The sequence below is a fragment of the Cheilinus undulatus genome, linkage group 16 (assembly GCF_018320785.1).
Source record: "Cheilinus undulatus linkage group 16, ASM1832078v1, whole genome shotgun sequence".
Classification (NCBI taxonomy): domain Eukaryota; kingdom Metazoa; phylum Chordata; class Actinopteri; order Labriformes; family Labridae; genus Cheilinus; species Cheilinus undulatus.
In genome coordinates this window covers 1-72,089 of record NC_054880.1, presented here as the reverse complement: position 1 = coordinate 72,089, position 72,089 = coordinate 1, and the positions used below count along the sequence as shown (strand labels likewise).

The following is a 72,089-nucleotide window of genomic DNA, read 5'->3' as shown; positions in this document are numbered from 1 at the left end:
ATCAGAATGTAATCACTTCCTTTGTCTGACACTTTAACAGCAGTACTGCTACAGTTTTTTATATATGTCAAAAATTATGATGTCGGAAAAATGATCAGTCTTGTTGCTTATGATCGGGTTGGTTTTTATTTTCAGGTTGCACAGCTGCAGTCAAATCAATTTCAGTTTCAAACCCATAGAAACTCACAGGAGCTTTAAGATCATTCTAAATTTCCAACAGAAGATGATGCTGAGAAATCACCTTTTCCAAATTATTACCATTACTGTCCAAATGTGTGGGATGAGTTGGACAATGTACTGTATTTTCCTTTTAATGTAAATGCATCTTGTATTTTTCAAGTTTTTAATTAAATGTGATTTTCCCATTTTCTGGTATAAGACACAAATACAAAAAGTCAACACATACAAATGAGGAACATGGAACTTTATTAGTGAGAGGCTCCTACCACTCAAACAGAATCTATAAAGCAATGTGGTTAGGCAGCCATCCTCTGCAACCTGTTTATTATGACTCACAGCTGTGTCATCAATACTTTTTGTCAAATCTCACAGTTTTAGTGGTAGACTGGAGTAATCCAGACGATGCAGTTACAGGAACTTTTGTTGGGAAAGCTTTTGACATCTAACAGCAGAACAATTGTTCCTGTGCCATTTGAAAAATAACATAAACAAGGTTAGTTTAACCAAACATGTTAGTTACTGAAATACAACAACGGATCCTCATGTCACATTTTTGACAGTTGTAACTAAATTGTTTTTGTGCACAACCAAAAAGTTTTCACCACTTTTCACAACATGCATATTAATAAGTTCTAAAAAGCTAAAAACCCTCAAATGTAACAAACAAAAGGGTGTAATGTGTGTTTCTGGAGACTGAACATAAGAGACAGATGAAGCTGCCAGGTCTAAAAAGTGAAGCCTGTTGTGACGACCCCTCCCATTTAGTTTCTACCCTGCCTGATTTCCTCCATGCCTTGCTCTCAGCGGTGTCTCCCCTCTTTCAGGTGTTTGGAGTTGGCATTAGGGTGGGGCTGTGAGGAGCCGTCAGCTGATTGCTGCTCACCTGAGCAGAGCCTTCAGACAGGCAGATAAGCCAGCCTGTTAGAGACTCTCTCTCTCTCAGCTGGGCCTGCTGCCGACATCTCACCCTTTTGTTCGGTTTGATGCACCTTTCACCACAATCTAACAACACATTCACTCATCCATACATTCCAGACATGACTGATAACTCAGATTTACTTAGCACATTAGTTTGATCATTTGTTACAAATAAACATAATTTTGTTATTCCTCTAAACTACGTGTGGACTCCCTCTTTTGTTACTTCCCTGAGCCAGGTCGTAACACTGTGCATAACCAAATTCTGCAAGCAGAGTCATATTGACCAGTACTCTGAGTAACACTTTCCTTGTGGCTATATGATCTCAGCATTTGTATCAGAGAACTTCAGAGTGAACGGGGCTGAATATAGCATAGCCTTATCTTTGTTTAAGCTCAACAGTCATTTACAGCGTCTTTCATGCTCTTCCAAATCCTGGTGCATTGCGTATGGCAAAATCCATGTCATGTTTGAAAGCAGAGTATGATGCACGTACTGGTATGCGAAGAATGATGTCGCATGTATCGGCCACTGGAAATCGGGAGTAGTCAATGAAATGAAGGCATGGCTTTGGAGAGAAACCCAGAGCAGGAATGCTGTCACATCCGGTGAAGGAAACGAGGATGTCCTGCAGAGAAACACCCTTTTCAACTGTAAAAGATAGAAGAGACAGAGTATAACTATCTATTTTATTTTAAAATGTTAAAAAAGGTGATGATGGAAAGATAAGCATTTCCCTAAACTAGACTGACATACTTCAGTTCTTTAAGCCTTCAATATTTTTTCAACTTCATTGAAATGACAAATTTGTTTTTGTAATGTTGACAGTGTCGTAAACATGGGTAAGCATAAGCATTGTTATACCAAGGGTTAGGGTGAACCTGCATGTTGGAGCTGTGAGTCAGTCTCAGCTTCTAAGATCTAAGAATGAGAACATAAGGACATCATCCATCTGTCACACTTCACTTTTCTCGAGTCAGCGTTAACCACACACAAAGGAGGAACTTTTAAGGAAAATAGAAAACCTTTTTAGCTAAAGAGTATTTCACTATTAAATTGTTGTGTGAATTGTGGAGTTGAACCCAGGATGCGGAGGCGGAGAAGCAGTTTTAACAGTTTTATTAGCACAGGTCAATAATCAGGGAATGTGAGTCCAAGAGTCCGGGGGGAGAGAGCGCCGGAGCTGGCTGCAGTGAGCGGGGAGTGAGGCGCTGGAAAAGAAAGGAGGAGGCACGTTAGAAAAAGTCCACAAAAACACAAGCACTGGAAAGTACTCAAAGGTCTGACAATAAACTCTGAAGACTTCTCTGAGGGTCTCTCGAGAGAGAGCGTGTGAGCCTGGAGCAAAGGTTACCGCGAGGGAAGGTAGTCAAAACTCAGGCGCTCAGCCGATCTTAAGTAGTCCCTCTGATGAGAACTCGCTGCAGGTGTGATCTCTCCACAGCACCCGGGGGGGGGATTGCCTCAGGGAACACAAAGAAAAGTTAGCGGCCAGCAGGAGTGACTCCGGAAACCGGAAGTTACCAAAATAAATCAAAATGTACAAAGTAAAACACCACATTAAATAAACAACGGCTCTGAACCAATAAAGCTCTCAAGCCAGCGTCAGAAATTCAAAAGATTTCACATTTAATAAATCACAACCAGAACAATGTGCACACCGCACGTAAAGTTAAATCAAAACTGGGTCACAACCAAAAGAATAAGAACACAGTCTTCACGATTTCTAAATAAAACACAAGTCCCAAACTAACGAAAAACGCAAACTTGTCCTTCTCCAAGCACTTTAAGTGTCTTTTAAGAGTTTTAAAAGTCCGTGACGCACGCAAACGTAATAGTCCTTAATCCATCAGGAAACGAAGGAAAAAACGCAATAAATCCACAGATAGAAAAAACCCCAAAACAAAAATATGTGATCCATCGCTGCTAAAATGTGCAGAAAGAGCCGGTCTCACCCAGACCCAGGACCGTATCCCACGGGAAAGCTGTCTTTGTCCGGCTCCCGGCGCATGCTCCAGCGTCCGCACAGAGAGGCCCAGCAGGAAGGGTGCAGTGTTGTTGTTGGTAAGCTGCTATCCGGTTTATTATTTTGAACTTAATGCTTATTTTCCAGACAGCTAGTTACTTTTTTATCTTACTGTCAGGCTCTTATTCTTCAGATATGTCGGCTTCTTTGTCTCTTTTCCCGGTCCTCTGCTTCTCCGCCTCTTCCTCCACGACACATCCTCCTTTTATTATCTCGTCTTTTTTTCTCATTATTTTGATCACATATTAACACAGATAAATGACAGCAGGTACCCACATGCCATACCATTACATATACAGGGAATAATTCGTTTTTAACTTCAGAGAGAAAACTCATTCATTCTTCTGTGTTCACATACACTCCCATTAAACTATGTGGTGACACCGTCACACGTTCAGTCATCCATTAAACTCTTATCAAGGTCAGGGTAACAGGAGTGTGCTGGAAACTTATCTCCAGTAAATTTGGGCTTAAGCCAGACAGTCACTATCCCACCAAGACCTACCACTGGTTACAATCAACAGCTGATGTAAAATACATGGAGCATATTAGCACAGGGCATGTTCCTGAGACATGTGATGAGAACCCAAGCTTTAAATATATAATATATATCACATACTGTGATATTCAGATTGTTTCTAGTATATCTGTCAAAATTATGATCACTGTTTTTTCTTTCTGATTGAAAAGAGACTAAAAAAGAAAAAAAAAGGAAAATCCAGGAAGAGATCGGACCACACTGCATTTAAAAAAAAAAAACTTGTTTTACTACAAACTGGGTTGCATCAGCTCACAATAACATTAACATTCACATTCCCACATGTCCTAAATGTTTTTGTTAGTCAGTATGGGGCCCAATAGCAGCGACTGCATTAATATAAGATTTTGAACTCACTGGATATATTTAAACAATATCATAACTCTAGAAGTATCAGTCAGAGTCCCCAGAGTACGTTTATATGACAGATGACTGGAAATACTTCAGAATGACATGAAAAATATTAGATATTTCCACCCAAAGCAAACTTGACATGAGCATGGCTACTGTGAGAATGTGGTCCATGAGAGAGGAAACCCCGCCCTGACCCAGAATTAAACCAAGGACCGTCATACTGGGAGGTGACACTGATCAACTCTGCATAGGCCGCCACCCATCCTGATACCATGATGGTAGATATTTGACTCATAGAGCGAGGATCTTATTGAGGCTATTCACAGTAAACCCCAGCTTCTAAACAGGATAAAACAGAATGAAAATACACTCACCCTCTGCACCTGCTACCGTTTGAAGACACTCATAGAGGACTTCAGACAGGAAACATGGACTCTGTCCTCCATGGGCGATTGCCATGATCTGTCCAGCATAGAAGTATCCGTCGTCTTTCACTGCTATCATCAAATGAAAAAAAAAACACACATTACATGTGGAACAATTCAAAAACAAAGAAGCAACAGATACAGCAAGACAATTCACTTCTACCATGAGTACCTTTGGAGTTGCATGTCAGACCTTTGGCATTGGATGGACCCTCAAAGATGCCAATTTTGTCCTTTATCTCATGTAGACAAAGTCTGAAAACCCCGTGTTGGTCCTCCGTTGTCCACAGCACCCTCAGATGTTCCACAGTCATCCGTAAACTTAACATCTACTTTCTTCTCTGGTGAAAAATTGGATCTGCCCATGGCTCTGGATGCTCCATCCCACACATTTCTCCTTATAATACTGAAGCGTACAGCGCTGTCATCATTTACTCCAGAAGCTATCTGTTCCACTACTCTCTCTAAAGTCATCTTTAACTCACTAAAAAGAGGAGAAACCAGAACAGACAGACAGCTCATGTTCATGCAGTAGCAACCTACAGCCTACCAACAGCGTACTCTACTTTGACTCTATCCTGGACCAGCAGAGGAAACCTAAAGTAACTGAGGTCAAACCTGTAGGGTGTGCTGGATGAGCTGTTACTGGATGCACTGGGATAGGTGGGACCATGGCACTGAATTGTGGTGTTACTGGCAGAGGAATCTTGAGTGTCACCACAAACACTGACAGAGGGACCAGTCAGCGAGGCACTGGTGTCACTGGAAACAGCTGCTGTTCCACTGGACAACATCGCACTCTCATCAATAGTGGTAACAGTGGCACTGGGGGACAAGGTAAGATTGTCAGAAGAGATGGAAGGTGCAACACACCAGATGACCTCTTCACCAGCAGAACAGGAAGAGGTGATATTGGAGAGGGGCGGGGCCTCTGCAGTAGAAATGGTCGGGACAATCCCATGGGAAATGTCAGATGTGCTTCCAATCGCTGTAAAAACACAAAAGATTCTGAATAAAACACAAGATGCTTAGTCCCACGACGCCTCCAGAGGGCTGAACAGTGATCCCCCCCAGCGTCCCAGAGCCCCCCCCTCCATGCCGGCTCTCACCGCCCACCATGTCTACACGCAGACATCATCTTAGCTATCTAACCACATGGCCCACACAGCCTCAACAGCACGCCACCTTCAGCGGACCCAGGCTCCGTACGTGCAAGCTCCAGGTAGTGACGATGCAATACTACCTTCCTTAACACCACTCATGATTACAGTGCAACAATTATGAACAAACTTCACACATAACTAAGAGTAGAAACGGGGGGGGGGGGGATAAGAGGGAAAGAGAGAGAGCAAGCTTAGCAATAGGGTGGGGGGGGCAGAGCTATGCCTGGGCAAACACACACCCCAGCCTGGCCTGGCGTTGTGCTCTAATTCCCCCTCCCCCGTTTTCATGAAGGAAGAGAAGAAGAAAGAGGATTCACTGAAACTAACAGAGAAGTTAAGGGGTTTCTACAGCCTTTTTTTTATGATATCTAACGCTGAAAGCAGGCTAAGGCAGGCTTTATGAATTTAACTAGAGTTTCTTAGTCAGTAAAAATATTTACCACATTTGTCAGTATCTGCAACATCACAGCTGTTTGCCAGGCTGCTCTCGCTGTCAGAGGATATCTGTCAGTTGAAGCAGAAAATACAGTTTACAATATTGGACAGTGTTAAAGATGTCTCATTAAAATTACAGCATTACCATAGTCATTTGTTTGAATGCTCCATACCTACGTATTCTTTGTCCTGTCTCAAAATGACCTTGTCAGGTCTGACATAAACGGACTTCTGATGGAGCAGTTTGTTCGCCAGGCCTCCGCTCAAACTTTGTGTGGGACCAAGAGATGGCTCAACCAATTTAGAGCGCCAGCAAGATCTGTAGCCTGAAGAAAAGAAGAGTTCACTTTAGATGAAGCCTCTGTGAAAACTATAAAACAACACTCACTGCATGGACATATTATGGATTCATATATTTCATATGCAAGGATAGAAAAAGGATATCTACTACCAGAAAATTACAATAATGTATTCTGTATAGGCACCTGTCTCTGCTGAAAACAAAGGTTAAAGCTGGTGTTAGACACACATTTCAGGTCAAAGAAATACTGCAGGCCATATAGTGATTGAGTCTAATTTCTAATAATTGCCCGGCCCTAGTTTATAACCACTGTGATCAAACAGATCTAAAGCTCGCCTGCATCTTTCCACAACTGGCTGAAAGGCTGCTCTGATGGCTTCTATGACTTTGCTGGAGTCCCAGTCCCAGTCAAATTCTACTGCAGGTTTCACATGCCCGTTTTCAAAAAGCCAAGCTTTCTTTGCACGCCTTGGCACATCTGTAGTTCTGGGTTAGGGTCTGTAGTTCTGGGTTAGGGTCCGGCAGGAGAGTAACCTCTTTAGTGAAATGCTGACAGGACGTGTTCTTCTTAGCTGTGGCTGAAACCTGGGAAATAACAAAGGACATTCAAAAATACTGGACTAAAGCACGTACGGCCTACATTTACTTCTCTTTCCAGAAACAGGAATCTTTATGAAAACGCAGTCTCAGCGGAAAAGTGGACAATACAAATTTACAGTGTAAAAGTTGGTTTACATAAAGCCTAAAGAAGTACACAGTGAGAACAGAGTAATAATCAAAGAATATTAACATATACTCAGAACTGGTGTATTTTTCTTCAAAGAAATATTAGCAAGATTAAACATGATACCTGGATGTTTGACCCTGTTACCACTTTAAAGAAAAACGTCCTCATCACTCCTCATATCCAGTAAATGATCGAATGACTATCTGCATCAAATTTGAAATGTTTTGCTTGTCTTACTTACAGTCTGAATATAGGTTATATTGGCATTTACATGTCAGTAATGTGTCTTGTGCATCCATTCCATTTGTGTAAAAAACTCAAACATTTTTAAAACTCTGATAGTGAGATTATCACTCCTGTCTGGCATGGGTCAGTAAAACACAACTGCAGACTTCAGAGAGTTTTTAGTGCATCCTTTGATCAGAATAGTCATGCTGTCTCCCCTTTGTTAAAATTATACATGTTGGATTTTTTAAGGATTTTTCATATTTAAGTCGCATATTTTTAAATGAAATGTGTTTAACAGTTTTTTACTTTTATTGAGGTAAACGTTCCTCTCTCAGTGACTGTCCTACTAAAACGTACAGACATTTGCCACAGTACAGATCTTTACATCCAAACACAGCTGATGAACATATACTATAATTACATCTGCTGACAGCTGTGGCTGTCTGCTGCAAACGGGCGGGAAAAATGGCTACATAATGTCAACCATGAAATGTCTCTGACTCAGCCTTCTTCCTGCCATCGTGGAACAATCAAAAGACAAGCGGCTGTTATTCTACTAACTTCATCTCCTCTGTTCTGAGAAGGGAAGAAGCTGAAAATAATGTTGTGTTCAGGGCTCATCGGTGCAGACTAGAGCTGATGTGCCTGTATCCGCCATAAAAGCCAACCCTCTGTAATAATTTTATTGAGGCTGGAGCAACAAGTTAAACACAAACGACTGATACATCTTCAGACAGATAAGGGCTGTGCTCGTCTACGACATGTTTCTGGGATACAAGATGATTACAATGTATTTATCTGCACACCTGACTGTCAGTCTGACAGCTAAGCTTCACTCTGAGGATGAGCACACCTCTCACCTGGGTTCTTCAAATCCGTTCAGCCTCATTCTTACCTTTCATGTCTTGGTTGGTTTCGTGTGACCGGGCGGAGACTGTAGATGGGACCTGTTCGTGGAGTCTCCAGTGATGTGACAGGTCCATTAGCTTGACTTGCTGCGACTACCTGTCCTGTAGGGTTCACAGCATAAGGCCCGTGAAAGAGTGAATGTCTTCCTCCGTAGAGCGCTGTTGAACACGGTTGGTTGCATTATTTTGGCGAGTGCTTGCATTAATTTGGCCAGCAGGTGCACTTGCCAGGGTATTGAGGACCTCTTCATCACTTAAAAGGGCAGCTACAGGTTGTCGCGCTGCTTCACTCATTGTGGCTCTCACTGCTCACATCCGTGATGAATTTACACCGTATGACAGAAGATGGCGCCAGTGAGCCTATGACGTCATGTTCCATTCAATATACTCACAGTTTCATGGTATATTCTCCAACATCATTTTATATATATATGTATGTATATATTCTCCAACATCATTTTATATATATGTATGTATATATTCTCCAACATCATTTTATATATATATGTATGTATATATTCTCCAACATCATTTTATATATATATATGTATATATTCTCCAACATCATTTTATATATATATGTATGTATATATTCTCCAACATCATTTTATATATATGTATGTATATATTCTCCAACATCATTTTATATATATATGTATGTATATATTCTCCAACATCATTTTATATATATATGTATGTATATATTCTCCAACATCATTTTATATATATATGTATGTATATATTCTCCAACATCATTTTATATATATGTATGTATATATTCTCCAACATCATTTTATATATATATGTATGTATATATTCTCCAACATCATTTTATATATATATATGTATATATTCTCCAACATCATTTTATATATATATGTATGTATATATTCTCCAACATCATTTTATATATATATGTATGTATATATTCTCCAACATCATTTTATAAATATATATATGTATGTATATATTCTCCAACATCATTTTATATATATATGTATGTATATATTCTCCAACATCATTTTATATATATATGTATGTATATATTCTCCAACATCATTTTATATATATATGTATGTATATATTCTCCAACATCATTTTATATATATGTATGTATATATTCTCCAACATCATTTTATAAATATATATATGTATGTATATATTCTCCAACATCATTTTATATATATATGTATGTATATATTCTCCAACATCATTTTATATATATATGTATGTATATATTCTCCAACATCATTTTATATATGTATATAAAAATTCTCCAACATCATTTTATATATATATATGTACGTATATATATGTGTTCTCAACATCATTTTATATATATATGTATGTATATATTCTCCAACATCATTTTATATATATGTACGTATATATATATGTTCTCCAACATCATTTTATATATATGTATGTATATATTCTTCAACATCATTTTATATATATGTATGTTTATATTCTTCAACATCATTTTATATATATATATATGTATATATTCTCCAACATCATTTTATAAATATATATATATATGTATGTATATATTCTCCAACATCATTTTATATATACATGTATGTATATATTCTCCAACATCATTTTATATATATGTATGTATATATGTATATATATATTCTCCAACATCATTTTATATATATATATATATATACATGTATATATTCTCCAACATCATTTTATATATATATGTACGTATATATATATTCTCCAACATCATTTTATATATATATGTATGTATATATTCTTCAACATCATTTTATATATATATGTACGTATATATATATATATATATGTTCTCCAACATCATTTTATATACATATATACATGTATATATTCTCCAACATCATGTTATATATATATGTACGTATATATATATGTTCTCCAACATCATTTTATATATATATGTATGTATATATTCTTCTACATCATTTTATATATATAAATGTATGTATATATTCTTTAACATCAATTTATATATACATGTATGTATATATTCTCCAACATCATTTTATATATATATGTACGTATATATATATATATATATGTTCTCCAACATCATTTTATATATATATATGTATGTATATATTCTTCGACATCATTTTATATATATATATGTATATATTCTTCAACATCATTTTATATATATATATGTATGTATATATTCTCCAACATCATTTTATATATATGTACGTATATATATATATGTTCTCCAACATCATTTTATATATATATGTATGTATATATTCTTCAACATCATTTTATATATATGTATGTATATATTCTTCAACATCATTTTATATATATATGTATGTATATATTCTCCAACAACATTTTATATATATATGTATGTATATATTCTTCAACATCATTTTATATATGTATATAAATACTCTCCAACATCATTTTATATATATATGTATGTATATATTCTCCAACATCATTTTATATATATGTATGTATATATTCTCCAACATCATTTTATATATATATGTATGTATATATTCTCCTACATCATTTTATATATATGTATGTATATATGTATATATATATTCTCCAACATCATTTTATATATATATACATGTATATATTCTCCAACATCATTTTATATATATGTACGTATATATATATGTTCTCCAACATCATTATATATATATATGTATATATATATTCTCCAACATCATTTTATATATATGTATGTATATATTCTCCAACATCATTTTATATATATATGTACGTATATATATATATATGTTCTCCAACATCATTTTATATATAAATATAGATATAGATATAAATATAGCTATAGATATAGATTTAAATATAGATATAAATATAGCTATAGATATAAATGTAGATATAGATATAGATTTAAATATAGATACAGATATAAATATAGCTATAGATATAAATGTAGATATAGATATAAATATAAATGTAGATATAGATATATATAGATATATAGATATAGATATATATAGATATAGATATATATATATATATATAATAGATATAGATATATAGATATAGATGTATATAGATATATAGATATATAGATATAGATATATATAGATATATAGATATAGATATATATATATATGATAGATATAGATATATATAGATATATAGATATATATATATATATATATATATATATATAGATATAGATATCTCTAGATATATAGATAGAGATATATAGATATATATATATATATATATATATATATAGATCATTATATATTCTGTAGATATAGATATATCTTTAAATATAGATATAGATATATATATTTGATATAAATGTAGATATAGATATATTTAAATATAGATATAGATATACATATAAATATAGATATAGATGTAAATATAGATATAAATATAAATATAGATATAAATATAGCTATAGATATAAATGTAGATATAGATATAGATTTAAATATAGATACAGATATAAATATAGCTATAGATATAAATGTAGATATAGATATAAATATAAATGTAGATATAGATATAAATATAGATATAGATATAAATATAGCTATAGATATAGATTTAAATATAGATATAAATATAGCTATAGATATAAATGTAGATATAGATATAGATTTAAATATAGATACAGATATAAATATAGCTATAGATATAAATGTAGATATAGATATAGATTTAAATATAGATATAGATATAAATATAGATATAGATATAAATAAAGATATAGATATAAATGTAGATATAGATATAGATTTAAATTTAGATATAGACATAAATATAGATATAGATATAAATGTAGATATAGATATAGATTTAAATATAGATATAGATATAAATATAGATATAGATATAAATGTAGATATAGATATAGATTTAAATATAGATATAGATATAAATATAGATATAGATATAAATGTAGATATAGATATAGATTTAAATATAGATATAGATATAAATATAGATATAGATGTAAATATAAATATAGATATAGATATATAGATATAGATGTAGATATAAATATAGATATAGATATAAATATAGATATAGATATAGATTTAAATATAGATATAGATATAAATATAGATATAGATATAAATGTAGATATAGATATATAGATTTAAATATAGATATAGATATAAATATAGATATAGATATAAATGTAGATATAGATATAGATTTAAATATAGATATAGATATAAATATAGATATAGATGTAAATATAAATATAGATATAGATATATAGATATAGATGTAGATATAGACATTGATAGATACATTTATATATATTTATAAGTATTCTAAGAAGTTGAAATGCTACAAATAAACATGACGTCATAGTTTTTGTTGTTTTTTTATAGTTTTGTATGTTTGTAATGTTCTAATATTTTATTAAAGAGCACAGGGCAGTGTGATGACGTCATCTCTGACTCATCCTCCACGTCACAGGTTCCAATACAGCAAGCGAGGAGACCGAGAGAAACCGGAAGTCATGTATCTCGCCTTCAAATTAAAGGCTGTGCTGATGTAATGTAACTGACTCACCAAACATATTTCTGAACATTTTTACTCACTACATCAAAAATACAGCTGAATGGATCTTGGATGGAACGAAACGTAGCTCTGGTTAATGAACAGGACAGGAGGAAGCAGACCTGGATCTACAGGTGAACCTGGAGAACAGGCATCAGATCTGACTGACCCAGCAGCTCTTCTAAAGGATGAAATATGATGAATAACAGACCCAGACCGGAGTCTGAGCCTACTGTAATTTATGTTCAATTCTTTACTTCACAACACTGTAGACAACTGACCTTTCGGGGTCAGATCTTATTTCAACATGAACACAAAAATATGTTTTCAGAAACAGAGGATGAATAAAATACAAGGAATTTCATTAACAGACTGATGAAAAGTAAAACTGTTTATTAACTCGGTGTTGAATTTTTGATAACAACAACAAAATCAGTAATAATAATAATAATAATAATACAAATTTGCGTTGATGGTGATTTTATTTTGAAAATCTCTACCGGAAGTGTGTCCCGTGTTGGTTATTCTTGTCGTTGCTGGGCTATCGGTTAGCAGTCAGACTGATCGGTAAGAAATCCCGGTGATCTGATCAGATCCGTTAATAATCGATATCCGGTCACCGTGTCTTCTCTTTGTTCTTTTCCCGCGCTCAGTCAAAGATGGCGGCCGTCTAACGGTGAGTTTTGACTCAGAGAGAAGCTAGCGTTAGCATGTAGCCTTTGTGAGCTCACTAGCCATGAGCTAACCGTTCTATTGTGTGGTTCTCTTTATTCTTCATTTTTAACTCCATGTTTACCTGTAATGACGTCATGTCCAGGTCGTTCAGTCAGCCGTTATAACACAGGTGAAGGTGTAGAGAAGAAAAGATGGTTTCATGATGAGCTGTGGTAGCTTCATGGCTAGCATGCTAACGCCTGAGACCATTGTTATTGATCAGTAGAGAGGGTTATTGATTATTGATCAGGATCTATCAGCTGTAGCCGCCGGTCTCTACCTGAAGAGTCTACTTTTAATAAATCATTTAATCATCTAATCTTCTGGAAATTTCAGATGTCCACGGGTCTGATGTTGGTAGTTCAATGTGTTTGGGAGATTTAAAGATATTTTAAGCTCCCTTTTCACTAGATTTCTTGTGGATTTGTTGGGCCGGTGGTCCTTTTAGATCTGCAGGGATGTCTGGAAATCTCAGGGACTAGTCTGAATGTTGTGGAGGATTTGTGGATATTTGGTGATTGTATTCAGAAACTTTTGGGGGTTGATCAAACAAAGAGGAGAATTTGATTTTGGGAACGTATTTGAAAATGTTTATGAATCTTTCTGGGAATGTTGGGCTTAATTAGCAGTCTGAGGACAGCTGAGGGGTTAGACGGTTCCTGAGACTAAGACGATAAAGCCGGAGTGTAGGACTGTAGGACTGCTGGACTGTAGGACTGCTGGACTGTAGGACTGCTGGACTGTAGGACTGTAGGACTGCTGGACTGCTGGACTGCTGGACTGTAGAACTGTAGGACTGCTGGACTGTAGGACTGTAGGACTGCTGGACTGCTGGACTGTAGGACTGCTGGACTGTAGGACTGCTGGACTGTAGGACTGCTGGACTGCTGGACTGTAGGACTGCTGGACTGTAGGACTGTAGGACTGCTGGACTGTAGGACTGTAGGACTGCTGGACTGTAGGACTGCTGGACTGTAGGACTGCTGGACTGTAGGACTGTAGGACTGCTGGACTGCTGGACTGTAGGACTGTAGGACTGTTGGACTGCTGGACTGCAGGACTACAGGAATGTAGGACTGCTGGACTGCTGTAATGTAGAATTGTTGGACTGCTGGACTGTTGGACTGTAGGACTGTTGGACTGTTGGACTGTAGGACTGCTGGACTGCTGGACTGTTGGACTGTAGGACTGTTGGACTGTTGGACTGCTGGACTGTAGGACTGCTGGACTGCTGGACTGTAGGACTGCTGGACTGTAGGACTGCAGGACTGTAGGACTGCTGGACTGTAGGACTGCTGGACTGTAGGACTGCTGGACTGCTAGACTGTAGGACTGCTAGACTGTAGGACTGTAGGACTGCTGGACTACAGGACTGCTGGACTGTAGGACTGCTGGACTGTAGGACTGTAGGACTGCTGGACTATAGGACTGCTGGACTGTAGGACTGTAGGACTATAGGACTGCTGGACTGCTAGACTGTAGGACTGTAGGACTGTTGGACTGCTGGACTGCAGGACTACAGGACTGTAGGACTGTTGGACTGCTGGACTGTAGGACTGCTGGACTGTAGGACTGCTGGACTGTAGGACTGCTGGACTGTAGGACTGTTGGACTGCTGGACTGTAGGACTGCTGGACTGTAGGACTGCTGGACTGTAGGACTGTAGGACTGCTGGACTGTAGGACTGCTGGACTGCTAGACTGTAGGACTGTAGGACTGCTGGACTGCGGACTGTAGGACTGCTGGACTGCAGGACTGCAGGACTGTAGGACTGTTGGACTGCTGGACTGTAGGACTGTAGGACTGCTGGACTGTAGGACTGCTGGACTGCTGGACTGTTGGACTGCTGGACTGTAGGACTGTAGGATTGTAGGACTGTAGGACTGCTGGACTGTAGGACTGCAGGACTGTAGGACTGTTGGACTGCTGGACTGTAGGACTGCTGGACTGCTGGATTGTAGGACTGCTGGACTGTGGACTGTAGGACTGCTGGACTGCGGACTGTTGGACTGCTGGACTGTAGGACTGTTGGATTGCTGGACTGTAGGACTGTTGTACTGTAGGACTGTAGGACTGTTGGACTGCTGGACTGCTGGACTGTAGGACTGTTGGACTGTTGGACTGCTGTACTGTAGGACTGTTGGACTGCTGGACTGCTGGACTGCAGGACTGTTGGACTGTAGGACTGTAGGACTGTTGGACTGCTGGACTGCTGGACTGTAGGACTGTTGGACTGTTGGACTGCTGGACTGCAGGACTGTTGGACTGTAGGACTGTTGGACTGTAGGACTGCTGGACTGTTGGACTGTTGGACTGCTGTACTGTAGGACTGTTGGACTGTTGGACTGCCTGTTGGACTGTTGGACTGTTGGACTGCTGTACTGTAGGACTGTTGGACTGTTGGACTGCTGGACTGCAGGACTGTTGGACTGTAGGACTGTAGGACTGTTGGACTGTAGGACTGCTGGACTGTTGGACTGTAGGACTGTTGGACTGTAGGACTGTTGGACTGTAGGACTGCTGGACTGTTGGACTGTTGGACTGTTGGACTGTAGGACTGTTGGACTGTTGGACTGTAGGACTGTTGGACTGTAGGACTGCTGGACTGCTGGACTGTTGGACTGTTGGACTGTAGGACTGTTGGACTGTTGGCCTGCTGGACTGTAGGACTGTAGGACTACTGGACTGTAGGACTGCTGGACTGTTGGACTGTTGGACTGTAGGACTGTAGGACTGTTGGACTGCTGGACTGTAGGACTGCTGGACTGTAGGACTGTAGGACTGTAGGACTGTTGGACTGTTGGACTGTAGGACTGCTGGACTGCTGGACTGTTGGACTGTAGGACTGTTGGACTGTTGGACTGCTGGACTGTAGGACTGTAGGACTGCTGGACTGTAGGACTGCTGGACTGTAGGACTGCTGGACTGTTGGCCTGCTGGACTGTAGGACTGTAGGACTGCTGGACTGTAGGACTGCTGGACTGTAGGACTGTAGGACTGCTGGACTGTAGGACTGTAGGACTGCTGGACTGTAGGACTGCTGTACTGTAGGACTGTAGGACCGTAGCAGGAGGTCTGCCTTATCAGTCAAAGTTCTGATGCGTTCATATCAACACCTCTTACTGATTCAAACTTTCTCGGGTGAAAATGTCTGAAACCAGAGTACATTTTGATCCTAAGTCTAACGTAGTCCCTGCTGTTTCAGGTATCCAAAGGCAAACAGGAAGTGTGTTCCAGGACGGACAAGGTTGTGGTCTCTGGTCCTTAAAGTGGCGTGGTCCTGGTGCAGGACACGGCCAATGGAGAGCGACTGTCGGATCCCCGTGGCCTGCTGTCGACCTCGAGTCCTCGTCCTCCACGCCCTGTTTTGGGGTCTTGTGTCCCTCAGGTCAGTCCTGTTCCAGACCATTGAGTTAATAAACCTGGGAGGTACTGGTTAGACTGGAATGATAACTGGGGCACTAGACTGGGCTGTGTCTGAAAGGTAAGGATGGAATATTTTATAGACAGTGAAGGATTAGAGAATGTTGGTGAAGCTGGGGATGTTGGGGTCTTTTCTCTCCAGTAGTAAACCAGTTTACAGGAACTAGAGAGAATCCAGGTTTCCCTGAGAGTCTGGGTCCTTCTCATTTTTATTATCAGATCTATCTTAGATAAAGGGATTAACTCTGAACAGATCAGTGCTGTTAGAGGACATTAACCGTCATAGACCATCAGAGGCGTGGCTTGTTAGCAGATGCCACGCCCCCAAACCAATCACACCGCACCTTTGGGAAAAATAATGGAGGAGGATACACTGGTGTTTCCTTGGTCTGAGATCCTCTAGGAGCCTCCTCTCTCCTCCATCCTCGTCTCCTTCAGGAGCCTTTCAGGAATTCTAAGATCCTCCATCATGGAGAAGGAGGATCTCAGGTCAGTCGAGGAGAGAGGACGCTAGAATGGTTCTGTTCTGTTCTGTTCTGTAATGAGAAGCACCCCATGTGTAGGTAGCTTAGCATTTAGCATGTAGCATTTAGCATGTAGCTGTGATGGTTGAACCAAAGCAAAGCTCAGCCAGAACTGCATGAGGACCAGGACCAGAGCCAGGACCAGGACTGAATAACGTGTGTTCTGTGTTTCAGGGTGTTTGGAGCGGCGCTGCTGAGTGACGAGAAGACCACAGGTACTGTTGAGCAGCAGCAAAGCCCCCTGGGAATGTAAACTGTTTCCTGTTTCAGCTGTACAGTGTTTGACTCTGACCTTTGACCTTGTTCTCCTGCAGCCCCAAAGGCTCAAATTGAACCCTGCTGGATACATGAGGACTTTGTGGTGACTGCAGAATGCTCTCAGTGTAACGCCTTCCAGACGGTACGTTCTCCCAGACCTGGTCCTTGAAGACCTGGACAGTTTACCTAAGAATATCTAAAGACCTGGTCCCTGAAGACCTGGACAGTTTATCTAAGAATATCTAAAGACCTGGTCCCTGAAGACCTGGACAGTTTATCTAAGAATATCTAAAGACCTGGTCCCTGAAGACCTGGACAGTTTATCTAAGAATATCTAAAGACCTGGTCCTTGAAGACCTGGACAGTTTATCTAAGAATATCTAAAGACCTGGTCCCTGAAGACCTGGACAGTTTATCTAAGAATATCTAAAGACCTGGTCCCTGAAGACCTGGACAGTTTATCTAAGAATATCTAAAGACCTGGTCCTTGAAGACCTGGACAGTTTATCTAAGAATATCTAAAGACCTGGTCCCTGAAGACCTGGACAGTTTATCTAAGAATATCTAAAGACCTGGTCCCTGAAGACCTGGACAGTTTATCTAAGAATATCTAAAGACCTGGTCCCTGAAGACCTGGACAGTTTATCTAAGGATATTTAAAGACCTGGTCCCTGAAGACCTGGACAGTTTATCTAAGGATATTTAAAGACCTGGTCCCTGAAGACCTGGACAGTTTATCTAAGAATATCTAAAGACCTGGTCCCTGAAGACCTGGACAGTTTATCTAAGAATATCTAAAGACCTGGTCCCTGAAGACCTGGACAGTTTATCTAAGAATATCTAAAGACCTGGTCCCTGAAGACCTGGACAGTTTATCTAAGAATATCTAAAGACCTGGTCCCTGAAGACCTGGACAGTTTATCTAAGAATATCTAAAGACCTGGTCCCTGAAGACCTGGACAGTTTATCTAAGAATATCTAAAGACCTGGTCCCTGAAGACCTGGACAGTTTATCTAAGAATATCTAAAGACCTGGTCCCTGAAGACCTGGACAGTTTATCTAAGAATATCTAAAGACCTGGTCCCTGAAGACCTGGACAGTTTATCTAAGAATATCTAAAGACCTGGTCCCTGAAGACCTGGACAGTTTATCTAAGAATATCTAAAGACCTGGTCCCTGAAGACCTGGACAGTTTATCTAAGAATATCTTAAGACCTGGTCCTTGAAGACCTGGACAGTTTATCTAAGGATATTTAAAGACCTGGTTCTTGAATGGCTGGTTGCCATGGTAACGTGAGGTTGTCTGTTCCAGAGGTCGTGGTCGGCGTGCGGAGCCACAGGATACGTGGAGAGAGTGAACTGTACTCGCAGCAACAGAGACGAGTATAAAAGGTCAGTCTGTGATTGGACGGTGGCTCTGGACTTTATCTTTGTCTTCAGCTGCTGTTGGATCTTTTAGTTTGAACTTCGTATATAGATGTGTGTGTGTGGGTGTGTGTGTGGGTGGGTGTGTGTGGGTGTGGCTGTGTGTGTGTGTGTGTGGGTGTGGCTGTGTGTGTGTGTGGGTGGGTGTGTGTATACATTCATAAATTAATCAGACCCCCTTCACCAACCTGCCAAGTGGACTTCCTGTTTCTCTCTGAGGAGATCTTCATCTCTCCTCTCCTCCAAGTCCAGATCAGAGGGCTGCAGTGATGGTTCTAGAACTTTGTCCCATCTCCTCCAGCATCTCTGGAGCTCAGTCAGAGGGACCATCAGGTTCTTGGTCTCCTCTCACACTAAGGTCCTTCTCCCCCGATGGTGACCAGCTCTAGAAGAGTCCTGGTTGGTCCAGACTTCTTCATGTGGGAATTCTGGAGGCCACTGTTCTCTTGGAAACCTTCAGAGCAGCAGAAATGTTTCTGAAGCCTTCCCCAGATCTGTTCCTCTGCAGCCCCTCTGACCTTTGACCCTTGGTTTCTGCTCTGACACCATTGTCAGCTGTGAGGCCTTCTATAGAGGGGTGTGGCCTTTAGAATCATGTCCAATCAGGTTAATTAAGCACAGGTGGACTCCAGTCAAGGTGTAGAAACATCTCAGCAAAGATCAGAGACATGGAGGAACCTGAGCTACATCTACAGAGGAACCTGAGCTACATTTACAGAGGAACCTGAGCTACATTTACAGAGGAACCTGAGCTACGTCTACAGAAAGACCTAAACTACGTCTACAGAGGAACCTGAGCTACATTGACAGAGGAAGCTGGGCTACATTTACAGAGGAACCTGAGCTACATTGACAGAGGAAGCTGGGCTACATTTACAGAGGAACCTGAGCTACATTTTAAGAGGAACTTGAGCTACATCTACAGAGGAACCTGAGCTACATCTACAGAGGAACCAGAGCTACATTTTTAGAGGAACCTGAGCTACATCTACAGAGGAACCTGAGCTACATCTACAGAGGAACCTGAGCTACATTTACAGAGTAACCTGAGCTACATCTACAGAGGATCCTGAGCTACATCTACAGAGGAACCTGAGCTACATCTACAGAGGATCCTGAGCTACATTTACTCTGAATCCTGATGTAGGAGTGAGATTTATGTTTTAGAGTGTAGATGAATGAATGAATGAATGATTGTGTCTCAGGCTGTCCTGATGAGTGTTGATGAATGAATGAATGAATGATTGTGTCTCAGGCTGTCCTGATGAGTGTTGATGAATGAATGAATGATTGTGTCTCAGGCTGTCCTGATGAGTGTAGATGAATGAATGAATGGATGATTGTGTCTCAGGCTGTCCTGATGAGTGCAGATGAATGAATGAATGAATGATTGTGTCTCAGGCTGTCCTGATGAGTGCAGATGAATGAATGAATGAATGATTGTGTCTCAGGCTGTCCTGATGAGTGTAGATGAATGAATGAATGAATGATTGTGTCTCAGGCTGTCCTGATGAGTGTAGATGAATGAATGAATGAATGATTGTGTCTCAGGCTGTCCTGATGAGTGCAGATGAATGAATGAATGATTGTGTCTCAGGCTGTCCTGATGAGTGTAGATGAATGAATGAATGATTGTGTCTCAGGCTGTCCTGATGAGTGTAGATGAATGAATGAATGATTGTGTCTCAGGCTGTCCTGATGAGTGTAGATGAATGAATGAATGATTGTGTCTCAGGCTGTCCTGATGAGTGTAGATGAATGAATGAATGATTGTGTCTCAGGCTGTCCTGATGAGTGTAGATGAATGAATGAATGAATGATTGTGTCTCAGGCTGTCCTGATGAGTGTAGATGAATGAATGAATGATTGTGTCTCAGGCTGTCCTGATGAGGGCAGATGAATGAATGAATGATTGTGTCTCAGGCTGTCCTGATGAGTGTAGATGAATGAATGAATGAATGATTGTGTCTCAGGCTGTCCTGATGAGGGCAGATGAATGAATGAATGATTGTGTCTCAGGCTGTCCTGATGAGTGTAGATGAATGAATGAATGAATGATTGTGTCTCAGGCTGTCCTGATGAGTGTAGATGAATGAATGAATGAATGATTGTGTCTCAGGCTGTCCTGATGAGGGCAGATGAATGAATGAATGATTGTGTCTCAGGCTGTCCTGATGAGTGTAGATGAATGAATGAATGAATGATTGTGTCTCAGGCTGTCCTGATGAGGGCAGATGAATGAATGAATGATTGTGTCTCAGGCTGTCCTGATGAGTGTAGATGAATGAATGAATGATTGTGTCTCAGGCTGTCCTGATGAGTGTAGATGAATGAATGAATGATTGTGTCTCAGGCTGTCCTGATGTGTAGATGAATGAATGAATGATTGTGTCTCAGGCTGTCCTGATGTGTAGATGAATGAATGAATGAATGATTGTGTCTCAGGCTGTCCTGATGAGTGTAGATGAATGAATGAATGATTGTGTCTCAGGCTGTCCTGATGTGTAGATGAATGAATGAATGATTGTGTCTCAGGCTGTCCTGATGTGTAGATGAATGAATGAATGATTGTGTCTCAGGCTGTCCTGATGTGTAGATGAATGAATGAATGATTGTGTCTCAGGCTGTCCTGATGAGTGTAGATGAATGAATGAATGATTGTGTCTCAGGCTGTCCTGATGAGTGTAGATGAATGAATGAATGAATGATTGTGTCTCAGGCTGTCCTGATGAGTGTAGATGAATGAATGAATGATTGTGTCTCAGGCTGTCCTGATGTGTAGATGAATGAATGAATGATTGTGTCTCAGGCTGTCCTGATGAGTGTAGATGAATGAATGAATGAATGATTGTGTCTCAGGCTGTCCTGATGAGTGTAGATGAATGAATGATTGTGTCTCAGGCTGTCCTGATGTGTAGATGAATGAATGAATGATTGTGTCTCAGGCTGTCCTGATGAGTGTAGATGAATGAATGAATGATTGTGTCTCAGGCTGTCCTGATGAGTGTAGATGAATGAATGAATGATTGTGTCTCAGGCTGTCCTGATGAGTGTAGATGAATGAATGAATGATTGTGTCTCAGGCTGTCCTGATGAGTGTAGATGAATGAATGAATGATTGTGTCTCAGGCTGTCCTGATGTGTAGATGAATGAATGAATGAATGATCATTTCTAACGTCCATACTTTACTGAGTCTTGTTTTTCTTCCGTAGCTGTCGCTCTGTGGTGATGGAGGAACATCTCTTCTGGAAGTTCGAGGCAGCCATGTTGGCTCTGACGGCGTTGTTTGCCATCCTGGTCGTCGTTCGTCAGCGCTCGCTCGACCGCCTGGCCTCGGAGAAAGTCCGCCGCCAGATCGAGTCCATCTAGGACTCCATGTGGACTCGGCTGGTTTTATCCTGCAGCAGTATTCAAGGATCTGGACTAAAGCTGACCCCCTCTGGGATCAGGACTATTGAGACCAGCAGAGACTACCTTTATTTAAAACAGTCCCAAAGACAGAACCAGAACCTGACCTGTAGACCAGTTTGTGTCAGCAAAAGACTGAACCAATAAACAGGAAGTCATGTTTCAAAATAAAAGCTCTTTGTGTCCTGATGCCTGCAGCTGAACTGGTCTAAACTGGTCTGATCCGGTTCTGTCTGATGATCTAGATCTTCTCTAATGATCCAGCTCTCCAGGGATGAGGTCTTTCTGTAGACCGGACCGGTTAGTGTGTTTGATTTGATGTCAGCAGTCTGAATCTCTAAGAGTCCAGTCAGAGCCGTTGTCCTGAAGACCATCTGGAGTCTAAACCGGACCTAGAAACTCTAAAGGACTTCAGAGACCCAAAATAACAGACTCATCAAGGGACCTCAGTGGGCTCTGGTCTGGCCTCTGGATGGACAGGAAGTCTGGGGTCGGTCTGTCTCTGGATGGACAGGAAGTCTTGGGTCGGTCTGTCTCTGGATGGACAGGAAGTCTGGGGTCGGTCTGTCTCTGGATGGACAGGAAGTCTGGGGTCGGTCTGTCTCTGGATGGACAGGAAGTCTGGGGTCGGTCTGTCCCTGGTCTTAGATGAAGAGAAACTGTAGTGAAGAAGAAAGTTCCAGACGGTTCCATGTTTAGTTCCTTGAGTTCTTTTTCTCTGATCTAAGGTTAGACTCTAAAGGTCACCTGACTTCAGTGTCTCCTCCAATCAGATTCCTTCTTTTTTTCTCTGACCTCCTCCTCTTTAACATCAGAACAGTTTGAGCTCAGTCAGTGGTGAGAGGAGGACTAGGATCCACAGGAACTCTGTAGTCCTGGTCAGCTGATCCAGGACTCTCTAGAGGGACCCTTCTCTTCTGCTGGTGTTCACTATAGACTGTGGGTGCGTTCAAAAAGTCCAAAAAATTACCTCCTAAGTCCTTTCCTATTCACTTTTCCTAAACCCCGACGAGAAACGTCACAGGGTTAAGGAAAGGAGGAGTTAGAGGATAGGAAAGGAGGAGTTAGAGGATAGGAAAGGAGAACTGTGGTGAGTAAGGAATCTGACTGTACTTCTCCTAGGTGGATGTTACGGACGTGACGTGTGTTTTTGTGTAAAAACTACAATTTAACGTCGATGGACTACAAAATTCACAACTTTAATATTTCAAAATAGCAAAACAAATACAGTTTAAAACACTGACTGATCGTTTACTGTTTAAATAAAATGGAAATGAGAAGAAAATAAATGGTGATCATGAGTTGAATGATAAAGTTTTCATGTCTGTAATATTCCTCTGTTCATCCCTACTGCCTTCATTTATCACGTGGATTATACGTTTGACTGGATTTTACGGTTTAAATCGGGGTTAGTAAAGTTATTCTATTTATTCTAGTTATTCTAGTTAATCACTTGTTCTGATGAGCGGTCAACAGGTGCGTCACTTTAAATGAAGTTTACACAAAGCATTGTGGGTCGTCTTTTCATCTCTCCTCTGGTAAAGGATGCTCCAGTGTTTCCTAGGCTAAAGGAGATAATAAAGGAAACAATGAAGCTCCTTTCCTTACCATTTGGAGAATTCCAACAGTCCTTATCATGGCCGACACTTAAATACTTCCGGGTCGTTTCACTCAGTTAGGAACCTTCCTAAGCAAGATGGACTTTTCGAACGCACCCCTGGTCTCAGACATCCAACCAAAACCCTGTCAGACATCTATTAGACTTCTAGATGAGGAACAGGAAGTGCTACGGTGATGACTTCCTGTCTGTCAGCTGATGACCTGTTCTCTGTCTGAGGTTCTCCTGATGGTTCTACTTTATTAAGGATGAATAAACCTGATCTGATCCACCTTCTGTCTCAGTTTCTCCCTTCTCTAAAAACACAAACACCCTCAGAGCATCATGGGAGATCAGGGCCTGTAGTCGTGACGCTTCACACACGGGGACAAAATAGTTGACAAACGCTGTGTTGTGATTGGTTGGTGGCCTGATCCTCTGTTGTGATTGGTTGGTGGCCTGATCCTCTGTCATAACGAGTTGTCGTCTCGTTATCTCTCATGTTTGAAGAACGCCGTAGAAACTTTGGTCTACTTCCTGTTTTTACCTAGATTTATCTACATGAAGATGGCTGGAGCGTTCTGATTGGTCAGAATGATCTTCAGCAGGAACCAATGAGCTGTGAGCACTAACAGGAAGTGACACAGGCGTGTTTAAAATGGATTTAATCAACCTTAAAATCAGACTTAAAATAAACGATGACATCGTTGACCTGTAAAAAAGTGTTAAAACTCTGGATTCTGATTCAGTCTTTGAAAAAGTCTAAATTTCCTTTGGCCACGCCCCCTTCTTTAGTTGATTGGCTCATATGCCAACGTAGAAGGCCCCGCCCTCTTCCTGATGCAGACAAAGACTCCGCCCATCAGAAGGAGGACCAGCGGTGTTCCCAGACCGACTGCCAACACGCTGATGACCAATGGGGAAAAGGAGTCCGAGTGGGGCGGGCCCACGCCAACCAATGCTGTCCTGGAGGAAACAGAGGGAATGACCTTCAAAATAAAATATATGACCACAGTGGAACCCTTCAAAATAAAACAAAATTATGTTCAAGTTTTTAAAAACCAATCAATGTAAACCTAGAAACAAATGAGCTCTTATTGTGAAGGGGTGTGATAACCTTCAAAATAAAAGAATGTGACTACAGCTGATCCCTTAAAAATAAAGAAATGCGCTGTAGCTGAACCTTTCAAAATAAAATCCTCTGACTGCAGTTTAACCCTTCAAAATAAAACTGACACTGTAACTGAACTCTTCAAAATAAAATCCTCTGACTGCAGTTTAACCCTTCAAAATAAAATCCTCTGACTGCAGTTCAACCCTTCAAAATAAAATCCTCTGACTGCAGCTCAACCCTTCAAAATAAAAACCTTATGACTGCAGCTGAACCTTTCAAAATAAAACACGTCAGTGCAGCTGATCCCTTCAAAATTAAACAAAACCCTTATCAAGTTTTTAGCAGACACACCAACACCCTCCTATAAACTCAGTGGGAAGTTGTTCCTTCAAAATAAAATAGTGTGACTGCAGGTTATCTCTCCAGAATAAAACGATGTCACTACAGCTGAAACCTTCAAAATAAAACCAAGAACCATTGTTAATAGAGTTCTGCTCTATCAGAAACTAAAGAAAAGCTTTTATTGTGAAGGTGTTCCTTCAAAATAAAACTGAACTCTTCAAAATAAAATCCTCTGACTGCAGTTGATCCCTTCAAAATAAAATCCTCTGCAGTTTAACCCTTCAAAATAAAATCCTCTGACTGCTGCTTAACCCTTCAAAATAAAAATCTTATAACTGCAGCTGAACCTTTCAAAATAAAACACATCAGTGCAGCTGATCCCTTCAAAATTAAACAAAACCCTTATCAAGTTTGTAGCAGAATCTCCAACACCCTTCTATAAACCCAGTGGGAAGTTGTTCCTTCAAAATAAAATAGTGTGACTGCAGGTTATCTCTCCAGAACAAAACGATGTCACTACAGCTGAGACCTTCAAAATAAAACCAAAAACCATTAAGAGAACCCACCAGCGGAGGAAGCGGGTGCTGTTGTAGAACGGTTCTCCAGCGATGCCGAAGCTCACATTTAGTCCAAAACTCTGTGGTTCTCTGAAGAACGCTCGGACCAACCCTGACAATGCCGCTGTCTCCTCGCCACTGTGGCGCCGAGGCTCCGAGTGTCGGCACGGCGTGGCATCCTCCAGAGCTGGGTCAAGACGACGGTACGCCACCGGCTTCCAAAGAACGAAACCAAGAACGTCACAGGAACCATTCTCCACCGCCACCCAGTGGGACACCTGGAGGTCAGAGGTCAGGGCAAGATCTGACTCTTGAAACCAAAGAAGAAGAAGAAGAAGAAGAAGAAGAAACAAGAAGTATTCTGACCTTGAATATTGACGGCGTGAACTCGTCATCGATTGACCTCTGAACTTCCACTCTGCTCAGAGGATAAGCTCCGCCCACTGCCTCCATCTCCAACATGAACCTGGAATGCCCCCCTCGTGGCAGCACGCCATCTAACCACACCCCTATCTGGGAGGAATTAGCCGTGTGGAAGAGGCGGGGCCATGTCTCAACACGCCCCTCTGACTCAAACACTGACAGCTGGACCAACAGAGACAGGAAGTGATGTCAGAAAGGTAATTAAAGAACAGAGTGATCTGATTGGACAGAGCACTAACTTGAAGGCAGAGTTGGCCGCTGCCAAAGGTCACAGTGGCGCTGCAGAGCAGAGCGCTGACTCCTGACGGGTGAGACGCCACGCCTGAGAGGTTGAAATGAGACCACAGGAAGTCTTGGAGGTTGTAGGGCGGGAAAAGGTCAGAGGTCACATCAGCCGTGTCGTTGACGTCATTGTACTCCAACAACTAAAAAAATGAATAAATATGGAGGACCAATCAGGACGCAGCGACTAAAAAAAAGCTAACAACTATAAAAATTATCAGATTAGTAATAAAAACACAGTTCTAGCATAAGAGAATGCTGTGTAACATAAAAGAATGCTGTGTAACATAAAAGAATGCTGTGTAACATAAAAGAATGCTGTGTAACATAAAGAATGCTGTGTAACATAAAAGAATGCTGTGTAACATAAAGAATGCTGTGTAACATAAAAGAATGCTGTGTAACATAAAGAATGCTGTGTAACATAAAAGAATGCTGTGTAACATAAAAGAATGCTGTGTAACATAAAGAATGCTGTGTAACATAAAGAATGCTGTGTAACATAAAGAATGCTGTGTAACATAAAGAATGCTGTGTAACATAAAAGAATGCTGTGTAACATAAAAGAATGCTGTGTAACATAAAGAATGCTGTGTAACATAAAGAATGCTGTGTAACATAAAGAATGCTGTGTAACATAAAAGAATGCTGTGTAACATAAAGAATGCTGTGTATCATAAAGAATGCTGTGTAACATAAAGAATGCTGTGTAACATAAAAGAATGCTGTGTAACATAAAGAATGCTGTGTAACATAAAGAATGCTGTGTATCATAAAGAATGCTGTGTATCATAAAGAATGCTGTGTATCATAAAGAATGCTGTGTAACATAAAGAATGCTGTGTAACATAAAAGAATGCTGTGTAACATAAAGAATGCTGTGTAACATAAAAGAATGCTGTGTATCATAAAGAATGCTGTGTAACATAAAAGAATGCTGTGTATCATAAAGAATGCTGTGTAACATAAAGAATGCTGTGTAACATAAAAGAATGCTGTGTAACATAAAGAATGCTGTGTAACATAAAGAATGCTGTGTATCATAAAGAATGCTGTGTAACATAAAGAATGCTGTGTAACATAAAGAATGCTGTGTAACATAAAGAATGCTGTGTAACATAAAAGAATGCTGTGTAACATAAAAGAATGCTGTGTAACATAAAGAATGCTGTGTAACATAAAGAATGCTGTGTAACATAAAGAATGCTGTGTATCATAAAGAATGCTGTGTAACATAAAGAATGCTGTGTAACATAAAGAATGCTGTGTAACATAAAAGAATGCTGTGTAACATAAAGAATGCTGTGTAACATAAAGAATGCTGTGTATCATAAAGAATGCTGTGTAACATAAAGAATGCTGTGTATCATAAAGAATGCTGTGTAACATAAAGAATGCTGTGTAACATAAAAGAATGCTGTGTAACATAAAGAATGCTGTGTAACATAAAAGAATGCTGTGTATCATAAAGAATGCTGTGTATCATAAAGAATGCTGTGTAACATAAAAGAATGCTGTGTAACATAAAGAATGCTGTGTAACATAAAAGAATGCTGTGTAACATAAAGAATGCTGTGTATCATAAAGAATGCTGTGTAACATAAAGAATGCTGTGTAACATAAAAGAATGCTGTGTAACATAAAGAATGCTGTGTAACATAAAGAATGCTGTGTAACATAAAGAATGCTGTGTAACATAAAGAATGCTGTGTAACATAAAGAATGCTGTGTAACATAAAGAATGCTGTGTATCATAAAGAATGCTGTGTAACATAAAGAATGCTGTGTAACATAAAGAATGCTGTGTAACATAAAAGAATGCTGTGTAACATAAAGAATGCTGTGTAACATAAAGAATGCTGTGTAACATAAAGAATGCTGTGTAACATAAAGAATGCTGTGTAACATAAAGAATGCTGTGTAACATAAAAGAATGCTGTGTAACATAAAAGAATGCTGTGTAACATAAAGAATGCTGTGTAACATAAAGAATGCTGTGTGACTTAAAAGAATGCTTTGTAACATAAAAGAATGCTGTGTAACATAAAGAATGCTGTGTAACATAAAGAATGCTGTGTAACATAAAGAATGCTGTGTAACATAAAGAATGCTGTGCATCATAAAGAATGCTGTGTAACATAAAAGAATGCTGTGTAACATAAAGAATGCTGTGTATCATAAAGAATGCTGTGTAACATAAAAGAATGCTGTGTAACATAAAAGAATGCTGTGTAACATAAAGAATGCTGTGTAACATAAAGAATGCTGTGTATCATAAAGAATGCTGTGTAACATAAAGAATGCTGTGTAACATAAAGAATGCTGTGTAACATAAAGAATGCTGTGTAACATAAAGAATGCTGTGTAACATAAAAGAATGCTGTGTATCATAAAGAATGCTGTGTAACATAAAGAATGCTGTGTAACCTAAAGAATGCTGTGTAACATAAAAGAATGCTGTGTAACATAAAAGAATGCTGTGTAACATAAAGAATGCTGTGTAACATAAAGAATGCTGTGTAACATAAAGAATGCTGTGTAACATAAAAGAATGCTGTGTAACATAAAGAATGCTGTGTAACATAAAGAATGCTGTGTAACATAAAGAATGCTGTGTAACATAAAAGAATGCTGTGTAACATAAAGAATGCTGTGTAACATAAAGAATGCTGTGTATCATAAAGAATGCTGTGTAACATAAAGAATGCTGTGTAACATAAAGAATGCTGTGTAACATAAAGAATGCTGTGTAACATAAAGAATGCTGTGTAACATAAAGAATGCTGTGTAACATAAAGAATGCTGTGTAACATAAAGAATGCTGTGTAACATAAAGAATGCTGTGTAACATAAAAGAATGCTGTGTAACATAAAGAATGCTGTGTAACATAAAAGAATGCTGTGTAACATAAAGAATGCTGTGTAACATAAAAGAATGCTGTGTGACTTAAAAGAATGCTTTGTAACATAAAAGAATGCTGTGTAACATAAAGAATGCTGTGTAACATAAAGAATGCTGTGTAACATAAAAGAATGCTGTGTAACATAAAGAATGCTGTGTATCATAAAGAATGCTGTGTAACATAAAAGAATGCTGTGTAACATAAAAGAATGCTGTGTAACATAAAAGAATGCTGTGTAACATAAAGAATGCTGTGTATCATAAAAGAATGCTGTGTATCATAAAGAATGCTGTGTAACATAAAAGAATGCTGTGTAACATAAAGAATGCTGTGTAACATAAAAGAATGCTGTGTAACATAAAGAATGCTGTGTAACATAAAGAATGCTGTGTAACATAAAGAATGCTGTGTAACATAAAGAATGCTGTGTAACATAAAGAATGCTGTGTAACATAAAGAATGCTGTGTAACATAAAGAATGCTGTGTAACATAAAGAATGCTGTGTAACATAAAAGAATGCTGTGTAACATAAAAGAATGCTGTGTAACATAAAGAATGCTGTGTAACATAAAAGAATGCTGTGTAACCTAAAGAATGCTGTGTAACCTAAAGAATGCTGTGTAACCTAAAGAATGCTGTGTAACCTTAAAGAATGCTGTGCATCATAAAGAATGCTTTGTAACATAAAAGAATGCTGTGTAACATAAAGAATGCTGTGCATCATAAAGAATGCTGTGTAACATAAAAGAATGCTGTGTAACATAAAGAATGCTGTGTATCATAAAGAATGCTGTGTAACATAAAAGAATGCTGTGTAACATAAAGAATGCTGTGTAACATAAAGAATGCTGTGTATCATAAAGAATGCTGTGTAACATAAAGAATGCTGTGTAACATAAAAGAATGCTGTGTAACATAAAGAATGCTGTGTAACATAAAAGAATGCTGTGTAACATAAAGAATGCTGTGTAACATAAAGAATGCTGTGTAACATAAAGAATGCTGTGTAACATAAAAGAATGCTGTGTAACATAAAGAATGCTGTGTAACCTTAAAGAATGCTGTGTAACATAAAGAATGCTGTGTAACCTAAAGAATGCTGTGTAACATAAAAGAATGCTGTGTAACATAAAAGAATGCTGTGTAACATAAAAGAATGCTGTGTAACATAAAAGAATGCTTTGTAACATAAAAGAATGCTGTGTAACATAAAGAATGCTGTGTAACATAAAGAATGCTGTGTGACTTAAAAGAATGCTTTGTAACATAAAAGAATGCTGTGTATCATAAAGAATGCTGTGTAACATAAAAGAATGCTGTGTAACATAAAAGAATGCTTTGTAACATAAAAGAATGCTGTGTAACATAAAAAATGCTGTGTATCATAAAGAATGCTGTGTAACATAAAAGAATGCTGTGTAACATAAAAGAATGCTGTGTAACATAAAGAATGCTGTGTAACATAAAGAATGCTGTGTAACATAAAGAATGCTGTGTAACATAAAGAATGCTGTGTAACATAAAAGAATGCTGTGTAACATAAAAGAATGCTGTGTAACATAAAAAATGCTGTGTATCATAAAGAATGCTGTGTAACATAAAAGAATGCTTTGTAACATAAAAGAATGCTGTGTAACATAAAAAATGCTGTGTATCATAAAGAATGCTGTGTAACATAAAAGAATGCTGTGTAACATAAAGAATGCTGTGTAACATAAAAGAATGCTGTGTAACATAAAAGAATGCTGTGTAACATAAAAGAATGCTGTGTAACATAAAAGAATGCTGTGTAACATAAAGAATGCTGTGTATCATAAAGAATGCTGTGTAACATAAAAGAATGCTGTGTAACCTAAAGAATGCTGTGTGACTTAAAAGAATGCTGTGTAACATAAAGAATGCTGTGTAACATAAAAGAATGCTGTGTAACATAAAGAATGCTGTGTAACCTTAAAGAATGCTGTGTAACATAAAGAATGCTGTGTAACATAAAAGAATGCTGTGTAACATAAAGAATGCTGTGTAACCTTAAAGAATGCTGTGTAACATAAAGAATGCTGTGTAACATAAAAGAATGCTGTGTAACCTAAAGAATGCTGTGTAACCTTAAAGAATGCTGTGTAACATAAAGAATGCTGTGTAACCTTAAAGAATGCTGTGTAACATAAAAGAATGCTGTGTAACATAAAAGAATGCTGTGTAACATAAAAAATGCTGTGTATCATAAAGAATGCTGTGTAACATAAAAGAATGCTGTGTAACATAAAAGAATGCTGTGTAACATAAAAGAATGCTGTGTAACATAAAAGAATGCTGTGTAACATAAAAGAATGCTGTGTAACATAAAAGAATGCTGTGTAACATAAAAAATGCTGTGTATCATAAAGAATGCTGTGTAACATAAAAGAATGCTGTGTAACATAAAAGAATGCTGTGTAACATAAAAGAATGCTGTGTAACATAAAAGAATGCTTTGTAACATAAAAGAATGCTGTGTAACATAAAAAATGCTGTGTATCATAAAGAATGCTGTGTAACATAAAAGAATGCTTTGTAACATAAAAGAATGCTGTGTAACATAAAAAATGCTGTGTATCATAAAGAATGCTGTGTAACATAAAAGAATGCTGTGTAACATAAAAGAATGCTGTGTAACATAAAAGAATGCTGTGTAACATAAAAGAATGCTTTGTAACATAAAAGAATGCTGTGTAACATAAAGAATGCTGTGTATCATAAAGAATGCTGTGTAACATAAAAGAATGCTGTGTAACCTAAAGAATGCTGTGTGACTTAAAAGAATGCTGTGTAACATAAAGAATGCTGTGTAACATAAAAGAATGCTGTGTAACATAAAGAATGCTGTGTAACATAAAGAATGCTGTGTAAACTTAAAGAATGCTGTGTAACATAAAAGAATGCTGTGTAACATAAAGAATGCTGTGTAAACTTAAAGAATGCTGTGTAACATAAAGAATGCTGTGTAACATAAAGAATGCTGTGTAACATAAAGAATGCTGTGTAAACTTAAAGAATGCTGTGTAACATAAAAGAATGCTGTGTAACATAAAGAATGCTGTGTAAACTTAAAGAATGCTGTGTAACATAAAAGAATGCTGTGTAACATAAAAGAATGCTTTGTAACATAAAAGAATGCTGTGTAACATAAAGAATGCTGTGTAACATAAAAGAATGCTGTGTAACCTAAAGAATGCTGTGTAACCTTAAAGAATGCTGTGTAACATAAAGAATGCTGTGTAACCTTAAAGAATGCTGTGTATCATAAAGAATGCTGTGTAACATAAAGAATGCTGTGTAACATAAAAGAATGCTGTGTAACCTAAAGAATGCTGTGTAACCTTAAAGAATGCTGTGTAACATAAAGAATGCTGTGTAACCTTAAAGAATGCTGTGTATCATAAAGAATGCTGTGTAACATAAAGAATGCTGTGTAACATAAAGAATGCTGTGTGACTTAAAAGAATGCTTTGTAACATAAGAGAATGCTGTGTAACATAAAAAATGCTGTGTATCATAAAGAATGCTGTGTAACATAAAAGAATGCTGTGTAACATAAAAGAATGCTTTGTAACATAAAAGAATGCTGTGTAACATAAAGAATGCTGTGTATCATAAAGAATGCTGTGTAACATAAAGAATGCTGTGTATCATAAAGAATGCTGTGTAACATAAAGAATGCTGTGTATCATAAAGAATGCTGTGTAACATAAAGAATGCTGTGTATCATAAAGAATGCTGTGTAACATAAAGAATGCTGTGTATCATAAAGAATGCTGTGTAACATAAAAGAATGTTATTTAAAATCAAACATGAATTACTGATGGTGAGACCTCTCCATTGATGTTTCTGCTCTTTAGTGAATTAAATATGGATTTTTGAGATGTGTCTTCACTGATTTCTGTTCTTTATCATAGTTTTTACTCAGTGACCAACGGTTTTAGGAACTGTAGATCTAACTAGAGAATGCAATTTCTGAAGAAATTTTGCTGTGAATGCTGATTTGCTGAACGGCCAAACTGCTAATAGCCGGAATGGAGTTTGTAGGGCAGAAGCTTATTGTAATGATCAAAAAACCTGCATCTGTAAGAAAAGGAATACAGGTTTTAATCAAATAGAAAGTACTTTGGAAAATGTAACTAAAAATAATCCTTTAAACCAGCTTAATATATTGTTTGAAGGCCCAGGGCCAACTTCTATTGTTTCAGCTGTAAAGTAGTTACCAACGAGGAGTCTTGATGTAGTGGCTGTAAAAAGGTTGTTGTAAAGAATTCTAACCTGATTTAACACACAGTCTCTTTCTCCTCTCCGTGTGCGAACGCTGTACATGCTATCATCAAACTGCAGGGATGATATTTTGGTGTTGATTGTGTGAGAAATGAGGCCAGGGCGGCGAGCTAAAAACGGGCATCTTTCTGACTCTGAAAGGAAAAGCAGCAGATTCTGTAACATTGCAGCAGATGACAGAGATGTCCGTTTCTTGGGACAGTTGGTCCTCTCACGCCAAAAGTGTGCATGATATGGCTTTGGTTCTTGGTTTGACAGTAGCGGGACAAGATTTCCTCTGTTTTGATATGTATTTTATGTGTGTGGTGTTAGATTTGTGGCGTCAGTGAGAATTTGTTTGGGAAGGCTGCTCTGCCAGATCAGCCTGCTCACTGTTAGGCACTTGTTACCATGGAGACAAGAGACTCACCTTACTTCAGTGGGGTTTTAGTGGGATCTGACCTGAAAACATGCTCCAAAACTCAGGTCGTTGTGTCAAGACCGTAACAGCTATCATTAAACTGATTTCGGCATGAGCATCTGCAGGCTTGGAGCTAGCAGGGATGATATTTTGTTGTTGATTGTGTGAGAAATGAGGCCAGGGTGGCGAGCTAAAAACGGGCATCTTTCTGACTCTGAAAGGAAAAGCAGCAGATTCTGTAACATTGCAGCAGATGACAGAGATGTCCGTTTCTTGGGACAGTTGGTCCTCTCACGCCAAAACTGTGCATGGCTTTGGTTCTTGGTTTGACAGTAGCTGGACAAGATTCCTTCCGTTTTGATATATTTTTTATGTGTGTGGTGTTAGATTTGTTGTGTCTGTCACAATTTATTCAACAATGTACCTGGCTCCAAAAACAGCAGCCTTCACTCTAAGCTTAGAGTGCCACTGTCAGCTGCCAGTGTGCTCTATCCTGTTGAAATGATTGTGAAATGGCCTGAAGGCTGAGAAAAAGTGAATCAACATTGAAGGGTCGCTGTGAAGAAACGATGAAAGATATGAAGGAGCCGAATCATTCTAAGATAGCTGAATGTCTTGTGAATATTTTAGAGGTTGAATGAAGTCTGTAAGTGAAAGTATGAATGAGTTATAGGGTTTTGAATGGAGGTTAGAAGATGTGTGAAATGTGGCAGTTGAAGCCTCTCTGAACATTCTACCCATTCATTTCTATGGTCCCAACTTTTTTGGAAATCACTGAATATCCCTGAGAGTATGAGGAATAGGTCTTAGAAAAGTCATAGCAGTTGTGTCCTTATTAGGCTTAATGTTTTGAAGTTTTAATGGTTGAAATCGGTTGAAATTTGCGGGAGAAGAAGCACGCCGAAAAAGCGAGCGAAAGAAGATTAATAAAGAATTTTGGCGCAGAATAACAATAGCTGTGAATGCCTTTAGCAATCACAGCAAATATGTAGCCATGCTTACTCTGCTGAAGACGATGGCAGTGCTGTAGAGGACACTGCTCTCCGGCTCCACCTTCAGGCTACCGCTAACATTTCGAGCTTCAAACTGAGGCCAGTCAACCTGAGAAAGAGAGACGAAGGAGGGGGCGGAGTCAGAGAGAGACAAGGGGGCGGGATCAGAGAAGAGATGGGTGGGGTCAGAGAGAGGAGGAGGCGGGGTCAGAGAGAAAAGAGGAGGGATCAGAGAGAGAGGAGGAGGCAGGATCAGAGAGAGTGAAGGAAGTGGGGTCAGAGAGAAATTCTCCTGTAGATTTATCTCATATAGATCTATCTTGTGTTGACAGATCTATCTCATGTAGATCTATCCCCCTATAGATCAATTTATACAGATTTATCTCTCTATACCTCTATCTTATACAGATCTATCTCCTATAGATCTACCTCTTATAGATCTATCTCATAAATATCTGTCTCTGACAGATCCATGTCCTTTAGCTCTGTCTCCTATAGATCTACCTCTTATAGATCTATCTCATATAGATCTACCTCCTACAGATCCATGTCCAAAAGATCTATCTCCTATAGATGTACCTCATACAGTTCCATCCCCCATAGATCTGCCTCCTATAGATCCATGTCCTATAGATCTGTCTCCTAAAGATCTACCTCTTATAGATCTATCTCATATAGATCTACCTCCTACAGATCCATGTCCTATAGATCTACCTCCTATAGATCCATGTCCAATAGATTTACCTCCTATAGATCTATCTCCTATAGATCTACCTCTTATAGATCTATCTCATATAGATCTGCCTCCTACAGATCCATGTCCTGTAGATCCATCTCCCATAGATCTGCCTCCTATAGATCAATGTCCTATAGATCTGTCTCCTATAGATCTATCTCATATAGATCTGCCTCCTACAGATTCATGTCCTATAGAGCTATCTCCTAGTGATCTACCTCTTATAGATCTATCTCCCATAGATCTACCTCATACAGATCCATGTCCTATAGATCCACCTCCCATAGATCTACCTCCTACAGATCCATGTCTTAAAGCTCTATCTCATATAGATCCATGTCCTATAGATCCATCTCCCATAGATCTACCTCTTAAAGATCCATGTCTTAAAGATCTATTTCAAATAGATCTATCTCCCATAGATCTACCTCTTATAGATCTATCTTTAATAGATCTATCTCCTATAGATCTACCTTCTAAAGATTCATGTCCAATAGCTCTATCTCATATAGATCCATCTCCCATAGATCTACCTCCTACAGATCCATGTCTTAAAGATCTATTTCAAATAGATCTATCTCCCATAGATCTACCTCTTATAGATCTATCTCCTGTAGATCTATCTCTTTTAGATCTACCTTTAATAGATCTATCTCCTATAGATCTGCCTCCTACAGATCCATGTCCTATAGATCTATCTCGAATAGATCTACCTCTTATAGATCTACCTTTAATAGATCCATCTCCCATAGATCTACCTCCTACAGATCCATGGTTTAAAGATCTATCTCATATAGGTCTATCTCCCATAGATCTACCTCTTATAGATCAATCCCCTGTAGATCTACCTCTTATAGAGCTACCTTTAATAGATCTATGTCCTATAGATCTGCCTCCTACAGATCCATGTCCTATAGATCTATCTCATATAGATCTACCTCTTATAGATCTACCTTTAATAGATCTATCTTCTATAGATCTATCTCCTATAGATCCAGGTCCTATAGATCTATCTCCCATAGATCTACCTCTTATAGATCTATCTCCTGTCGATCTACCTCTTATAGATCTATCTCCTGTCGATCTACCTCTTATAGAGCTACCTTTAATAGATTTATGTCCTATAGATCTGCCTCCTACAGATCCATGTCCTATAGATCTATCTCCCATAGAGCTACCTCTTATGGATCTATCTCCTGTAGATCTACCTCTTATAGATCTGCCTCCTACAGATCCATGTCCTATAGATCTATCTCGCATAGATCTACCTCTTATAGATCTACCTTTAATAGATCTATCTCCTATAGATCTACCTTCTACAGATCCAGGTCCTTTAGATCTATCTCCGACAGATCTGCCTCTTATAGATCTATCTCCTATAGATCTACCTCCTACAATCCATGTCCTATAGATCTATCTCCTATAGATCCATGTCCTTTAGATTTATCTACAATAGATCTACCTCCTACAGATCCATGTCCTGTAGATCTATCTCCTATAGATCTACCTCCTACAGATCCATTTCCTTTAGATCTATCTCCCATAGATCTATCTCCTATAGATCTACATCTTATAGCTCTACCTCTTATAGCTCTATCTCCTATAGATCTACCTTCTACAGATCCATGTCTATAGATCTATCTCCTACAGATCTGCCTCTTATAGATCTATCTCCCATTAATCTACCTCCTACAGTCCATGTCCTATAGATATGTCTCCAATAGATCTACCTCTTATAGATCTACCTTCTACAGATCCATGTCCTGTAGATCTACCCCTTACAAATCTACCTCTTATAGATCTATCTCCTTTAGATCTATCTCCTATAGATCTACCTCCTACAATCCATGTCCTATAGATCTATCTCCTATAGATCTACCTCTTATAGATCTATCTCCTTTAGATCTATCTCCTATAGATCTACTTCTTATAGATCTATCTCCTATAGATCTAGCTCCTACCGATCCATGTCCTATAGATCTACCTCTTATAGATCTATCTCCTATAGATCTACCTCCTACAGATCCATGTCCTATAGATCTACCTCTTATAGATCTATCTCCTATAGAGCTACCTCCTACAGATCTATGTCCTATAGATCTACCTCTTATAGATCTATCTCCTATAGAGCTACCTCCTACAGATCTATGTCCTATAGATCTACCTCTTATAGATCTATCTCCTATAGAGCTACCTCCTACAGATCTATGTCCTATAGATCTACCTCTTATAGATCTATCTCCTATAGAGCTACCTCCTACAGATCCATGTCCTATAGATCTATTTCCTATAGATCTACCTCTTATAGATATATCTCCTGTAGATCTACCTACATGTCATCGTTGATCATCTCTTAAAGCTCAGTGGCCCTGTAGTTAATGGGGTCAAAGGTTAAAATGTTCTCTCTGTTCTAGTTCTAGCAGCCTCCACCTGACTGAACAGGAAACCCAAACAGGAAGTAGGGACACACCGTGACATTAGAAGAAGAAGTGTTGGTGTGGACCAGGAGCAGCGTCGGCGCCCCCTGGCTGCAGAACAGGAAGTGAAGCGTGTCGTTGTCTCCCACGGCTCTGACGTGCAGAAGGTCACCACCAGCAGGCGGAGAGGGCGAGCCAGGGTTTAACTGGACGAACAACTGAGGAAGAGAAGAAGAAGACAGAGCTCAACCAATCAGAGAACAGCAGAGATGATCAGAGATTCAGGGACTGATCAACACATTCATTATTGATTGATCAGAAGTTTAAAGGATTGATTGATAGATGGATAAATGACTGATTCAGAGGTTCTAAATGTTCTCAACACAGGCACGGTAATGGAAAATAAAAAAATAATCCACAGGAGGTTGAAGTGTAAATATGAGTCATTGACAAAGTTCAATCAAATAATCAAAAACAACGATATCGATAGGTTCAGTCCTTCTGTTCTCTATCCAGGAGGAGATTCTAGAACGTTCTACAGAGGAACGTTCTGTCAGTCTCCTCTGTGTATTTATCTTTTCATCTACAACGTTCTACAGAGGAACGTTCTGTCAGGGTCTCCTCTGTGTATTTATCTTTTCATCTACAACGTTCTACAGAGGAACGTTCTGTCAGTCTCCTCTGTGTATTTATCTTCATCTACAACGTTCTATAGAGGAACGTTCTGTCAGTCTCCTCTGTGTATTTATCTTTTCATCTACAACGTTCTATAGAGGAACGTTCTGTCAGTCTCCTCTGTGGATTTATCTTCATCTACAACATTCTATAGAGGAACGTTCTGTCAGTCTCCTCTGTGTATTTATCTTCATCTACAACGTTCTATAGAGGAACGTTCTGTCAGTCTCCTCTGTGTATTTATCTTTTCATCTACAACGTTCTACAGAGGAACGTTCTGTCAGTCTCCTCTGTGTATTTATCTTCATCTACAACGTTCTATAGAGGAACGTTCTGTCAGTCTCCTCTGTGTATTTATCTTCATCTACAACGTTCTATAGAGGAACGTTCTGTCAGTCTCCTCTGTGTATTTATCTTCATCTACAACGTTCTATAGAGGAACGTTCTGTCAGTCTCCTCTGTGTATTTATCTTTTCATCTACAACGTTCTATAGAGGAACGTTCTGTCAGTCTCCTCTGTGTATTTATCTTCATCTACAACGTTCTATAGAGGAACGTTCTGTCAGTCTCCTCTGTGTATTTATCTTCATCTACAACGTTCTACAGAGGAACGTTCTGTCAGTCTCCTCTGTGTATTTATCTTCATCTACAACGTTCTATAGAGGAACGTTCTGTCAGTCTCCTCTGTGTATTTATCTTTTCATCTACAACGTTCTACAGAGGAACGTTCTGTCAGTCTCCTCTGTGTATTTATCTTTTCATCTACAACGTTCTACAGAGGAACGTTCTGTCAGGGTCTCCTCTGTGTATTTATCTTTTCATCTACAACGTTCTACAGAGGAATGTTCTGTCAGTCTCCTCTGTGTATTTATCTTCATCTACAACGTTCTATAGAGGAACGTTCTGTCAGTCTCCTTTGTGTATTTATCTTTTCATCTACAACGTTCTATAGAGGAGCGTTCTGTCAGGGTCTCCTCTGTGTATTTATCTTTTCATCTACAACGTTCTACAGAGGAACGTTCTGTCAGTCTCCTCTTTGTATTTATCTTTTCATCTACAACGTTCTACAGAGGAACGTTCTGTGAGTCTCCTCTGTGTATTTATCTTTTCATCTACAACGTTCTACAGAGGAACTTCTGTCAGTCTCCTCTGTGTATTTATCTTTTCATCTACAACGTTCTACAGAGGAACGTTCTGTCAGTCTCCTCTGTGTATTTATCTTTTCATCTACAACGTTCTACAGAGGAACATTCTGTCAGTCTCCTCTTTGTATTTATCTTTTCATCTACAACGTTCTACAGAGGAACATTCTGTCAGTCTCCTCTGTGTTTTTATCTTTTCATCTGCAACGTTCTACAGAGGAACTTCTGTCAGTCTCCTCTGTGTATTTATCTTTTCATCTACAACGTTCTATAGAGGAGCGTTCTGTCAGGGTCTCCTCTGTGTATTTATCTTTTCATCTACAACGTTCTACAGAGGAACGTTCTGTCAGTCTCCTCTGTGTATTTATCTTCATCTACAACGTTCTACAGAAGAACGTTCTGTCAGTCTCCTATGTGTATTTATCTTCATCTACAATGTTCTATAGAGGAACGTTCTGTCAGTCTCCTCTGTGTATTTATCTTTTCATCTACAACGTTCTACAGAGGAGCGTTCTGTCAGGGTCTCCTCTGTGTATTTATCTTTTCATCTACAATGTTCTGCAGAGGAACGTTCTGTCAGTCTCCTCAGTGTAATTATCTTTTCATCTACAACGTTCTACAGAGGAACGTTCTGTCTGTCTCCTCTGTGTTTTTATCTTTTCATCTGCAACGTTCTACAGAGGAACTTCTGTCAGTCTCCTCTGTGTATTTATCTTTTCATCTACAACGTTCTACAGAGGAATGTTCTGTCAGTCTCCTCTGTGTATTTATCTTCATCTACAACGTTCTATAGAGGAACGTTCTGTCAGTCTCCTTTGTGTATTTATCTTTTCATCTACAACGTTCTATAGAGGAGCGTTCTGTCAGGGTCTCCTCTGTGTTTTTATCTTTTCATCTACAACGTTCTACAGAGGAACGTTCTGTCAGTCTCCTCTTTGTATTTATCTTTTCATCTACAACGTTCTACAGAGGAACATTCTGTGAGTCTCCTCTGTGTATTTATCTTTTCATCTACAACGTTCTACAGAGGAACTTCTGTCAGTCTCCTCTGTGTATTTATCTTTTCATCTACAACGTTCTACAGAGGAACGTTCTGTCAGTCTCCTCTGTGTATTTATCTTTTCATCTACAACGTTCTACAGAGGAACGTTCTGTCAGTCTCCTCTGTGTATTTATCTTTTCATCTACAACGTTCTACAGAGGAACTTCTGTCTGTCTCCTCTGTGTATTTATCTTTTCATCTACAACGTTCTACAGAGGAACTTCTGTCAGTCTCCTATGTGTATTTATCTTTTCATCTACAACGTTCTACAGAGGAACTTCTGTCTGTCTCCTCTGTGTATTTATCTTTTCATCTACAACGTTCTACAGAGGAACTTCTGTCAGTCTCCTCTGTGTATTTATCTTTTCATCTACAACGTTCTACAGAGGAACTTCTGTCAGTCTCCTCTGTGTATTTATCTTTTCATCTACAACGTTCTACAGAGGAACGTTCTGTCAGTCTCCTCTGTGTATTTATCTTTTCATCTACAACGTTCTACAGAGGAACGTTCTGTCAGTCTCCTCTTTGTATTTATCTTTTCATCTACAACGTTCTACAGAGGAACGTTCTGTCAGTCTCCTCTGTGTATTTATCTTTTCATCTACAACGTTCTACAGAGGAACTTCTGTCAGTCTCCTATGTGTATTTATCTTTTCATCTACAACGTTCTACAGAGGAACGTTCTGTCAGTCTCCTCTGTGTATTTATCTTTTCATCTACAACGTTCTACAGAGGAACGCTCTGTCAGGGTCTCCTCTGTGTATTTATCTTTTCATCTACAACGTTCTACAGAGGAACATTCTGTCAGTCTCCTCTGTGTATTTATCTTTTCATCTACAATGTTCTATAGAGGAACGTTCTGTCAGTCTCCTCTGTGTATTAACATTTTCATCTACAACGTTCTACAAAGGAGCGTTCTGTCAGGGTCTCCCTTTGTGTATTTATTTTTTCATCTACAACGTTCTACAGAGGAACGTTCTGTCAGTCTCCTCTGTGTATTTATCTTTTCATCTACAACGTTCTACAGAGGAACGTTCTGTCAGGGTCTCCTCTGTGTATTTATCTTTTCATCTACAACGTTCTACAGAGGAACGTTCTGTCAAGGTCTCCTCTGTGTATTGATATTTTCATCTACAACGTTCTACAGAGGAACTTCTGTCTGTCTCCTCTGTGTATTTATCTTTTCATCTACAACGTTCTACAGAGGAACATTCTGTGAGTCTCCTCTGTGTTTTTATCTTTTCATCTGCAACGTTCTACAGAGGAACGTTCTGTCAGTCTCCTCTTTGTATTTATCTTTTCATCTACAACGTTCTACAGAGGAACGTTCTGTCAGTCTCCTCTGTGTTTTTATCTTTTCATCTGCAACGTTCTACAGAGGAACTTCTGTCAGTCTCCTCTGTGAATTTATCTTTTCATCTACAACGTTCTATAGAGGAGCGTTCTGTCAGGGTCTCCTCTGTGTATTTATCTTTTCATCTACAACGTTCTACAGAGGAGCGTTCTGTCAGGGTCTCCTCTGTGTATTTATCTTTTCATCTACAACGTTCTACAGAGGAACGTTCTGTCAGTCTCCTCTTTGTATTTATCTTTTCATCTACAACGTTCTACAGAGGAACATTCTGTCAGTCTCCTCTGTGTTTTTATCTTTTCATCTACAACGTTCTACAGAGGAACGTTCTGTCAGTCTCCTCTTTGTATTTATCTTTTCATCTACAACGTTCTACAGAGGAACATTCTGTCAGTCTCCTCTATGTTTTTATCTTTTCATCTGCAACGTTCTACAGAGGAACTTCTGTCAGTCTCCTCTGTATATTTATCTTTTCATCTACAACGTTCTACAGAGGAACTTCTGTCAGTCTCCTCTGTGTATTTATCTTTTCATCTACAACGTTCTACAGAGGAATGTTCTGTCAGTCTCCTCTGTGTATTTATCTTTTCATCTACAACGTTCTACAGAGGAACGTTCTGTCTGTCTCCTCTGTGTTTTTATCTTTTCATCTGCAACGTTCTACAGAGGAGCGTTCTGTCAGGGTCTCCTCTGTGTATTTATCTTTTCATCTGCAACGTTCTACAGAGGAACTTCTGTCAGTCTCCTCTGTGTATTTATCTTTTCATCTACAACGTTCTACAGAGGAACTTCTGTCAGTCTCCTCTGTGTATTTATCTTTTCATCTACAACGTTCTACAGAGGAACGTTCTGTCAGGGTCTCCTCTGTGTATTGATATTTTCATCTACAACGTTCTACAGAGGAACGTTCTGTCAGTCTCCTCTGTGTATTTATCTTTTCATCTACAACGTTCTAAAGAGGAACTTCTGTCAGTCTCCTCTGTGTATTTATCTTTTCATCTACAACGTTCTACAGAGGAACGTTCTGTCAGTCTCCTCTGTGTATTTATCTTTTCATCTACAACGTTCTACAGAGGAACGTTCTGTCAGTCTCCTCTGTGTTTTTATCTTTTCATCTACAACGTTCTACAGAGGAACTTCTGTCAGTCTCCTCTTTGTATTTATCTTTTCATCTACAACGTTCTACAGAGGAACATTCTGTCAGTCTCCTCTGTGTTTTTATCTTTTCATCTGCAACGTTCTACAGAGGAACGTTCTGTCAGTCTCCTCTGTGTATTTATCTTTTCATCTACAACGTTCTACAGAGGAACTTCTGTCAGTCTCCTCTTTGTATTTATCTTTTCATCTACAACGTTCTACAGAGGAACATTCTGTCAGTCTCCTCTGTGTTTTTATCTTTTCATCTGCAACGTTCTACAGAGGAACTTCTGTCAGTCTCCTCTGTGTATTTATCTTTTCATCTACAACGTTCTATAGAGGAGCGTTCTGTCAGGGTCTCCTCTGTGTATTTATCTTTTCATCTACAACGTTCTACAGAGGAACTTTCTGTCAGTCTCCTCTGTGTATTTATATTCATCTACAACGTTCTACAGAGGAACGTTCTGTCAGTCTCCTATGTGTATTTATCTTTTCATCTACAACGTTCTACAGAGGAGCGTTCTGTCAGGGTCTCCTCTGTGTATTTATCTTTTCATCTACAACGTTCTACAGAGGAACGTTCTGTCAGTCTCCTCTTTGTATTTATCGTTTCATCTACAACGTTCTACAGAGGAACATTATGTCAGTCTCCTCTGTGTATTTATCTTTTCATCTGCAACGTTCTACAGAGGAACTTCTGTCAGTCTCCTCTGTGTATTTATCTTTTCATCTACAACGTTCTATAGAGGAACGTTCTGTCAGTCTCCTCTGTGTTTTTATCTTTTCATCTACAACGTTCTATAGAGGAACGTTCTGTCAGGGTCTCCTCTGTGTAATTATCTTTTCATCTACAATGTTCTACAGAGGAACGTTCTGTCTGTCTCCTCTGTGTTTTTATCTTTTTATCTGCAACGTTCTACAGAGGAACTTCTGTCAGTCTCCTCTGTGTATTTATCTTTTCATCTACAACGTTCTACAGAGGAACGTTCTGTCAGTCTCCTCTGTATTTATCAGGATAATAATTTTTCTAATTCTTCTTTACATCAAACCTCCTGATTGTTTCTGCAGCATCAAAAATAAAAATCTGACAGTCCTAGACCTGAAGACCTGAAGACCTGTAGACCTGATACCCTTAAGACCTGAAGGCCTGAAGACCTGAAACCCTTAAGACCTGAAGGCCTAAAGACCTGAAGAACTGAAGACCTAAAGACCTCAAGACCTGAAGACCACAAGACCTGAAACCCTTAAGACCTGAAGGCCTAAAGACCTGAAGACTTGAAGAAGACCTTAAGACCTGAAGACCTGAAGGCCTAAAGACCAAAAACCCTTAAGACCTGAAGGCCTAAAGACCTGAAGAACTAAAGACCTAAAGACCTCAAGACCTGAAGACCTCAAGACCTGAAACCCTAAAGACCTGAAGGCCTAAAGACCTTAAGACCTGAAGACCTGAAACCCTAAAGACCTGAAACCCTTAAGACCTAAAGACCTGAAGACCTGAAGGCATAAAGACCTGAAGAACTGAAGACCTAAAGCCCTCAAGCCCTGAAGACCACAAGACCTGAAACCCTTAAGACCTGAAGGCCTAAAGACCTGAAGACCTGAAACCCTAAAGACCTTATGACCTGAAGAAGACCTTAAGACCTGAATACCTGAAGACCTAAAGACCTTAAGACCTGAAGACTTCAAGACCTGAAACCCTTGAGACCTGAAGGCCTAAAGACCTGAAGACCTGAAACCCTAAAGACCTGAAACCCTCAAGACCTAAAGACCTAAAGACCTGAAGACCTGAAAACCTGAAACCCTAAAGACCTGAAGACCTGAAACCCTAAAGCCCTGAAGGCCTAAAGACCTGAAGAACTGAAGACCTAAAGACCTCAAGACCTGAAGACCTCAAGACCTGAAACCCTTAAGACCTGAAGGCCTAAAGACCTGAAGACCTGAAACCCTTAAAACCTGAAAGCCTAAAGACCTGAAACCCTAAAGACCTGAAGACCTGAAGAAGACCCAAAGACCTAAAGACCTGAAGACCTGAAGGCCTAAAGACCTGAAACCCTTAAGACCTGAAGACCTGAAGGCCTAAAGACCTGAAGAACTGAAGACCACAAGACCTGAAACCCTTAAGACCTGAAACCCTAAAGCCCTGAAGGCCTTAAGACCTGAAGAACTGAAGACCTAAAGACCTCAAGACCTGAAGACCTGAAACCCTTAAGACCTGAAGGCCTAAAGACCTGAAGACCTGAAATCCTTAAGACCTGAAGCCCTGAAGACCTGAAACCCTTAAGACCTGAAGACCTGAAGAAGACCTAAAGACCTAAAGACCTGAAGACCTGAAGACTTGAAGACCTGAAGACCTGAAGACCTAAAGACCTTAAGACCTAAAGACCTTAAGACCTAAAGACCCGAAGGCCTAAAGACCTGAAGAACTGAAGACCTAAAGACCTCAAGACCTGAAGACCTAAAGACCTGAAGGCCTAAAGACTTAAAGACCTGAAGACCTAAAGACCTGAAGACCTGAAGAAGACCTTAAGACCTGAGGACCTGAAGGCCTCAAGACCGAAAACCCTTAAGACCTGAAGGCCTAAAGACCTGAAGACCGGAAGACCTGAAGGCCTAAAGACCTGAAACCCTAAAGACCTGAAGACCTGAAGAAGACCTGAAGACCTAAAGACCTGAAGACCTGAAGGCCTAAAGACCTGAAGACTTGAAGACCTTAAGACCTGAAGACCTAAAGACCTGAAGACCTAAAGACCTGAAGACCTTTAGACCTTTAGACATTAAGGCCTAAAGACCTGAAGAACTGAAGACCTAAAGACCTCAAGACCTGAAGACCTAAAGACCTGAAGGCCTAAAGACCTGAAGACCTGAAGACCTAAAGACCTGAAACCCTACAGACCTGAAACCCTTAAGACCTGAAGACCTAAAGACCTGAAACCCTAAAGCCCTGAAGGCCTAAAGACCTGAAGAACTGAAGACCTAAAGACCTCAAGACCTGAAGACCTCAAGACCTGAAACCCTTAAGACCTGAAGGCCTAAAGACCTGAAACCCTAAAGACCTGAAACCCTACAGACCTGAAACCCTTAAGACCTGAAGACCTAAAGACCTGAAACCCTAAAGCCCTGAAGGCCTGAAGAACTGAAGACCTAAAGACCTCAAGACCTGAAGACCTGAAGACCTGAAACCCTTAAGACCTGAAGGCCTAAAGACCTGAAGACCTGAAACCCTTAAAACCTGAAGGCCTAAAGACCTGAAACCCTAAAGACCTGAAGACCTGAAGAAGACCTAAAGACCTAAAGACCTGAAGACCTGAAGGCCTAAAGACCTGAAGACCTGAAGACCTTAAGACCTGAAGACCTAAAGACCTGAAGACCTAATGACCTGAAGACCTTAAGACCTTAAGACCTTAAGGCCTAAAGACCTGAAGGCCTAAAGACCTGAAGAACTGAAAACCTAAAGACCTGAAGACCTGAAGACCTAAAGACCTAAAGACCTGAAGACCTGAAGACCTAAAGACCTGAAGACCTGAAGAAGACCTTAAGACCTGAGGACCTGAAGGCCTCAAGACCGAAAAACCCTTAAGACCTGAAGGCCTAAAGACCTGAAGACCTGAAGACCTGAAACCCTTAAGACCTGAAGGCCTAAAGACCTGAAGACCTGAAACCCTTAAGACCTGAAGACCTCAAGACCTGAAACCCTAAAGACCTGAAGGCCTAAAGACCTCAAGACCTGGAGACCTGAGACCCTTAAGACCTGAAGGCTTAAAGACCTGAAACCCTAAAGACCTGAGGAAGACCTGAAGACCTAAAGACCTGAAGACCTGAAGGCCTAAAGACCTGAAACCCTTAAGACCTGAAGGCCTAAAGACCTGAAGAACTAAAGACCTAAAGACCTCAAGACCTGAAGACCTCAAGACCTGAAACCCTTAAGACCTGAAGGCCTAAAGACCTGAAGACCTGAAACCCTAAAAACCTGAAACCCTTAAGACCTAAAGACCTGAAGACCTAAAGACCTGAAACCCTTAAGACCTGAAGGCCTAAAGACCTGAAGACCTGAAGACCTGAAACCCTTAAGACCTGAAGGCTTAAAGACCTGAAGGCTTAAAGACCTGAAGACCTGAAGACCTGAAACCCTTAAGACCTGAAGGCCTAAAGACCTGAAGACCTGAAACCCTTAAGACCTGAAGGCCTAAAGACCTGAACCCCTAAAGACCTGAAGACCTGAAGAAGACCTGAAGACCTAAAGACCTAAAGACCTGAAGACCTTAAGACCTGAAGACCTACAGACCTGAAGACCTGAAGACCTTAAGGCCTAAAGACCTGAAGACTCCACTAAATCACTGAGAACTTCCTGAATGACACAAACCTCTGACAGTGTTAGTAGAAATGTGTGGATTCTAAATAAAGTCAGATTAAAGACTATTTTATATACAAATCAGTTTACTATATAAATATTAATAAATGTAAGTATTATTGTTTACTATATAAATATTAATAAATGTAAGTATTGTGGTTTACTATATATAGTATTATTGTTTACTATATAAATATTAATAAATGTAAGTATTGTAGTTTACTATATATAGTATTATTGTTAACTATATAAATATTAATAAATGTAAGTATTGTGGTTTACTATATAAATATTAATAAATGTAAATATTGTGGTTTACTATATAAATATTAATAAATGTAAGTATTGTGGTTTACTATATATAGTATTATTGTTTACTATATAAATATTAATAAATGTAAGTATTGTGGTTTACTATATATAGTATTATTGTTTACTATATAAATATTAATAAATGTAAGTATTGTGGTTTACTATATATAGTATTATTGTTTACTATATAAATATTAATAAATGTAAGTATTGTGGTTTACTATATATAGTATTATTGTTTACTATATAAATATTAATAAATGTAAGTATTATTGTTTACTATATAAATATTAATAAATGTAAGTATTGTGGTTTACTATATATAGTATTATTGTTTACTATATAAATATTAATAAATGTAAGTATTGTAGTTTACTATATATAGTATTATTGTTTACTATATAAATATTAATAAATGTAAGTATTATTGTTTACTATATAAATATTAATAAATGTAAATATTGTGGTTTACTATATAAATATTAATAAATGTAAGTATTGTGGTTTACTATATATATAGTATTTTTGTTTACTATATAAATATTAATAAATGTAAGTATTATTGTTTACTATATAAATATTAATAAATGTAAGTATTGTGGTTTACTATATAAATATTAATAAATGTAAGTATTATGGTTTTATATATATATAGTATTATTGTTTACTATATAAATATTAATAAATGTAAGTATTATGGTTTAATATATATATAGTATTATTGTTTACTATATAAATATTAATAAATGTAAGTATTATTGTTTACTATATAAATATTAATAAATGTAAGTATTGTGGTTTACTATATAAATATTAATAAATGTAAGTATTATGGTTTAATATATATATAGTATTATTGTTTACTATATAAATATTAAAAAATGTAAGTATTATTGTTTACTATATAAATATTAATAAATGTAAGTATTGTGGTTTACTATATAAATATTAATAAATGTAAGTATTGTGGTTTACTATATATATAGTATTATTGTTTACTATATAAATATTAATAAATGTAAGTATTATTGTTTACTATATAAATATTAATAAATGTAAGTATTGTGGTTTACTATATATAGTATTATTGTTTACTATATAAATATTAATAAATGTAAGTATTGTGGTTCACTATATATAGTATTATTGTTTACTATATAAATATTAATAAATGTAAGTATTATTGTTTACTATATAAATATTAATAAATGTAAATATTGTGGTTTACTATATAAATATTAATAAATGTAAGTATTGTGGTTTACTATATATATATAGTATTATTGTTTACTATATAAATATTAATAAATGTAAGTATTGTGGTTTACTATATAAATATTAATAAATGTAAGTATTGTGGTTTACTATATAAATATTAATAAATGTAAGTATTATGGTTTAATATATATATAGTATTATTGTTTACTATATAAATATTAATAAATGTAAGTATTATGGTTTACTATATAAATATTAATAAATGTAAGTACTGTGGTTTACTATATAAATATTAATAAATGTAAGTATTATGGTTTAATATATATATAGTATTATTGTTTACTATATAAATATTAATAAATGTAAGTATTATGGTTTACTATATAAATATTAATAAATGTAAGTACTGTGGTTTACTATATAAATATTAATAAATGTAAGTATTATGGTTTAATATATATATAGTATTATTGTTTACTATATAAATATTAATAAATGTAAGTATTATGGTTTACTATATAAATATTAATAAATGTAAGTACTGTGGTTTACTATATAAATATTAATAAATGTAAGTATTATGGTTTAATATATATATAGTATTATTGTTTACTATATAAATATTAATAAATGTAAGTATTATGGTTTACTATATAAATATTAATAAATGTAAGTACTGTGGTTTACTATATAAATATTAATAAATGTAAGTATTATGGTTTAATATATATATAGTATTATTGTTTACTATATAAATATTAATAAATGTAAGTATTGTGGTTTACTATATAAATATTAATAAATGTAAGTATTGTGGTTTACTATATATATATAGTATTATTGTTTACTATATAAATATTAATAAATGTAAGTATTGTGGTTTACTATATATATAGTATTATTGTTTACTATATAAATATTAATAAATGTAAGTATTATGGTTTAATATATATATAGTATTATTGTTTACTATATAAATATTAATAAATGTAAGTATTATTGTTTACTATATAAATATTAATAAATGTAAGTATTGTGGTTTACTATATAAATATTAATAAATGTAAGTATTGTGGTTTACTATATAAATATTAATAAATGTAAGTATTATGGTTTACTATATAAATATTAATAAATGTAAGTATTGTGGTTTACTATATAAATATTAATAAATGTAAGTATTATGGTTTAATATATATATAGTATTAATGTTTACTATATAAATATTAATAAATGTAAGTATTATGGTTTACTATATAAATATTAATAAATGTAAGTATTGTGGTTTACTATATAAATATTAATAAATGTAAGTATTGTGGTTTACTATATAAATATTAATAAATGTAAGTATTGTGGTTTACTATATAAATATTAATAAATGTAAGTATTGTGGTTTACTATATAAATATTAATAAATGTAAGTATTATTGTTTACTATATAAATATTAATAAATGTAAGTATTGTGGTTTACTATATAAATATTAATAAATGTAAGTATTGTGGTTTACTATATAAATATTAATAAATGTAAGTATTGTGGTTTACTATATAAATATTAATAAATGTAAGTATTATGGTTTACTATATAAATATTAATAAATGTAAGTATTGTGGTTTACTATATAAATATTAATAAATGTAAGTATTGTGGTTTACTATATAAATATTAATAAATGTAAGTATTGTGGTTTACTATATAAATATTAATAAATGTAAGTATTGTGGTTTACTATATAAATATTAATAAATGTAAGTATTGTGGTTTACTATATAAATATTAATAAATGTAAGTATTATTGTTTACTATATAAATATTAATAAATGTAAGTATTGTGGTTTACTATATAAATATTAATAAATGTAAGTATTGTGGTTTACTATATATATAGTATTATTGTTTACTATATAAATATTAATAAATGTAAGTATTATTGTTTACTATATAAATATTAATAAATGTAAGTATTGTGGTTTACTATATATAGTATTATTGTTTACTATATAAATATTAATAAATGTAAGTATTGTGGTTTACTATATATAGTATTATTGTTTACTATATAAATATTAATAAATGTAAGTATTATTGTTTACTATATAAATATTAATAAATGTAAGTATTATTGTTTACTATATAAATATTAATAAATGTAAGTATTGTGGTTTACTATATATAGTATTATTGTTTACTATATAAATATTAATAAATGTAAGTATTATTGTTTACTATATAAATATTAATAAATGTAAGTATTATTGTTTACTATATAAATATTAATAAATGTAAGTATTATTGTTTACTATATAAATATTAATAAATGTAAGTATTGTGGTTTACTATATATAGTATTATTGTTTACTATATAAATATTAATAAATGTAAGTATTGTGGTTTACTATATATAGTATTATTGTTTACTATATAAATATTAATAAATGTAAGTATTATTGTTTACTATATAAATATTAATAAATGTAAGTATTATTGTTTACTATATAAATATTAATAAATGTAAGTATTGTGGTTTACTATATATAGTATTATTGTTTACTATATAAATATTAATAAATGTAAGTATTATTGTTTACTATATAAATATTAATAAATGTAAGTATTATTGTTTACTATATAAATATTAATAAATGTAAGTATTGTGGTTTACTATATATAGTATTATTGTTTACTATATAAATATTAATAAATGTAAGTATTATTGTTTACTATATAAATATTAATAAATGTAAGTATTATTGTTTACTATATAAATATTAATAAATGTAAGTATTATTGTTTACTATATAAATATTAATAAATGTAAGTACTGTGGTTTACTATATATAGTATTATTGTTTACTATATAAATATTAATAAATGTAAGTATTATTGTTTACTATATAAATATTAATAAATGTAAGTATTGTGGTTTACTATATATAGTATTATTGTTTACTATATAAATATTAATAAATGTAAGTATTATTGTTTACTATATAAATATTAATAAATGTAAGTATTGTGGTTTACTATATATATATAGTATTATTGTTTACTATATAAATATTAATAAATGTAAGTATTGTGGTTTACTATATAAATATTAATAAATGTAAGTATTGTGGTTTACTATATAAATATTAATAAATGTAAGTATTATGGTTTAATATATATATAGTATTATTGTTTACTATATAAATATTAATAAATGTAAGTATTATGGTTTACTATATAAATATTAATAAATGTAAGTATTGTGGTTTACTATATAAATATTAATAAACGTAAGTATTGTGGTTTACTATATAAATATTAAAAAATGTAAGTATTGTGGTTTACTATATATATAGTATTATTGTTTACTATATAAATATTAATAAATGTAAGTATTATGGTTTAATATATATATAGTATTATTGTTTACTATATAAATATTAATAAATGTAAGTATTGTGGTTTACTATATAAATATTAATAAATGTAAGTATTATGGTTTACTATATAAATATTAATAAATGTAAGTATTGTGGTTTACTATATAAATATTAATAAATGTAAGTATTATGGTTTAATATATATATAGTATTATTGTTTACTATATAAATATTAATAAATGTAAGTATTATTGTTTACTATATAAATATTAATAAATGTAAGTATTGTGGTTTACTATATAAATATTAATAAATGTAAGTATTATGGTTTAATATATATATAGTATTATTGTTTACTATATAAATATTAATAAATGTAAGTATTGTGGTTTACTATATAAATATTAATAAATGTAAGTATTATGGTTTAATATATATATAGTATTATTGTTTACTATATAAATATTAATAAATGTAAGTATTATGGTTTACTATATAAATATTAATAAATGTAAGTATTGTGGTTTACTATATATATAGTATTATTGTTTACTATATAAATATTAATAAATGTAAGTATTATGGTTTACTATATAAATATTAATAAATGTAAGTATTGTGGTTTACTATATATATAGTATTATTGTTTACTATATAAATATTAATAAATGTAAGTATTATTGTTTACTATATAAATATTAATAAATGTAAGTATTGTGGTTTACTATATAAATATTAATAAATGTAAGTATTATGGTTTACTATATAAATATTAATAAATGTAAGTATTGTGGTTTACTATATAAATATTAATAAATGTAAGTATTATTGTTTACTATATAAATATTAATAAATGTAAGTATTATTGTTTACTATATAAATATTAATAAATGTAAGTATTGTGGTTTACTATATAAATATTAATAAATGTAAGTATTATTGTTTACTATATAAATATTAATAAATGTAAGTATTGTGGTTTACTATATAAATATTAATAAATGTAAGTATTGTGGTTTACTATATAAATATTAATAAATGTAAGTATTGTGGTTTACTATATAAATATTAATAAATGTAAGTATTGTGGTTTACTATATAAATATTAATAAATGTAAGTATTATTGTTTACTATATAAATATTAATAAATGTAAGTATTGTGGTTTACTATATAAATATTAATAAATGTAAGTATTATTGTTTACTATATAAATATTAATAAATGTAAGTATTATGGTTTACTATATAAATATTAATAAATGTAAGTATTGTGGTTTACTATATAAATATTAATAAATGTAAGTATTGTGGTTTACTATATATATAGTATTATTGTTTACTATATAAATATTAATAAATGTAAGTATTATGGTTTACTATATAAATATTAATAAATGTAAGTATTATTGTTTACTATATAAATATTAATAAATGTAAGTATTATGGTTTACTATATAAATATTAATAAATGTAAGTATTATGGTTTACTATATAAATATTAATAAATGTAAGTATTATGGTTTACTATATAAATATTAATAAATGTAAGTATTATGGTTTACTATATAAATATTAATAAATGTAAGTATTATGGTTTAATATATAAATATTAATAAATGTAAGTATTATGGTTTACTATATAAATATTAATAAATGTAAGTATTATGGTTTACTATATAAATATTAATAAATGTAAGTATTATTGTTTACTATATAAATATTAATAAATGTAAGTATTATGGTTTACTATATAAATATTAATAAATGTAAGTATTATGGTTTACTATATAAATATTAATAAATGTAAGTATTATGGTTTACTATATAAATATTAATAAATGTAAGTATTATTGTTTACTATATAAATATTAATAAATGTAAGTACTGTGGTTTACTATATATAGTATTATTGTTTACTATATAAATATTAATAAATGTAAGTATTATTGTTTACTATATAAATATTAATAAATGTAAGTATTGTGGTTTACTATATATAGTATTATTGTTTACTATATAAATATTAATAAATGTAAGTATTATTGTTTACTATATAAATATTAATAAATGTAAGTATTGTGGTTTACTATATATATATAGTATTATTGTTTACTATATAAATATTAATAAATGTAAGTATTGTGGTTTACTATATAAATATTAATAAATGTAAGTATTGTGGTTTACTATATAAATATTAATAAATGTAAGTATTATGGTTTAATATATATATAGTATTATTGTTTACTATATAAATATTAATAAATGTAAGTATTATGGTTTACTATATAAATATTAATAAATGTAAGTATTGTGGTTTACTATATAAATATTAAAAAATGTAAGTATTGTGGTTTACTATATATATAGTATTATTGTTTACTATATAAATATTAATAAATGTAAGTATTATGGTTTAATATATATATAGTATTATTGTTTACTATATAAATATTAATAAATGTAAGTATTGTGGTTTACTATATAAATATTAATAAATGTAAGTATTATGGTTTACTATATAAATATTAATAAATGTAAGTATTATTGTTTACTATATAAATATTAATAAATGTAAGTATTGTGGTTTACTATATAAATATTAATAAATGTAAGTATTATGGTTTAATATATATATAGTATTATTGTTTACTATATAAATATTAATAAATGTAAGTATTGTGGTTTACTATATAAATATTAATAAATGTAAGTATTATGGTTTAATATATATATAGTATTATTGTTTACTATATAAATATTAATAAATGTAAGTATTATGGTTTACTATATAAATATTAATAAATGTAAGTATTGTGGTTTACTATATATATAGTATTATTGTTTACTATATAAATATTAATAAATGTAAGTATTATGGTTTACTATATAAATATTAATAAATGTAAGTATTGTGGTTTACTATATATATAGTATTATTGTTTACTATATAAATATTAATAAATGTAAGTATTATTGTTTACTATATAAATATTAATAAATGTAAGTATTATGGTTTACTATATAAATATTAATAAATGTAAGTATTGTGGTTTACTATATAAATATTAATAAATGTAAGTATTATTGTTTACTATATAAATATTAATAAATGTAAGTATTATTGTTTACTATATAAATATTAATAAATGTAAGTATTGTGGTTTACTATATAAATATTAATAAATGTAAGTATTATTGTTTACTATATAAATATTAATAAATGTAAGTATTGTGGTTTACTATATAAATATTAATAAATGTAAGTATTGTGGTTTACTATATAAATATTAATAAATGTAAGTATTATTGTTTACTATATAAATATTAATAAATGTAAGTATTGTGGTTTACTATATAAATATTAATAAATGTAAGTATTGTGGTTTTACTATATAGTATTTTTGTTTAATATATAAATATTAATAAATGTAAGTATTATGGTTTACTATATAAATATTAATAAATGTAAGTATTATTGTTTACTATATAAATATTAATAAATGTAAGTATTATGGTTTACTATATAAATATTAATAAATGTAAGTATTATGGTTTACTATATAAATATTAATAAATGTAAGTATTATGGTTTACTATATAAATATTAATAAATGTAAGTATTATGGTTTACTATATAAATATTAATAAATGTAAGTATTATTGTTTACTATATAAATATTAATAAATGTAAGTATTGTGGTTTACTATATAAATATTAATAAATGTAAGTATTATGGTTTACTATATAAATATTAATAAATGTAAGTATTATTGTTTACTATATAAATATTAATAAATGTAAGTATTATGGTTTACTATATAAATATTAATAAATGTAAGTATTATGGTTTACTATATAAATATTAATAAATGTAAGTATTATGGTTTACTATATAAATATTAATAAATGTAAGTATTATTGTTTACTATATAAATATTAATAAATGTAAGTATTATGGTTTACTATATAAATATTAATAAATGTAAGTATTATGGTTTACTATATAAATATTAATAAATGTAAGTATTATGGTTTACTATATAAATATTAATAAATGTAAGTATTATTGTTTACTATATAAAATAACCCTAACCCTATTTTTTTTTCTTTTTTTTTAATAAATCCCTGAAATGAAAACAAACTAACCCTCAGCCAGTGTATGAAAAACTATTTTTATATTTTTACAGTAGAATTCGTTGATTTCCTAATTTTTTTCTGAATATTTTAAAAATAAATTAAATTGTCTTTAAATCGTTCAGCAGACTTTCTCCTCCGTTTTTCACTCAATTAAAATCTTTTCATTTGAAGGATTTCGATCTAAATGATCCTGATCCAGCTTCGGTTTCACTTCCGGCCTGCCGCGGTGTCCTCGCGCTCTTACCTGAGCTCTGACCCTTTGATCTGTCTCACCTGGGCTCCCTGGCTCTCACCTGTCGTCGCTCTGAGTCTCCTCTGCCGAACCAACAAGAACCCGGACTGAGAACTGAACACAGAACCACCAACGGGACTAACACGGCCGCCATCTTTGTTTTGACTGAGCTGGTCACATGACCCACGGGAGTTATATGTCAGCTGACGGGCGTAGGCCTCGCCCCTTGCCTTGAAAAACTTTATCAACAAAGACGCCATTGACAATATCCGGTCAGAGAAAATAGATTAAAAAAAAAAAAACAGATATCAGTGGTGGGAAAAGAATGTTAGAAAAACATCAGAGTTTGTAAATCTACAGAAATAAAAGAAAACGAGACACAAGAGCAGAAATGTTTTTATATTAACAGAGAAACCAACAACAGTCTAGAGGACTTCAACTTACTGTAGTCACACCTGTCCACAGAATGTTCTGGACCCCTGATAGTCCCTCACGGCCCTGATAGACTCTAACGACCCCTGATAGTCCCTCACGGCCCTGATGGACTCTAACGACCCCTGATAGTCCCTCACGGCCCTGATGGACTCTAACGACCCCTGATAGTCCCTCACGGCCCTGATGGACTCTAACGACCCCTGATAGTCCCTCACGGCCCTGATGGACTCCTATGACCCCTGATAGTCCCACACGTCACAGATGGACTCTAACGACCCCTGATAGTCCCTCACGGCCCTGATGGACTCTAACGACCCCTGATAGTCCCTCACGGCCCTGATGGGCTCTAACGACCCCTGATAGTCCCTCACGGCCCTGATGGGCTCTAACGACCCCTGATAGTCCCTCACGGCCCTGATGGGCTCTAACGACCCCTGATAGTCCCTCACGGCCCTGATGGACTCTAACGACCCCTGATAGTCCCTCACGGCCCTGATGGACTCTAACGGCTCCTGATAGTCCCTCACGGCCCTGATAGTCTCTAATGGCCCCTGATAGTCTCTCACGGGCCCTGATAGTCTCTAATGGTCCCTGATAGTCTCTAATGGCCCCTGATAGTCTCTAATGGTCCCTGATAGTCTCTAATGGCCCCTGATAGTCTCTCACGGCCCGATAGTCTCTAATGGCCCCTGATAGTCTCTCACTGCCCGATAGTCTCTAATGGTCCCTGATAGTCTCTCACGGCCCCTGATAGTCTCTAATGGTCCCTGATAGTCTCTAATGGTCCCTGATAGTCTCTAACAGGCCCTGATAGACTCTCACAGGCCCTGATAGACTCTCACGTGCCCTGATAGACTCTAACGGCCCCTGATAGTCTCTCACAGGCCCTGATAGTCTCTCACGGCCCCTGATAGCCTCTAATGGCCCCTGATAGTCTCTAATGGTCCCTGATAGTCTCTCACGGGCCCTGATAGTCTCTAACGGGCCCTGATAGACTCAAACGGGCCCTGAAAGACTCTCACGGCCTTGATAGTCTCCAAAGGCCTCTGATAGACTCTAATGGCCCCTGATAGTCTCTCACGGGCCCTGATAGACTCTCACGGGCCCTGATAGACTCTAACGGCCCCTGATAGTCTCTCACGGGCCCTGATAGACTCTAACGGCCCCTGAAAGACTCTCACAGCCTTGATAGTCTCCAAAGGCCTCTGATAGACTCACACGGCCCCTGATAGTCTCTCACAGGCCCTGATAGACTCTCACGGGCCCTGATAGACTCTAACGGCCCCTGATAGTCTCTCACGGGCCCTGATAGACTCTAAAGGGCCCTGATAGACTCTCACGGGCCCTGATAGACTCTAACGGCCCCTGATAGACTCTAATGGCCCCTGATAGTCTCTAACGGTCCCTGATAGTCTCTCACAGCCCCTGATAGACTCGAAAGGCCCCTGATAGTCTCTCAGGGCCCCTGATAGACTCTAATGGCCCCTGATAGTCTCTCACAGCCCCTGATAGACTCTAATGGCCCCTGATAGTCTCTCAGGGCCCCTGATAGTCTCTCACAGCCCCTGATAGACTCTAATGGCCCCTGATAGTCTCTCACGGCCCCTGATAGACTCTAACGGCCCCAGATAGTCTCAGGATCAAAGACAAAGACATCAGAACTGTTCTGTAATGGTTTATTAACTGAGTCTGGTCCCTCTGAGGACCTTCAGGACCCAGTCTGAGGATCAGGATCAAAAACAAAGACATCAGAACTGTTGTGTAATGGTTTATTAACTGAGTCTGGTCCCACTCACTCAAACATCCACACTGACACGCTCACAAACACACGGAGTGACTCGACGTTGGTCTGATCCACCAGGATCTACTCGGCTCCCTGTCCTCCCATGGGATCTTCCTTGTCCTTCTTCTTATGACCCGAGACGATGTCATCGATCCGCAGCAACAGGATGGCCGTCTGAGAGGGAGACGTGATTAGTCATTAATCAGTCATCAATAATCATTAATCAGAAATCAACCATGAATCATCAATAAACTGTGTACCTCCACGGCGGTCTTGTAGGTCTGAGCTTTGACAGCCAGTGGCTCCCAGATGCCCAGAGTAGACATGTCAGACAAACTGCCCGTCTCTCCGTCCACGCCCCAGCAGACGCCTTGCTCCTCTGTGTGCTTCGCCTGAGAGGAGAGAGGGAGTATGCCTGTGTTACTGGAGTACTATACTCCTGTTTAACTGGTGTATTATACTCCTGTTTTACTGATGTACTATACTCCTGTTTAACTGGTGTATTATACTCCTGTTTTACTGATGTACTATACTCCTGTTTTACTGATGTATTATACTCCTGTTTTACTGGCGTACTATACTCCTGTTTAACTGGTGTATTATACTCCTGTTTTACTGATGTACTATACTCCTGTTTAACTGGTGTATTATACTCCTGTTTTACTGATGTACTATACTCCTGTTTAACTGGTGTATTATACTCCTGTTTTACTGATGTACTATACTCCTGTTTTACTGATGTATTATACTCCTGTTTTACTGGCGTACTATACTCCTGTTTAACTGGTGTATTATACTCCTGTTTTACTGATGTACTATACTCCTGTTTTACTGATGTACTATACTCCTGTTTAACTGGTGTATTATACTCCTGTTTTACTGATGTACTATACTCCTGTTTTACTGATGTATTATACTCCTGTTTTACTGGCGTACTATACTCCTGTTTAACTGGTGTATTATACTCCTGTTTTACTGATGTACTATACTCCTGTTTAACTGGTGTATTATACTCCTGTTTTACTGATGTATTATACTCCTGTTTTACTGATGTACTATACTCCTGTGTTACTGGAGTACTATACTCCTGTTTTACAGATGTACTATACTCCTGTTTTACTGGTGTATTATACTCCTGTTTTACTGGCGTACTATACTCCTGTTTTACTGATGTACTATACTCCTGTTTTACTGGTGTATTATACTCCTGTTTTACTGATGTACTATACTCCTGTTTTACTGGTGTATTATACTCCTGTTTTACTGGTGTATGATACTCCTGTTTTACTGATGTATAATACTCCTGTTTTACTGATGTATTATACTCCTGTTTTACTGATGTATTATACTCCTGTTTTACTGATGTACTATACTCCTGTTTTACTGATGTATTATACTCCTGTTTTACTGATGTATTATACTCCTGTTTTACCGATGTACTATACTCCTGTTTTACTGATGTATTATACTCCTGTTTTACTGATGTACTATACTCCTGTTTAACTGGTGTATTCTACTCCTGTTTTATTGATGTACTATACTCCTGTTTTACCGATGTACTATACTCCTGTTTTACTGGTGTATTATACTCCTGTTTTACTGATGTACTATACTCCTGTGTTACTGATGTACTATACTCCTGTTTTACTGATGTATTATACTCCTGTTTTACCGATGTACTATACTCCTGTTTTACTGATGTACTATACTCCTGTGTTACTGGTGTACTATACTCCTGTTTTACTGATGTATTATACTCCTGTTTTACTGATGTATTATACTCCTGTTTTACCGATGTACTATACTCCTGTTTTACTGATGTACTATACTCCTGTGTTACTGATGTATTATACTCCTGTTTTACTGGCGTACTATACTCCTGTTTTACTGATGTACTATACTCCTGTTTTACTGGTGTATTATACTCCTGTTTTACTGATGTACTATACTCCTGTTTTACTGGTGTATTATACTCCTGTTTTACTGGTGTATGATACTCCTGTTTTACTGATGTATAATACTCCTGTTTTACTGATGTATTATACTCCTGTTTTACTGATGTATTATACTCCTGTTTTACTGATGTACTATACTCCTGTTTTACTGATGTATTATACTCCTGTTTTACTGATGTATTATACTCCTGTTTTACCGATGTACTATACTCCTGTTTTACTGATGTATTATACTCCTGTTTTACTGATGTACTATACTCCTGTTTAACTGGTGTATTCTACTCCTGTTTTATTGATGTACTATACTCCTGTTTTACCGATGTACTATACTCCTGTTTTACTGGTGTATTATACTCCTGTTTTACTGATGTACTATACTCCTGTGTTACTGATGTACTATACTCCTGTTTTACTGATGTATTATACTCCTGTTTTACCGATGTACTATACTCCTGTTTTACTGATGTACTATACTCCTGTGTTACTGGTGTACTATACTCCTGTTTTACTGATGTATTATACTCCTGTTTTACTGATGTATTATACTCCTGTTTTACCGATGTACTATACTCCTGTTTTACTGATGTACTATACTCCTGTGTTACTGATGTATTATACTCCTGTTTTACTGGCGTACTATACTCCTGTTTTACTGATGTACTATACTCCTGTTTTACTGGTGTATTATACTCCTGTTTTACTGGTGTATGATACTCCTGTTTTACTGATGTATAATACTCCTGTTTTACTGATGTATTATACTCCTGTTTTACTGGTGTATTATACTCCTGTTTTACTGGTGTACTATACTCCTGTTTTACTGATGTATTATACTCCTGTTTTACTGATGTATTATACTCCTGTTTTACCGATGTACTATACTCCTGTTTTACTGATGTACTATACTCCTGTGTTACTGGAGTACTATACTCCTGTTTAACTGGTGTATTCTACTCCTGTTTTATTGATGTACTATACTCCTGTTTTACTGATGTATTATACTCCTGTTTTACTGGCGTACTATACTCCTGTTTTACTGATGTACTATACTCCTGTTTTACTGGTGTATTATACTCCTGTTTTACTGGTGTATGACACTCCTGTTTTACTGATGTATAATACTCCTGTTTTACTGATGTATTATACTCCTGTTTTACTGATGTATTATACTCCTGTTTTACTGATGTATTATACTCCTGTTTTACTGATGTATTATACTCCTGTTTTACCGATGTACTATACTCCTGTTTTACTGATGTACTATACTCCTGTGTTACTGGTGTACTATACTCCTGTTTTACCGATGTACTATACTCCTGTGTTACTGATGTACTATACTCCTGTTTTACTGGTGTATTATACTCCTGTTTTACTGATGTACTATACTCCTGTTTTACTGGTGTATTATACTCCTGTTTTACTGATGTACTATACTCCTGTGTTACTGATGTACTATACTCCTGTTTTACTGATGTATTATACTCCTGTTTTACCGATGTACTATACTCCTGTTTTACTGATGTACTATACTCCTGTGTTACTGATGTACTATACTCCTGTTTTACTGATGTATTATACTCCTGTTTTACCGATGTACTATACTCCTGTTTTACTGATGTACTATACTCCTGTGTTACTGGTGTATTATACTCCTGTTTTACTGATGTACTATACTCCTGTTTTACTGATGTACTATACTCCTGTTTTACTGATGTATTATACTCCTGTTTTACCGATGTACTATACTCCTGTTTTACTGATGTACTATACTCCTGTGTTACTGGTGTACTATACTCCTGTTTTACTGATGTATTATACTCCTGTTTTACTGATGTATTATACTCCTGTTTTACCGATGTACTATACTCCTGTTTTACTGATGTACTATACTCCTGTTTTACTGGTGTATTATACTCCTGTTTTACTGGCGTACTATACTCCTGTTTTACTGATGTACTATACTCCTGTTTTACTGGTGTATTATACTCCTGTTTTACTGATGTACTATACTCCTGTTTTACTGGTGTATTATACTCCTGTTTTACTGGTGTATGATACTCCTGTTTTACTGATGTATAATACTCCTGTTTTACTGATGTATTATACTCCTGTTTTACTGATGTATTATACTCCTGTTTTACTGATGTACTATACTCCTGTTTTACTGATGTATTATACTCCTGTTTTACTGATGTATTATACTCCTGTTTTACTGATGTACTATACTCCTGTTTTACTGATGTACTATTCTCCTGTTTTACTGATGTATTATACTCCTGTTTTACTGATGTACTATTCTCCTGTTTTACTGATGTATTATACTCCTGTTTTACTGGTGTACTATACTCCTGTTTTACTGATGTATTATACTCCTGTTTTACTGATGTATTATACTCCTGTTTTACTGATGTAATATACTCCTGTTTTACTGGCGTACTATACTCCTGTTTTACTGATGTATTATACTCCTGTTTAACTGATGTACTATTCTCCTGTTTTACTGATGTATTATACTCCTGTTTTACTGATGTACTATACTCCTGTTTTACTGATGTACTATTCTCCTGTTTTACTGATGTATTATACTCCTGTTTTACTGATGTACTATTCTCCTGTTTTACTGATGTATTATACTCCTGTTTTACTGGTGTACTATACTCCTGTTTTACTGATGTATTATACTCCTGTTTTACTGATGTATTATACTCCTGTTTTACTGATGTAATATACTCCTGTTTTACTGGCGTACTATACTCCTGTTTTACTGATGTATTATACTCCTGTTTTACTGATGTATTATAACCCTGTTTTACTGATGTACTATAACCCTGTTTTACTGATGTACTATACTCCTGTTTTACTGATGTATTATACTCCTGTTTTACTGATGTATTATACTCCTGTTTTACTGATGTATTATACTCCTGTTTTACTGATGTATTATAACCCTGTTTTACTGATGTATTATACTCCTGTTTTACTGATGTATTATAACCCTGTTTTACTGCTGTATGATACTCCTGTTTTACTGGTGTACTATACTCCTGTTTTACTGATGTATTATACTCCTGTTTTACTGATGTACTATACTCCTGTTTTACTGATGTATTATACTCCTGTTTTACTGATGTACTATAACCCTGTTTTACTGATGTACTATTCTCCTGTTTTACTGATGTATTATACTCCTGTTTTACCGATGTACTATACTCCTGTTTTACTGATGTACTATACTCCTGTTTTACTGATGTACTATACTCCTGTTTTACTGATGTATTATACTCCTGTTTTACTGATGTACTATAACCCTGTTTTACTGATGTATTATACTCCTGTTTTACTGATGTATTATACTCCTGTTTTACTGATGTACTATAACCCTGTTTTACTGATGTACTATTCTCCTGTTTTACTGATGTATTATACTCCTGTTTTACTGATGTATTATAACCCTGTTTTACTGATGTATTATAACCCTGTTTTACTGATGTATTATAACCCTGTTTTACTGATGTACTATAACCCTGTTTTACTGATGTACTATACTCCTGTTTTACTGATGTATTATACTCCTGTTTTACTGATGTACTATACTCCTGTTTTACTGATGTATTATACTCCTGTTTTACTGATGTATTATACTCCTGTTTTACTGATGTACTATACTCCTGTTTTACTGATGTACTATACTCCTGTTTTACTGATGTATTATACTCCTGTTTTACTGATGTACTATACTCCTGTTTTACTGATGTACTATACTCCTGTTTTACTGATGTATTATACTCCTGTTTTACTGATGTACTATACTCCTGTTTTACTGATGTATTATACTCCTGTTTTACTGATGTACTATACTCCTGTTTTACTGATGTATTATACTCCTGTTTTACTGATGTACTATAACCCTGTTTTACTGATGTACTATTCTCCTGTTTTACTGATGTATTATACTCCTGTTTTACTGATGTACTATACTCCTGTTTTACTGATGTACTATACTCCTGTTTTACCGATGTACTATACTCCTGTTTTACTGATGTATTATACTCCTGTTTTACTGATGTACTATAACCCTATTTAACTGATGTATTATACTCCTGTTTTACTGATGTATTATACTCCTGTTTTACTGATGTACTATAACCCTGTTTTACTGATGTACTATACTCCTGTTTTACCGATGTATTATACTCCTGTTTTACTGATGTATTATACTCCTGTTTTACTGATGTATTATACTCCTGTTTTACTGATGTACTATAACCCTATTTAACTGATGTATTATACTCCTGTTTTACTGATGTATTATACTCCTGTTTTACTGATGTACTATAACCCTGTTTTACTGATGTACTATACTCCTGTTTTACCGATGTATTATACTCCTGTTTTACTGATGTATTATAACCCTGTTTTACTGATGTACTATAACCCTGTTTTACTGATGTACTATACTCCTGTTTAACTGATGTAATATACTCCTGTTTTACTGGCGTACTATACTCCTGTTTTACTGATGTATTATACTCCTGTTTTACTGATGTATTATACTCCTGTTTTACTGATGTATTATAACCCTGTTTTACTGATGTATTATACTCCTGTTTTACTGATGTATTATAAACATGTTTTACTGATGTATTATAATCCTGTTTTACTGGTGTACTATACTCCTGTTTTACTGATGTATTATACTCCTGTTTTACTGATGTATTATAACCCTGTTTTACTGCTGTATGATACTCCTGTTTTACTGGTGTACTATACTCCTGTTTTACTGATGTATTATACTCCTGTTTTACTGATGTACTATACTCCTGTTTTACTGATGTATTATACTCCTGTTTTACTGATGTACTATAACCCTGTTTTACTGATGTACTATTCTCCTGTTTTACTGATGTATTATACTCCTGTTTTACCGATGTAATATACTCCTGTTTTACTGGCGTACTATACTCCTGTTTTACTGATGTATTATACTCCTGTTTTACTGATGTATTATACTCCTGTTTTACTGATGTATTATAACCCTGTTTTACTGATGTATTATACTCCTGTTTTACTGATGTATTATAACCCTGTTTTACTGCTGTATGATACTCCTGTTTTACTGGTGTACTATACTCCTGTTTTACTGATGTATTATACTCCTGTTTTACTGATGTATTATAACCCTGTTTTACTGCTGTATGATACTCCTGTTTTACTGGTGTACTATACTCCTGTTTTACTGATGTATTATACTCCTGTTTTACTGATGTACTATACTCCTGTTTTACTGATGTATTATACTCCTGTTTTACTGGTGTACTATACTCCTGTTTTACTGATGTATTATAACCCTGTTTTACTGATGTATTATAACCCTGTTTTACTGATGTACTATACTCCTGTTTTACCGATGTATTATACTCCTGTTTTACCGATGTACTATACTCCTGTTTTACTGATGTATTATAACCCTGTTTTACTGATGTATTATAACCCTGTTTTACTGATGTACTATAACCCTGTTTTACTGATGTACTATACTCCTGTTTTACTGATGTATTATACTCCTGTTTTACTGATGTACTATACTCCTGTTTTACTGATGTATTATACTCCTGTTTTACTGATGTATTATACTCCTGTTTTACTGATGTACTATACTCCTGTTTTACTGATGTATTATACTCCTGTTTTACTGATGTATTATAACCCTGTTTTACTGGTGTATGATACTCCTGTTTTACTGGTGTACTTTACTCCTGTTTTACTGATGTATTATACTCCCGTTTTACTGATGTACTATACTCCTGTTTTACTGATGTATTATACTCCTGTTTTACTGATGTACTATAACCCTGTTTTACTGATGTACTATTCTCCTGTTTTACTGATGTATTATACTCCTGTTTTACTGATGTACTATAACCCTGTTTTACTGATGTACTATTCTCCTGTTTTACTGATGTATTATACTCCTGTTTTACCGATGTACTATACTACTGGATTTCTGACTTAATCTAGTTTGATTTTAACACCAGCTGAACTTTTACTTTATTTTTAATGCAGTGAATTCTCACAGTACAGCTCTGAACTTTCATATTTAGTCATATAAACTGTTCTAGACTACATATATTCACACATTAACGTAGTGTTACGATTTTAAACATCTCTTTATTCCATCAGCTGAGGATCTGTACTGACAGCTGTTAACATCATTAAGATGTAGTTATTTTTTTAAAAAGCACTTTCAGCTGAAATAAAGCTGTTTACTGCTTATTCTTGACTGATTTCTGTCACTCATCCTTTCTATAACTCTGCGGCTGGACCAGCAGACTCACGCTGACTGTGATTTCACATTTATCACCTTTACAGCCCCGCCCACCAAGTGAGGGCACGGATATCTGTGGAGAGGCAAACTATTTTGGCGCCCTCTGTCTGCAGAGCGTCTGTCTGTTTCTGATCCCAGTTTGACTCTAGTCCAGGTTGGCACCTCTGCATCCTCACAGCTGTTTAAAGGAGACTGACCTTTGATGACATCACTGTAAACGCCGTGTTATCAATAAAGTTTGAACGTACCCTCAGTGATGTCAGCACTCTGATGGTGGACGCTCCACAGTTCTGGATCAGCGTTCTGGGGATCACCTCCAGGGCCTGGGCCACGGCGCGGTACGGCCACTGTTCCACTCCCGTCAGGGCGCGGGAACGCTCCATCAGACGCTTCGACACCGCCATCTCCACGGCACCGCCGCCCAGCAACAGCAGGGGGTCCATCAGCACGTTACGACACACCTGCATGGCGTCCTGAAGGTTTCTCTCCACCTCCTGATCACCAGGAGACAGACGGGGTCAGAGAGGAGAGACAGATATTTCTGTCACAGATATTTCAACATTCAAATTAAAATATCCTTCAAAATTCCACAAACACGTCTTAATATCAGACAAATGCACAAAAAAATAAAGGCAAATATCGCCTAAAATTTCTTCTCAACCCTCCGTAATTTTCAAAAAAATACCAACAGATTTCAGAGCAAATTCCCAAAAAGTCATGAATTAATTTTCCACATTTTCATGAACATGTCTGTAAAATTAAAAGCAAATTTTCCCCCCAAAACCCCAAAGAAAATCTAAAGAAATATGAAAGTCTGTTCCCAAAATTCCTGTGGAAAAACTGGAAAAAATGTTCAAATTCCCAAAAACATTAATGACAAAAAAATAGATATGAAAAAATAACAATAAAAATGTCTAATAAAAATAATAATAATACTGATACTGTCTACTAATAATGATAAAAATGTCTAATAATGACAATAATAATGATACGGTCTACTAATAATGATAAAAATGTCTAATAATAATAATAATGATACGGTCTACTAATAATGATAAAAATGTCTAATAATAATAATAATAATGATAATGTCTACTAATAATGATAAAAATGTCTAATAATAATAATAATGATACTTTCTAATAATAATGATAAAAATGTCTAATAATAATAATAATGATACGGTCTACTAATAATGATAAAAATGTCTAATAATAATAATAATAATGATACTGTCTACTAATAATGATAAAAATGTCTAATAATAATAATAACAATGATACTGTCTACTAATAATGATTAAAATGTCTAATAATAATAATAATAACAATGATACTGTCTACTAATAATGATAAAAATGTCTAATAATAATAACAATGATACTGTCTACTAATAATGATAAAAATGTCTAATAATGATAATAACAATGATACTGTCTACTAATAATGATAAAAATGTCTAATAATGATAATAACAATGATACTGTCTACTAATAATGATAAAAATGTCTATTAATAATAATAACAATGATACTGTCTACTAATAATGATAAAAATGTCTATTAATAATAATAACAATGATACTGTCTACTAATAATGATAAAAATGTCTAATAATGATAATAACAATGATACTGTCTACTAATAATGATAAAAATGTCTATTAATAATAATAACAATGATACTGTCTACTAATAATGATAAAAATGTCTAATAATGATAATAACAATGATACTGTCTACTAATAATGATAAAAATGTCTATTAATAATAATAACAATGATACTGTCTACTAATAATGATAAAAATGTCTATTAATAATAATAACAATGATACTGTCTACTAATAATGATAAAAATGTCTAATAATGATAATAACAATGATACTGTCTACTAATAATGATAAAAATGTCTAATAATAATAATAACAATGATACTGTCTACTAATAATGATAAAAATGTCTAATAATGATAATAACAATGATACTGTCTACTAATAATGATAAAAATGTCTAATAATAATAATAACAATGATACTGTCTACTAATAATGATAAAAATGTCTAATAATAATAATAATAACAATTATACTGTCTACTAATAATGATAAAAATGTCTAATAATGATAATAATGATACTGTCTACTAATAATGATAAAAATGTCTAATAATAATAATAATAACAATGATACTGTCTACTAATAATGATAAAAATGTCTAATAATAATCATAATGATACTGTCTACTAATAATGATAAAAATGTCTAATTATAATAATAATGATACCGTCTACTAATAATGATAAAAATGTCGATTAATAATAATAATAATGATACCGTCTACTAATAATGATAAAAATGTCTATTAATAATAATAATGATACTGTTTACTTATAATGATAAAAATGTCTAATAATAATAATAATAATGATACTGTCTACTTATAATGATAAAAATGTCTAATAATAATAATAACAATGATACTGTCTACTAATAATGATTAAAATGTCTAATAATAATAATAACAATGATACTGTCTACTAATAATGATTAAAATGTCTAATAATAATAATAATAACAATGATACTGTCTACTAATAATGATAAAAATGTCTAATAATAATAATAATAACAATGATACTGTCTACTAATAATGATAAAAATGTCTAATAATAATAATAACAATGATACTGTCTACTAATAATGATAAAAATGTCTAATAATAATAATAATAACAATTATACTGTCTACTAATAATGATAAAAATGTCTAATAATAATAATAACAATGATCCTGTCTACTAATAATGATAAAAATGTCTAATAATAATAATAATAACAATTATACTGTCTACTAATAATGATAAAAATGTCTAATAATAATAATAACAATGATACTGTCTACTAATAATGATAAAAATGTCTAATAATAATAATAATCATATTTATAATGGCGTCACTCACAGCCAGGATCTCCTTGCTGGCCCCTCTCAGTAGGATGGTACAGGCTTTGGGATCTTTACACTCAGTGATGAAGGTAAAGTACTCATCACCGATCTTCTTCACCTCAAATAGTCCCGCCCCCAGGCCCACATCTTCCTCACGCAGCTCGTCTGTTCTGCTGGCGATACGAGCTCCGCACGCCCTGACAGAGAGGAGAGGGAAAGGGAGTTACAAAGTTGCTGTCAGCTGATTGGCCCATCAGTGATGATGTCAGCAGGTTACCTGGCGATGCGGTTGTTGTCCGTCTTCCTCACACGGCGGATGGCTGTGATGTTGGCCTTCATCAGGTAGTGCTGAGCCAGATCTGAGACAGGAAACGTGATGAGAGTGCGATTAGTTAAAAATGGGGTCGATTCACGGATAAAGATCAAAGTTAAGACTTTTGAGACTATTTTAAGACTTTTCAGAGACTTTTGAGACATTTTCAAGACTTTCCAGAGACTTTTGAGACATTTTCAAGACTTTCCAGAGACTTTTGAGAGTATTTCAGAGACTTTTCAGAGACTTTTGAGACATTTTCAAGACTTTCCAGAGACTTTTGAGACATTTTCAAGACTTTCCAGAGACTTTTGAGACATTTTCAAGACTTTCCAGAGACTTTTGAGAGTATTTCAGAGACTTTTAAAAGACTTTTGAGACATTTTCAAGACTTTCCAGAGACTTTTGAGAGTATTTCAGAGACTTTTCAGAGACTTTTGAGACATTTTCAAGACTTTCCAGAGACTTTTGAGACTTTTTCAAGACTTTCCAGAGACTTTTGAGACATTTTCAAGACTTTCCAGAGACTTTTGAGAGTATTTCAGAGACTTTTAAAAGACTTTTGAGACATTTTCAAGACTTTCCAGAGACTTTTGACAGTATTTCAGAGACTTTTCAGAGACTTTTGAGACATTTTCAAGACTTTCCAGAGACTTTGACAGTATTTCAGAGACTTTTGAGACATTTTCAAGACTTTCCAGAGACTTTTGAGAGTATTTCAGAGACTTTTCAGAGACTTTTGAGACATTTTCAAGACTTTCCAGAGACTTTTGACAGTATTTCAGTGACTTTTGAGACATT

The 72,089-nt window shown here is 35.3% G+C and overlaps 3 protein-coding genes across 5 annotated transcripts; 1 reads left to right on the top strand and 2 right to left on the bottom strand.

The window, feature by feature from the left end:
* Positions 1-13,238: 13,238 nt before the first annotated feature.
* jtb (jumping translocation breakpoint) lies at positions 13,239-24,386 on the top strand. Of its 3 annotated transcripts, XM_041808697.1 has the most exons (7): positions 13,243-13,310; positions 13,397-13,419; positions 16,663-16,845; positions 17,579-17,619; positions 17,719-17,804; positions 18,976-19,055; positions 22,302-24,386. In XM_041808697.1, the coding sequence occupies exons 3-7, from the start codon at positions 16,757-16,759 to the stop codon at positions 22,456-22,458; spliced, it is 453 nt and encodes a 150-aa protein (XP_041664631.1). In that variant the 5' UTR covers positions 13,243-13,310; positions 13,397-13,419; positions 16,663-16,756; the 3' UTR covers positions 22,459-24,386. The 3 variants fall into 3 exon arrangements, with proteins under 3 accessions (XP_041664632.1, XP_041664631.1, XP_041664630.1); XM_041808698.1 differs by lacking the exon at positions 13,397-13,419 and having other exon boundaries at positions 13,239-13,310; XM_041808696.1 differs by having other exon boundaries at positions 13,244-13,419.
* A 358-nt stretch (positions 24,387-24,744) lies between these two features.
* On the bottom strand, positions 24,745-57,720 carry LOC121523711 (glycosylated lysosomal membrane protein). Its single transcript, XM_041808695.1, has 7 exons — positions 57,600-57,720; positions 38,620-38,784; positions 35,424-35,522; positions 26,770-26,955; positions 26,474-26,692; positions 26,117-26,385; positions 24,745-25,060 (listed from the first exon to the last, which is right to left on the bottom strand). The coding sequence occupies exons 1-7, from the start codon at positions 57,690-57,692 to the stop codon at positions 24,886-24,888; spliced, it is 1,206 nt and encodes a 401-aa protein (XP_041664629.1). The 5' UTR covers positions 57,693-57,720; the 3' UTR covers positions 24,745-24,885.
* Positions 57,721-59,728: 2,008 nt separating this feature from the next.
* Positions 59,729-71,452, bottom strand: cct3 (chaperonin containing TCP1, subunit 3 (gamma)). Its single transcript, XM_041808331.1, has 5 exons — positions 71,253-71,452; positions 70,992-71,172; positions 68,285-68,530; positions 60,017-60,148; positions 59,729-59,930 (listed from the first exon to the last, which is right to left on the bottom strand). Exons 1-5 carry the CDS (start codon positions 71,450-71,452, stop codon positions 59,838-59,840), a joined length of 852 nt encoding a protein of 283 aa, XP_041664265.1. The 3' UTR covers positions 59,729-59,837.
* Positions 71,453-72,089: the final 637 nt, after the last annotated feature.

Coding starts and splice junctions, on each gene's coding strand:
- cct3 (XM_041808331.1), bottom strand. CDS start 71,452: ATGTCTCAAAAGTCTCTGAAAAGTCTTAAAATAGTCTCAAAAGTCTTA. Junction 68,531..70,991: donor CCAGCAAGGAGATCCTGGCT/GTGAGTGACGCC, acceptor CCTGGTGATCAG/GAGGTGGAGAGAAACCTTCA. Junction 60,149..68,284: donor GAGTGCTGACATCACTGAGG/GTACGTTCAAAC, acceptor CTCTCCTCTCAG/GCGAAGCACACAGAGGAGCA.
- jtb (XM_041808698.1), top strand. CDS start 16,757: ATGGAGAGCGACTGTCGGATCCCCGTGGCCTGCTGTCGACCTCGAGTC. Junction 16,846..17,578: donor TGGGGTCTTGTGTCCCTCAG/GTCAGTCCTGTT, acceptor TCTGTGTTTCAG/GGTGTTTGGAGCGGCGCTGC. Junction 17,620..17,718: donor GAGTGACGAGAAGACCACAG/GTACTGTTGAGC, acceptor GTTCTCCTGCAG/CCCCAAAGGCTCAAATTGAA.
- LOC121523711 (XM_041808695.1), bottom strand. CDS start 57,692: ATGGCGGCCGTGTTAGTCCCGTTGGTGGTTCTGTGTTCAGTTCTCAGT. Junction 26,956..35,423: donor CTGCCATCGTCTTCAGCAGA/GTAAGCATGGCT, acceptor TCATTTTTTTAG/TTGTTGGAGTACAATGACGT. Junction 26,386..26,473: donor TCACGCCGTCAATATTCAAG/GTCAGAATACTT, acceptor TCTGACCTCCAG/GTGTCCCACTGGGTGGCGGT.